Source organism: Diplotaxodon limnothrissa, linkage group LG11 (assembly GCF_057381915.1).
Source record: "Diplotaxodon limnothrissa isolate DT_005_m linkage group LG11, D_limnothrissa_male_GT1.1, whole genome shotgun sequence".
Classification (NCBI taxonomy): Eukaryota; Metazoa; Chordata; class Actinopteri; order Cichliformes; family Cichlidae; genus Diplotaxodon; species Diplotaxodon limnothrissa.
Window position 1 is genome coordinate 24,952,138 of NC_140606.1, and position 72,089 is coordinate 25,024,226.

A 72,089-nucleotide genomic window follows, 5' to 3' on the forward strand; every position below is an offset into this window, starting at 1 on the left:
GGTGATTCCCCCGAGGCTGGCAACAACTTGTTAGTGTTGGATATTTATAAGCTGTGCGGTGAAACATACACCTGAATTTTAGGTAAAAAAAAAAAAAAAAACCCAAAAAAAACAGGATGTCATTCTGAAATTTATCGAGTGAAGCTACTCATGCCTACCTTATTAGATAAAGTTTTCTGCTTCACTTTAATTCATTTATACTGACACTTATGGTGACCTTATGGTGAAACATTCCCAGCCTTCATTTAATTGAATGCAAACAGCGCACGAGGCAAGCTGGAACATCTACAGCTGAAGCCTTTTTAGCCTTGACGGCACGGTGACACAAGCTTTCCCTCTGGTTAAAATCAAGAAACTGACATAATGAGCAGCCGCGCCACCATGAAAACTGCACGCAACTCTACCCAAAATGCCTTTCTCCATCGTTGCACATTCTCCTTGAACGACTTTAAATTAGATTTATCCCCCTTTTGTCACTCAGACGCTCACGCAAGGCAGCAGCAATCGTCAGTAAAACATCACAGTTGTGACTCACTGAGCCTCCACCAGCCTGCTGATTAGGACAGGTCGGGTCAAGACTGATCACCTGAGCCCCTCAGACCGTATTACAATTACGCTGATAGAATACTGACCTTTTCTACTAATGCTAATGCAGCAGAGAGTAAGTGCCATCTTACTGTCATTGTGCACGCAGGTACTAAAGCACCAAATAACCAGAAATGCACAAAACGCTTACAGTAGCAGCACACATATACAAATGATCACACTTCTATCCCAGTTCAAGCACATTACACACATTGCTTTTATCTTCTCGCAATCCCATCTTAATGACTCCATTAACTGAAAGGCCATTAGCAGCATTCACTTTATGGCCAGCCAAACAGCCCAGCCGGGAGCACATTATGGAAAAGGCATGCGTGTCCCGATGTCCATTTCTTGTCACCCTCTTCGCACATACACATTCATTCACTTCCTCAATTCATCCCTCGAGGCCAGCTAGCCTGAAGCAAGCAGGCCTGGACAAACTGCTAGGTAAACACTGCACTGCAGAAGAAACTGGAGGGCTCCTCAGTATTTGAAGAGATCTCATATCCCAAATTAACCCAGTTCACCTTAGAGCGGCAGCTGCGTGAGGCCCTTTAGGAGTGAACGGCCATCCAAGAGACAGCCACAGTCCCAAAATATTGATTCAGCAATGATAACAGTCTGATAATGATCTGTTCTTGCTCCACCACCAGAAATGAATCTCATTCCCTGCTACAATCCAGCTAAGCTAAAGAGAGAACAGCTGTTCCCACTGAAGAACTGAAAAATGAATGATGATGCGAACAATGTGAAAATATGTTTTGGCCTGAACAGCACAACACAAGTGAAAGATATTCTCAAACGCTATCGAAAGTGGAATCACAAAATAAAAATGTGCGCCAGCAATTAGAAAAATGTAACCCAGAGAGATGATTGGATCAGTGATCTGAAAGGGCCCGACTGGTACAAAGCAGGGCAACGGGAAATTCGCTGTAAAAGGCTGTCTCGTGAACCATGCACACTTCTGCCACAATTTAGACCAAGCCGAGTGAAATGATTGGGGAGCGTCGCAGCAACACCGAACGCTGCTGCTGTGAGAAGCACTTAAACAGATTAAATGTCACAAACACGTAGCTAATAATTTGGCACATCATCTCCATATTGCTTTTCTGTTTCTGCAAGTCTGGACTCGACGAGCAGAGTGCACATAATCCAGCACGGATGCTCTTTGACTGGTTCTACAGAGTGAGTCACCCAGTTACTTTGTGACCATGGAGCAGAGCTGCGGAGGGCCTGGGGGTCAGAGTTCATCTAATGTCAGTGAAGCAAAAACACAAGACACGCACATGAAACCTCAGCTAGATGACAAACGTGCCACGCGGGAACAGAAACTGAACTGAACGCTTGCCAAGTTGGTTTAGGGACGTTTTTGAGCCGCGTGTTTGTGCTGTGTGTCATATTTCATTGATCTCGTTTTGTGCCTTCAGCTCTGGTTTGTTATTTGTTACTCCTGTGATACACTATCACATGCTAAATGTGTCTTTTCTTTTTCCTGCTCCGAGCTAATCTTCAGCTCTGCAGGCAAATGGTTGCCCCCGCTGAGAGGACAGTGGAAATACTTCATATCTCATAGGAGGGGGGTCGCGTCCAGCCCAGCCCTGATATTAGCTCACCACTCTGGGAGCTGTGGGTTTCAGACAGTTGTACTTTACTTCCGCTGAGCAGGAGTGGACAGAGGTTTCTGCTGCCTGCTTGTTTCCCTCCCTCCCCCCTTTCCCATGGGGTAGCAGGCCATTTATCAGCTACTAGAAGAACATGTATCGATGCCCCGGAATTCAGCGTTTATTACACTTCAAAGTGCAAGGTCAACTTGGCAGGGATCTGAAACATAAAACAAATAGCCCACGCAGAGGATGCGGCGTAAAACACCAAGATAAGGGGCACATGTCTCACCGTGAGATTCTTGGCTTCTACGTACACATTTGCCAGGAGGTTGTAAACACAGAGGTTTCCCCGTTCATGTTTTGTTTTTTTAATACATTTGAATCTAAAAGAGCATCATTAACAAACAGAGGAGAGATAAGGAAAAGATGTAATGGCAGCATCCATATATTTAAAGAGAAAACACCTGGACTGAGGTTAGTTTTTTCCCCTCTGTATGACCACATGCCGCATAAAAGTCACACCAACTCTTCCCAATTTGCCTCAGCGGCGAGCCATATTGAGAAGCCAGAGCTCTTGTGACTCTCTAATGTAGTCAGTACTTTCATGCCTTTGATGCCATCACATGCCACTCCTCCCCTCTTCTCTGGGTTTTCTGACAGTGACAAAGGGGATCGGCAGCGGCGTGTTATCACTGTGCAGCTGCAGTAATCGTATTATTTAGTAATCTTAATTCTGAGAGGCTGACCAACACTGTGAACAAAGCGAGGGCCTTGCTAAGCCCATCAGAGCGCTCCCATGGAGCAGAGGTCTTTTCCTGCTCTGCGGCCCCTCCAGACCCACACACTCCCTCATCCCTCCCCGTTTCTCACCCTCCCTTCCCCGTGTCCTCCTCTCTGTTGCTTTCTGTCTCACACTCTCTGTCTCCCTCCTCATTTTCCTTCTGCTCTTGCTCTTCTATTTCCAGAAAGCTTTTTTATTCTCTGTCTCCCTCTCTGTCTCTCTCTGTTTTTTTCACCCTCCCAATCTTTCTGTCTCTGTAACGCTCTGAGCTGGGAGTTTGTGTAATGGCGTTATTCACAGTTCATTGGTCTGTTTGAAGGGACTATCTTGATTGAGCGTCTCCCGGTGCGAGGCCTGGTGACTGTGGGAGTGTATAAAGATGTGGATGTGTCCGTGGAGATAGATGGGCTTAGTAATAAGCAGGACATTGCAGAGTCTGGGTTTCGGTATGGGGTTTCATCCAAGCAACACATAGGGAGATAAAAGGAGGCTGAAATGATATGCAGCCGGAGTGCAACGCTCAGGGCATTAGACGTGAAATGAAGGCAACAAAGAACTAGTCAGGGAATCAGAGTCATTCTCATTAGCTGGTTCACCCTCTTCAGTTTTAGCCCCCCATCCCTTTTCCATCTCACCCTAATGAATATAAGTACACTGACATAGAACCAAAACGTGCTCCAAGAAGCAAAAAAAACCCAAAAAACTCACCATTAATTAGTTCAAATTAACCTCAGGACTAAAATGTAGGAGTATACACACACACATACACACACGCACAGGGAAAGACACCCTGTTCGCCTCATTCTGACACCACTCTGATGCTGTTGTAAGCTTGGCTGTAAGATCAAAATCTCTTTCTTTGGCAGACACACACAAACACACACATACACACACACACAAACCGCCTGGGGCAGAGGAAGCACAGGAAAGCAAATCCGCTGTGAAGACACCATAAAACCAACACTGCAGAGAGACACGCCACTTCTGCGCTTCTGCATGCATAAGCTAAAAAACATGCTAATGACATGCGCCACACATGTGGAGACGTACACGCGTAGAAAGAGAGGGTCCTACTTACAGAATGAATCAGACGGTATCAGAAGCGCCGTGCCATATTATCACTGTAGTAGTGAGTCAACACAGGCACTGAGATCTGAGACCACAGAGTTTTAGCGCTTCAGCCAAGGGGGTGAAGGGTGGGGGGGGGCGTGGGGGGAGTCAGAGGAGTTCACACTGTGTCAGTGGGTGTGAGGACATTCAGGAGGAATCTGGAGCAATCCCGTGTTTATACTGAGAAGAGAAAATAATCCCGATAGGCAAGGCAAGAAATCAACAATTGGTGGAAAAAGAAGTTTGTTTCTTGTGTACAAAGAGGATGTACGGGGGATCGATTGGGCAGGTGTGTTTTTCTTCTTTCTATCTCTGACTTTTAAAAAAAGCAAACACAAAAATAACAAGAGCCCACCTCGACAAATAACAAAAGGAACGGGTGAAAATGAGTCAATCAGAAAAGGCTCCACCTTTTCCTTTTTTTTTGCTGTCTTATTCTGGTTTCCTCTGTCTGCCCACCTCTCGTTTTCCTCGGGATTGCAGTGGGCCCGTAAGCAGAGGAACGGCGGTAACAGAAAACCAATCACCTCGGCAGACGACGAGAGAGCATAAAGGAGTAAATGACAAGCAGATGAAGGGGAGGATTTCCGACACCTGCTCTCTCCCTCTGTTTCTTTACCTCCGTCCTTCTCGCTCTCCCTCTCCCCAACCTGTATTTCCCTTCTAGTAACAGCCCCCCCTCCCTCCCTCACTGCTTGTTTGGGTTTTTTTAGTGCATGAGCTTGCCACAGCACTGACTGAGATTCTCCAGAAGCTACAACCACCAGGATGCTCTTCTGCTTTCTTTCCTGCTCTCTGCCTTCCTCTCACGCTCTGCACAGAATGACAATGATTTGCGCGCCGTCTACTGTGCCGGCACTGGATGTCTGCCTGGCTCTCTGCCTGACACTTGGGCTGTGTACCCGTCTTCCTGTCTGTCTGTCTATCTCACCAGACTCAGAGCTTGTCTGTCATTCAATACAGCTGTCTGTTTACCAGGCCATCTTTCAGCCTGTCTTCCTCCCAAACACTGAGATACAGACCAGGCAGGTGCAGGCGGGACATCATTCTAGTCTCCTGCTCAAGTCCCCCCCCCCTCCCCAGTGTAAATCCTGAACCCCTCCCCTATCCATTGCGCTAACTAGCCTCAACACGAATTACAAAGAGTCCAAAAAAGATTCTGTGCAATCCTAGTTAATTCTGTCCTTTATTTTCTCGCTGTCCCTGCCTTTTTTCTCCCCCCTCTGTCGGCTTCCTTCTCTTTCTTTTTCCACCTGTTTCCCCGTTTTCTGCTTCTTCTCCTTCTTCCTTTTTTTTGTTCTCCTTCTCCTCTCCTCGGTGCCAGTCTCCTTGCTCGTTATCTATTCTGGACAGTCTGTCCCTCCTCTCTCTCCGTCACTGAGGGAGGATGAAGAAGAATGGTACTGCTTCATAATGTGCTTCTCCACAATGTGAGAGAAACTGGGGGAAATTTGTGGGATAAAAGCCGGGTGTTTTGGAAATTGTTCCTCAAAAAAAAAAAAAAGAAGAAGAAGAAAAAAAACAATAATGATAGGCCCTCCTCCCCCGCAACAAATCAAAACAGAGCGCCTCTCGAGGGGGGATTTTCAATTACTCGCTTTTGCCCACAAGCCAATCTGGAAAAAGTGGCTGAGCTCTGAGGTGTGCACCAAAGTGTCGTAATCTCAAAAATATATCCGGTTGATAAATCCGGACATATCCAAAATCTCTGTACCATTGCTCAAGCATCACTGCAGCCTATTTCATTTTAGATGAAGTCCAAGAAGCTCAATTGTGCGCTCAACACGCCGACTGGCTTGTTGCGCGTTGACTCCTCCGAGGCCTGTCGCCCTCTGCTTATCTCTGCTTTCGGTAGACGGCTGGTCCAGGCTCAACTCTGCAGACTCAGCCCTCGCTCGGATGGTTCGAGCTGATGGCAGGAGATGGTGGAGGCAGTTAGCTGTGGAAAGCTGGTCGCTGGAGGGTGGATGTTGGCTTCCATGCTGTCCATTTGGTGGCCATCTCTGCAAGGCTTCAGATCTAGAAGGAGAGAAAGAAAGGAGGAAAAAGCAGAAGAGAGGAGAGAGGGAGAGTGCATGAAAGGTTAGCATGGTGACATTTGTGTCACTCTTCCTTATCGCGTATGTCATTCTCCTCCTCGCCACTCTCCACCCTGCCTGTCGTCCTGCTGTCTATTCCGTCCTTGTCACTCTTCCACGGCTTTGCTGCTTGTTTGTGCCGACCTCCTCTCCACTCACTCTATGATTTGAGGCTTTCACTCTCTCCAACAAGCTCATCTTCAAACGCTCTCGTCATCCCCATCTCACTTTTATTCCCTCTATCCAATTTCAGATCTTCACCTCTAACTTCTTTCATGCAATCATTTTTACTCTTTCTCTTCAGAATCCAAGGTGTCTGTTCACCACAGGCTCCACAGGCTGCATCAGGTGCAACAAAGCCACAAGACATAACTAGTTGGTCCAGACTAGATGTCACATTTTAATAAAAAGTGTTGTTTTTTAACTTTTCTTCTATTATTGCACTAAATTATAACACAAAGTCATGTGAGATGTAATGATAAGATGGATTATCTGTTTGACACAATGGATGAAAACAATACCTTGAGGTGATATTTACACAAAACCGATTCAAATATTAAAATAAGACGCATTCAAATGAACAAGACAGAGTAGAGACAAATATCTTGGATATTTTAAAAATAACTTTATGCTCATTTTTATTTAACTTTTTAAAACCTGAACCATTAAATAAATTGCCAGAAAATTCAATTTTTTTGAAAATAGAGTAGTTATTGAACCTTCTGACGAAATAAATATATATTAATTTGCATATGAGTTTTAATATGTATCATATTTGCTAAATCTGTCATTTTTTGCAGTTTGAGCTTAAAAATGTATCATGCAATTTTCCCAGGGGGGAAAAGAAGTCTTGACACATCACAAAAACTCACGTATCGAGTGTGATACTCTTGACGTAACAGTGTTAAAGACGCATAAAACTGTTTATTCCTCTGCAGCTGAAACAACATTAATACTTTTCAGTTGTGTTTTGGTGCAAAAGAAATGAGGAGAACCTCTTCAGTTAAAGATAAATGTAAAAATATTTTGTTCTCGTCTATAACATACTGAGATTTGGATTGAAATGTCATGCAGAGAGCTGCGTCGTATTCGGTACTGTCTCTTTAGACCTCCTGACAGGTCACGCTATTTGCATTTCATTGTGCTCTCTTGCATTTAATGTAATGCAAACAAAACAATGAACCTTTTGTGAGTCATACTTTGGTACAGTTTCCAAATAGCGACACATATTATCTATGTATCAGTTCATGTTGTGGCAAAACGCATTCATAAATCCCTCTAAATTAACCCCGCTCCAGGTAGACAGGTATGCATGCAGATGACAGATGGCCCGAGCTTAGACAGACTTGGATGCCTGCTGAGTTTCTATTTTTCATTTCCTAATAAATCACACTACCTTTTGTCAAACAGATGACCCAATTCTAAAAATAGAGGCGCAATGTCAAATCTTACCCAACAGGTAGTCTCGACTCTGTTACTATGCAACAGTTTGCACCTGTTGAATATGATAAAGTCCTTTCTGAATCCTAATCAAAAAAAGCTTGCCGCTCTGAGTCGAGTGATGGATCTCTTCTTAAGTCAGAAAAGTACAGAGGAAAAAGGAAAAAAGGTCATTTCAGAGCCCTGCAGTAATATCATCTCTTTTAACAGAGTAAAATCGTTAAATAAGTTTAGTGACTCCAGTGAGGTGGGTGATGGCCGATTTACAGTGAAACATTCGAGGCCATTCAGCTTATCAGCTCCAATCAATACTTCTGTTGGATATATACGACCCTCCCGTGACACCGATATTCTCCAAGGACCATTTAAGATGAGACTAAGCACGGTGAGGTTAGTGCTCAGTGTCTTCTATTGTGTGTGTATGTGTGTGTAGGTCCAGCCTTTGTTGGCACCTTAAGCATGCTAAGGTGTCGCAGGTGTGAAAAGACGTAGGTGGGTGCGAATTGGTGTGCAGAAGGTATGTCAGCGAGGAGTGCAAAGACGGAGGTGCGTGTAAAAAGAGTGACATTGTGTGTCTGTGCATGTACATATGTGTCACAGCTGTCATGCCAGAAGCTATTATATACACCGATCTACTTCATAACCTTCTGTTCCTCCAGTCCTTCACACTGAGGCTGAGCACAAACCTCTGCTCCCTCTGAGTGGGGAAAAAAAAAAAGATTGACACGGACACAGAAATAGCAGCCCTTCCACACACACATAAACACATCCACAGCATCTTTATTCATTTCCTTTATCAGGAAAGAGTCTCAGAGTGTCCTCAGTGTGTCTAAAATCAAACAGAATGTAGTGAGGAGCCCGAAGAGACCGAGAGAGGGATGGAAGTAAGGGGGGGGGGGGGATGGGTGACACAGCCAAAGAGGGGAAGATGGAAAAGGAGGCAAAGAGAGGGGGGAGACAGGCAGCAAAATGGATTGAGCCATTCAGATTTTGTCTATATCCATTAAAACTGGATAGGACGGCTTATGCCCTGAGGCGTTTGGGGGGAGGTAAAAGAAAAGGAGGATGGAAGGAGTGATGGAGGGAAACAGGTGGGGCTGGACAGGGTGAGTGGGTGAGACACAAGGAAACGAGGGGGGCCCATCAGGAATGAAAATGCTCTGTATATAACTGCAGACTAAAGCCATACACATATATACATATTTATATATATTTAGGAAACAATCAACTAAGAGGTGAAAGAGAATGAAAAGAGGAGGGGGAAAAAAGGAGCGGGATGGACACTCACCCATTTCAGCGGGCTCTCCACAGGCAAGCACAATCCCTGCTCTGTGATCCCATCCTGGGGAAAGGCGCAGCGAGATCCTGGAGCTCCCTCCGCTGAATACCAATGGAGCTGCTATTATCAGCTCTCTCTCACACACACACACACACACACTCACACACACACACTCACACACCGGCAACTGAGGAGGAAAAGGCACAAACAGCACACAGAGTCAAGTCTGGGGTAGTTGTTTAAATTAGAAAAGAAAAGCAGCTCAGTGACGCCAACAACATGTGACAATAAAGGGAAACACTGCAGCGGCACAACTGGATTTAAATTCCCTCCCAGCGCTCCTTATATTCGCCTTTTTCTTATGAGGAAAAAACATCAGAGGCAGCGCACAAAGCTGAGGCATCAGTCCACACACACACATATACACACACTCATACAGTGCCTTTACACAGCCTATACAAATACTTACTGAGCTTATATTCAGAAATCCCAGCGAGTCCCACAGCTCACTCTATTCACAGCTCCTCTGCTTCACAGACGTGTTAGAGGAAAAATGAGTTGTCCGCTGTTTTTCTTTCCCTCCCTGTGGGTTCCTCACAGTAGTATTAGATGCAAAGATAATAGGATATGAAGGCAGACTCTATATCCTCCCTTGGTTTCTCCTCACATGCAGTATACATCCAGTTTTTCTGTCTCCATTTGTTGATTCGGGTCCGATCCGTCTGCCTGCCAGTGGACTTCGCTGTGATACGGCGACACGCGACGGCAAACTGCATTCACTTAGTCACCCTCCCCTCTGCCTCTCCCCTTGCTCAATAGTATACCCGTACCTCCTTGGCTTTCTCCAATCTAATCAGCTAGCTCTCTCTCCGTCCCTCTCTGCACCCTCCTACTCTCTCCTCACCCTCCCTCCTCCTTCCCAACACCCACTCCTCTACACGCTCTCTCTCCCTCCTAGGTATTTTTCTCAAAGATGAATATCAAAAATAAAAAACCCATCACCCCTCCATTCTCTCTCTTTGCTCTCACTGTCAGTTTGTCCGATAAGCATTTGAAATGTGGGGGGGCAAAAGAAAAAGCTGGTCATGAAGAAAACGCACACTATCTGAATGAGACGCACACTCACACACACGGCAACAGAAAGACAGAGAGAGTAATCAGAGGGATGTGTTACACCCACGGCCGGGGAAAACTACCCTGACAGAGTTTGACGTGGCTGCTCGCTCGGGGTGACAAACACTATCACACGACCGCACCACTCGCCTCGTCTCGTACCCCGTGACACACACTCACACACACACAAACGTGCAGACACCAGCGCGCCACAATGTAAACACGCCCGTCGGCTCACACGCAAAGGCGCATATTGACATAATGTCGCTAATGTGCACACACAGACACATGAAGGCGTAGATCCAATCAGAGAGGGGAACCACTAATTGTGAAATTGTGATGCTGGCGCCGCGTTTAACTAAGAATATATGAAACAACAACCGATGCCGGTGTATTTTTTTCTTTGTTTTGTTGTTGTCGTTATGGATTCCCTCGGTGTCGTCAGACAAATCTGCAATAAAGTTTTTTAACTTTGCGATGAAGGTTGTAATAAAAGGAGAGAGCCCTGAGAGCTAGTTTGGTCAGAAACCTGAGCAGCGCTCCATCATTCACGCCACCATGAATCGTTCTCCTCACGTCGTGAATTAATAAATTATTGAACACGCTTTTTTATTTCTTATTGACAGTGTCAATTTTTCATGAATTCTTTTCATATTTAAATGAAATCCACTTTACTGGACGCCACCGCCTCTATCACATGTTCTTTATATAAGGACAAATTAAGTCGTGCAAATGTATGAAAATGTATTGCTGATAAGGCCAACACAGTGGTGTAGCGGTTAGCAATAACGCTCCTGGTCGGCTTGGATCTTTTTTGAGGCATTAGCACCAATTACCCTCGCAAGCGGCCCAAAGACGTGCTTGCGAGGTTAACTGGTGATTCTAAATTGGCTGGAGGTGCGGATGCATGAGTGCGCGGTCAACAAGACAAATATTGGCAGATGCAATCTTCAGTCGATAAACCAGTGCATAACACTATCACAGCATGCTGTTAGCTCATTTCCATCTCTATATTTTTATTCTTGGACTCTACTAGAGCAGTTTTGCAGAATTCAGATTTACATATGACCCTTATTTATCTTTTACCGAGCCTTGGTGAAGTCATGGTCTAAAATAAGTCATTTTGATGGATCCACATTTCTTCTGACAGGCTACCACCGGCAAACAGAAGGTCTGAACGCAGGAAGGGTGAACTACAAAGTGAGATTAATGGGTTATCAAGTTATGTTGAGTGTAAAGTGTTCTGCAGTAACTCATGGTTTGGTTTAAACTCCAGAAGCATCATCATTTCACTGATTCTTTCTGTTTACAGCGTCTCATGAGCGTGATAAAGATTCTCTCTTGAAGAAATACCATTTATGCTTTTCGTACTTTTTTTGTGGAACTTCTGAAGCAGCGCCTTACTAAAACAACCGAGTGAAGCCCAGCTGTAAACTTGCAGCAGTTCATATTATGTGAGCTGCACTGGTACTGAAATTTGCATGCATTAATCTGGTGATTCATAAAGTGTGTAAATGTTTTTATGCTTGCTTCAAATGCTGTTAAGTCTCTTTTGCACTGCTCCAATTGCAGCTAATAATGCACAGATCAGAAAATTCATCTGTTACATTTGTAGTTTATTTGCAGTAACAGCATCTCATTTTACTGTTACATTTTATGTTTAATCTTTATTACCCATTTTTTTGCTCTCTGTCTGGAGTAGGCGGTGCCATTATGTGAGCGTGCAAAGATCTTTAAGCAGAAACTCTGAGTCGCCAGAGAAACCACCAATGTGATACCTGCTATCTGGGGTTTTAGGTTTTGTCTAGCCAGCTAGATATCCCACTTGTGGGAGGGGCTTCTGTGCTTGAAGACAGAGCCGAGTCTGAGAAATCAGCTGGGTGTTTAGAGCGTCTGAAGCTCTGAACTATAACAACACAGTGACAGAAAATATGGAAAAGCATGATATGAGCCCTTTAAACATGAGCGATACAAGGTTGCGGATCGATTCCCTGCCTACTTCAGTCTGCATGTCGAAGGATCAAGGATCTTGATACTGAACCCCCGAGTCTCCCCCCACCAAGGATGCATCCATCCAGTGTGAGTGTTTGAGTAAATGTTTAATAAATATATAATAGTCTTCAATAGCAAGTTAATTAGATAAGCATTTTAATTATAATCATGCTTCTGTAAGCCACTTTGGAAACCCACCTCCACCCCAGCTCCTTCATTTCATACCATTTTTAACCGAATCAATGTGATGTCGGTTGTCATTGATCCCAAGCCCCACCCCCAGCTCCCCAGGTGGTCCAGCAGCAGACAGAAATTACCACAGATGGAAAAGAAAAATCCAGTTTTGACTAAAGTGGTCCTGACAGAAATGAACTAATGCAATACTTAATAAAATAAAATTGAGTTGAATTGATTTCACGTGGTAAATGGCATTTCAGCATAGTGAGTCCTTTGTCTTATTAAGAAGAATGGGCTGCCTATACTTTTTACTAATGAATCAAACTTTCAGTAGAACACTTTTACTTGTAATCAGGTATATGTAACTCACAGAAAGGTGGGGACTACTTCCTCTCCCACACACCCAAGCCATTGCTGAAAAACATTCCTCCTCTCACTGGAGCACCCCGACTCTTCATGCACAACTCCCTTGAATGGAGCTGACACCCTTCTCACTATTTATAATGTTCAGTCATACAAGGCACAACTCAGCAACAGCACGAGCCCATTGCAAGCAGACAGCAGTCTCCAGAGGAGCAGCTCACAGCCTATGATGTCACTGTCTAACTCCCATATCCCCACTTTCGATCAGGCTATGCTGTCCCATCCCCCCCTAACGAGACTGGGACACTGGCCTTATGATACCACTGCTCCTCTCTGGTGGGTCCAAGTAGCCTTTGCAATATAGATCTTTTTCTTAACCTTACAGCCCCAGCGCTCTCTTAGCATTTTGTGTCCTCCAAGGCTTTTAAACTCACCACGGTGTGTTGAATCATTGATTTTGTCACTCTGTGCATGAGGTGGCGCTTTAATTGCTAGTGACAACACTGTGTTGCCTAACAGTGATGTTTGTACACTATGCTTTAAAAGATTTGTCCAGATGTAATCTATTGAATTTAATTTAATAAAGTGGCAGCAAAAATAAATAAATATGCTTGTGTGTCGATCACTAATTAATCCGCACTGCTCCAGTCCAACCTATGACTTATTTCATTCATAACCTGAATGCTAAGTGCTGTACGTTATGTTAAAACCTATTTGCATCTCATATATTAAATGATAGCCTCTGGGTATATCAACTCTGGCTTGTCCGCTAACCTGTCCCCTAATCAAACCAGGAAGCAAATATAGCATGTGACAATGCTGAGCTGTCTCCTCCGCTTTGGTTTCAAACAGCCCCCTCCACTCACCGCCCACCCAATGCATCATCATGTTTTCACCTATTCACTTTGCATCTCATAAAATAATGTGCATCTCAAGATGTCTTTGTCCAGTGGGCGGACAGTGCTGGAACACCTATTACTCACTCATGCTTGAGCCTATTAGACTGCAACCATGTCACGCTAGAGGTTCCCTTAGGCCACGGCTGGGGTTTTTCTATGCATGTGTGTGTGTGTTTATGTGGACATTTGGATATGACTGTTTGTGCGTCTGTCCAACTTGCAAATTTAAAGTTCCTTTGTAGTCTGTGTGCATGTGGTGTGTTTGTGTGTGTGTGTTTTTCAGTGGAAGATTTGGAGGGCTGCGTACACACAGCGTTACCCCTAGCTGTGACCCACAGCTGCAGTTTTCAAGAAGTCAGGAGGAGTCTCCGTGTGCTGTCTCTCCCATTTCATCAGACACGCTGACGTGCACCCCGCAGTCCAAGCGCGTGCACGCAGTCTAATTTACCTCTAGTTTAATTTACCCCGCTCTCATTTGTGTTTTCCTTCGCTGCTGAGTGACACCGAGACTGCTGCATGCGCACGACTATCTCCGTATCATACCTCCATCTTTTTAAGTGTTTACAATATAATGCGAATAATCCTACGTGGTTATTTACCTTAATATTAGTGGTGATTTAGGCCTCCACAGAAAGTCTGCTGTCACTCTCTGTTTCAGTCTCCCTCCTCTCTCTAAATATGCATTCAACAGCTGTCTCTCATCTCCATCCCACACCACTTTGCTCTTGACAAATTGATGTGGAGCGCTTTTACATAACAACTATGTAACACGCGCGCACACTCCAAATACCATCCGCAGCACAAATGTAAACCTCGCCGAACCATTACACATTGCACTTAAGTGCAGGTGTTAAAAGCCCAGTGTTTGCAAGCGCCGGGCGTTACGTGTGAGAGTGTTTCCTTAATTTTCACTGTGTAGAGCACAAATGTGGCTTCCATGTTAACTACTGCTTGGAAAGCGTGGACGAGAGGGAAGGGAAAGGCAGAGGAAGACAGAGAGAGGAGGGAGAATTGACATTCTGCCCGAGCACTGCGCTGTGCTCATGGCATAATGATTAGCTCCTCAGTATTCCAGTCACATATGCTTCACTATCAATGAGAGAGAGAGAGGAAGGAGCAAACATGAGGGAGGGGACTAGCAGAGGGGGGGGGGGGGGGGGGGGGGGGGTATCACATAGGCAGAAACAAGGTGAACAAGAGAGCAAGTGATGAAAAAAGTGAGAGGGTAACGGAGGACAGAACACAGGACTGTAGCGTGACATAAGCAGCAGCAGCGGCAGACGTAAGTGCGAGCACGCTGCAGTAAGCTGACACACACAGATGGACGCTGCGTGCGCAACAGTCGGACACATTTGCAAACTAAAAAAAAAGAAACACACACACACCCTGCATCCACACGTACGCTGAAATACACGTGGAGAATACTTTGTCAAAGTCACAGCAGTTACAGCCACCTCAGCAAAGAGAGAGGTGGGGGGTTGGTGAGGGACGAGAGAGACAGAGAGGAGGGTGAGGATGCAAAAAAGAAAAAAAGGAGCGAAAAAGGAGAAAAAGAAAAGGACAGAGGGCGGAGAGGAAGCATGTGCCAGCAATAAATATATAATCACAAGACATAGAGAATGATAAATGTATACCATTACTTAAATAAGTCAGTCATACATTAATAACATCGATGTGATAATAAAGTTGGGAAGTCAGCTGTAGCCGGCTGAATAAGTTTGCATAAGTGCGCTCATTTAGTCAAACACAAAGAAGTACATCATGTTTCTGCATGCCCCGTAACTCAGACTTTATTTGTTAAGACAGAGCGCCGTGGAAGAAGTGAAACGTTTTTCAGCTGGGATGAATAATCTTAAAACACAGCAGAGATGTAAAGGTGCGTACTGCATGCATGCAACTTAATAAAACATGTCTGTCTCCCTACGTAACAGTATCATTTTTCTTGCATTGTGTAGTGCAGCACATACTGTACGCTGACCTTAATGTGATTTATGATATTTTCCTTCGCCTGTAGAATTACTAGTATATATGATTTTGCCTGGTAAATTGTTTGACCTTTAATAGCCACATACCAGTGTTGCTCTGATGTTGATATTGCATCCATCACAAATACACTGCAGTAGTACTTTTAGGTATCCGTTTAGGGCTGGGTGAAATTAGCCGTCTTCACATTTAGCCAAGATATTATTTGCATGAAATGCTTAAAGGCAAAATTATGAGTGTAGTACACAAATATAGAAATTAATCCCCTTTGAATGCTCATAACGTACTTGAAGACACGTGTCATGCGTGTCACTGGAAAGATGACAGATGAAAACACCAATTACCATATATAAATTAGACGGCTCCCATGCTAAATTAAATGTTCCTTTTTTATTAAAACACAAGGGCTAATCTATGTCAGCTACGAGATTTTTCTGTCATGTTACCTTGGAAACAAAGCTTTTCCCGGCATCCACAACTTGCCAAGATGTCAATAAAAATGCCATTTAAAAAAAAAAAAAAAAACACGACATTAACGCTTCTCTAGAGACTCAGTATTAAGTGGGTTTAGTGGAACTCACTGTAGGTCTGTGTTGTTATTTTTTAATACCGTTGGTGTGTAACATATGCTATATTTACTATAATTCGCTTCAGGAAAGCACATGCTAATTTTACCCAGATCATTGTAAGATATACCTACAAGAACCTCAGTTTCACTCTGCTTTTAGAGCATAACTCCAGGCCATGTGCTGTAAGAGCACACTGCCTGAGTAATTTGTGGGTTTTATTTACACTGCATTTACTGGTGTTTCACCACTAAATCCAAACTAAAAATACAGAGTAATTCTATTTCAAGTAGTTTAAAAAAGAAAAATGCCATGATTATATTTCAGGATAGTCGGTTCAACTACCCGTGTTTAGGGCAGCTAAGTGTTAACTTCCTCAATTGGTCTCTTGTGCTTACTTAAAGTTCATATTACGCAATGCTGGGCAGCACAGTGGTGCGGTGGTTAGCACTGTCATCCCACAGTCAGAAAGTCCTGGTTTGAACCCACTCACACACACACACACGGAGTTTACCAGTGCCTGTGTGGGTTCCCTTCCTCTCACAGTACAAAGACAAACATGTCAGATCATCTGGTGTTTTTAAATTAGCCATAGGTCTAAATGTTTGGGATTCATACTTAATTGGAAAATCTACAGAGTAACCTGACGTGCGCCGCGGTGTAACTACATGTCGAGTCGACATAGCCCACAACGACTGTGACTGGCCTGTTCGGCACCCTCGATTCTTCCTTGTCATTTCCAGCTATTTTTTGCCACAGTTTCTAAATTTATCAGTGAGAATGTATCAATCATCGTCTCAGCATCAACATAAGGACTCACAAATGTCAGAAAAAGAGAAATTTGAGAGACAAATATATTTGCCCCTAAAAAAATGATCACAACAAAGGACGAGGAGGTAAAAGTACCAGCATTTTATTTGTTGGCTGGCACCACATATAAAACACCGGGACACGACCTCACGGTAATTATTATGTACTGTGTAATGTGAGTGTGTATTAACATAAACTCCGACGATGTCGGCCACTTATGTAGGTTACGTCATAGGCTCTACAAAGTCTAAATCTGGCATTAGCCCTGCAAAAGACCTGTCCAGGGCGTCTGCCCCTCACTCTTATTATAACAAAAGCTTCTCACAACAATGATACAAATGATAGCACGATGTTTCATTTGATAACTTGATGTAAAAACACTTCCCTGACTTGGATCTACAACCATAGTAACAACGCTTCTTTCTGCTGCTCTCTTACCCACAGAGGGTCGTTGCAGCAGATGGCTCTGGATATTTGATTTGTGTAGATTTTTTCACTGGATGGGAAACCCCCAAAGGAATTTGTGCATCTTCCTGGTCTCTGATCAGATGTAATGTCATAGTAACGTTTGTAAAATACATTTTATTCATGTTGTTTTATCACGTTAGTGTAGCGTTTGAGAAAAATCTTTTTTCTTCTTTTGAAGGGCTGTGTACACACAGAGCAATGTTGCCACAAGTTGGCAAATCATGGCCAAATGCCTTTGGATTTTTAGGGCTGTCATCACATCCTGCTTATTGTTTCTACCCTCTCTGTTTTTCTTTTATGCCTTTACTGTCCCCACAAACCGAGACAGCAGTGCCAGACAGCTGCACCTCCCTGAGCCTGATTTGAGGCTTCTTCCTAGTAAGAGGGAGCTTTTTTTCCTCCCCACCATCGCCATGTGGTGCTCACAGGTAGGGTGGCCAGATCAAACTAAATGTGAGGCAACCGCTGTGTTTTTGTGAGACAAAGTGGGACACATCAATAATGCTGAAAGGTAGTCTGAATGTTTCCATGCTGTTATTTCAGTTGCTCTTCAGGTTTTGGATCTATCCATAGTTTTTTTTTTTATTCTATTTTTTTAGCCATATCTGACAAGTGTCACTATTATTATAAAATTATGACATACATGTATTCTGTCACTTTACGTCATACCCCCTCCTGTCTCTCAGAATATACTGCTGCTTTATTTTCTTCATGGCAGCTTCCATCATAGTCACCCAAATCTGCAAAGCCTGTGACTTTTTGGTGTCTTTCCCTGATGAGTGTGGCATTAGACAGGCTGAAGTTCTGAATATAGTAAAAAGCCTTCCCTTCATATACTTTGGGTAAAAGCCAGACTTTTTGAGAAAGCAATCAAAATGTGGGAGACTATCTCAAAATGTGAGAAGGGGACAAAGAAAAAAAATGCTGAGTTAAGGATGACAGCTGGTCATCCTGCTCATAGGTGATCATCTGATTGCTGGAGAGCTCTCCTTAATATTATAATTATTTATAAACTCCAGTAAAATTCTATTTAAACAGAAAAAAAAGTGGCTGAACGAGCAACACAATAAGATGGCTAAAAGTAATAGTTACATTTGTGTAAATGTTGATGGAAAACTTAAATCTTAGGCTAAACTAATAAATACATATTTAAATTGCTCGAGTCATTTCCAAACAAAAAATTAAACATTAAATGACTCTGTTAAAGTATAAACAAATGATCGAAGTTGATTAAAATAAGTGGCTGGAACAGCAGCTAGCTAAAAGGTTAGCTGGAAAAGTGAGACACGGTTAAAACACCTGGCAGGAGTTACCTGCACACGTCATGCTAAAATGTTTAAAGGTAACACATATAAAGCTCACTCACTTGCCTCTAATGAAAAAGTACTCCAAATATTGCTGACTGCTTTTACTTTTTAGGCCACACTTAAAAACTCCATATTGACTCGGTAGCTGCAGTGCTGCGCATACCTGGAGATAAAAGCCAGAAACAGCGCTCGTGGCGTCCTCCACCTGCTCGGGACACTGTGATGTCAGCGAGTTTGCTGCTCCGAGCTAAAAGCTGAACATGCACATCCTCTCCAGAGGGTCACTTAGGTATTTTTAGTGTTTATGATACAAGCAGAAGTGGGAATCAAAGGGATGCCCACGGTGAGAGAAGCTACTGCGTGTGCTCGTTTCGGGCTGTTTTGTTTGCAATGAGGACACTCGTGAATATGTCGGTTATGTGGCTGCATAGTTGCAGCATTTCATTTGCTTGTATTAAAATTAAGAAAAGGCCCTTATCTCTCCCTGCTTTAATAGCTTATACAAGCCATGATTAATTTTAAAACATAATTGCAAAAATCACCACAGCACTTGCAAGAATATTAACATAATATTACTACTCTAGTGTACACAAAAATCAGTTACTGTGCTGCCTGAGACAGACAGACAGCTAGATAGATGGATGGATAAACTCAACTCGGTTTTATAAATGTTATATCTCCTCCGATCGATGCTATAATGACTGAACATCTCACCATTTTAATGAGCGGTTATTTTTTTTAAACACTAGATCTATTTCTGTATGCCGATTATTTTAAACGCTCCATTTTCATAAACACTGTAATCTACTTGACAATGGAAGATCTGATCACTCTCCTATTATAGTAAATAATTTTAAATGAGTGCAGCTCGTTTCAGCCGCATTTGCACATTCACTCTGTTTAGCACTTTGCAAAAGACTTGAGCCACTCTTTACCTCTTCATATTCACCCGATTTCATGACCCAGGCTTTCTTATACGTTTACTTTTTAAGGCGATCTTGACTTTGAATATTGCCTTGGACATTTCCGACTCATTTTCAGTCCAGCCTTTGTCCCATTTTCAGAGGAATGTTTACTTTTTAAGCCACTTAACACTGACCTATGAATCATTCAAACATAAAAAGGCACATAACTCAAGGGATGAACCAGAATCGTGTCTACACATAACAGACAACTTGGCAAACAACCAGTTTTAAATTGTGTCTTTAGGCTCTTTGTTACTAGCAGCCTGCTGCAAAAAACCACATTTGTTCTCATTTATTCAGTTAAATCTACAGAAAAAAGCCAAACATAGCAAAGTTTGACATAAAAGTCTATTTCTGGACCAAGAAGTTGATTCTCAAAGAGCTGCTAAAAAAACAACAAAAAAACCCAACTATTGAGCAGTGGAACCTTAAAACTTGAGAACTGGGTAAGTGGAGAAGAGAATATGAAAGTTGTGTCCTTAAAAAACAGAAATAAATTGATGCGGACCTTCAGTTGATCCTTCACTGAAGCCTCCTAACTTAAGGAATGAAACAGTGTTCCAACTACACATAACAGACGTAGGAGTTATTTTGTGAAGCAATTAATCACATTTTTTTGTTTAAATCATCATCAGTATGTACAGAGGTGGCAAAAAACTCCTGGGCAATTCACTGAAATGCACAAACTCAGTTCTTCAGTAAACTACTGCACCCGTTTTCCATTTCCAAGACAAAATATAAAGAGGGGTGTCTACAGACAGTACTGTAGGTTTTTTAGTAGTTAGCATAACTGCAAGAAACTGCACTGCATGAGAAACCTCATTAAACTACAGACAAGTAGGGATTAAATTACTTTTACTTTTTTCTAAATGACTAGGATTAAATTAAAAACCATGAAAAGATTAAGTCTGATCTACTGATGACATACCGTCTTCCACAGATCAAAAAGACATTCGCGCTACAGTTAGTGTGCCCCACCGGTCTCATGATTTCCCCGCCAGCATCAACAATTTCATTATGTCTGCGTGTTTGTGTGTTTTTGTTTCAATGTCAAGCAGCAGGTATAATAAATGGCACTCCACCAGAATATCAGCTCTCATGATTTGCCAGGAAGAGGGAAAAAAAACATGTATTTATTGACTCACAGGCTTTTGAGTGTCTCAAAAAAAGCAGCGAAAAGCTCCTCAAGTTTTGGCACCGGCTTCTTTTTGCTCCTCAGGAGCCCTCTATTTCCTGATGTGCGTCTCACTCTGCAGAAATGCTGCCATTTCCCCATTTCAGTTACCCGCACAATCATCAGCATTTCTGCCTCTATGACATGAAAACAAACTAAGACTGAGTGCCTCTGCGTGTATGTGGTCTCAAACCCCCCTGTCAGCAATCACTGGGTGGGAGACAGCCATAAACTGCACTTTAGAAGCCTATAATGGGCTACTGCAGCGCTGGCAAAACTTATATCACATTATGCCTCTTCCAATTCAGACACAAATAGGATCATTATTTTTGATAACTATACAGCAAGTGCTGGATAATTTCATTACACAACTTTCCACTGCATAATGCTGTACTTCAGTTAAATCATCATGAATCTCGCCGTATCCCTATTATTATTGTATTTAATTACAGCACAAAACAAATCAATAACGTAATGTCCTACAAATTATTGGAGCATTAGACTTGATCTACACACATTACTCTGCTTCGCTGTGCCATTCGCTAACATCAGTGTGTGTCTGTGTGTGTGTGAGACAGAAAGAAACAGCGGTTTCAAAATCTCGACAGCGACTGCTGCTGAGCGGGTCTTTATGTTTCTCAGCTCAGGCTACTTCCTAATGTTGGCTGAGGTGCCAATTTACAGCAGGACCTATAAAGTCTGTCCCATCTGATGAGACGGGGGCAATGCCCTCTTGTCATCCACCTAATGAAATGATCGACGCTCACAAGAGTGAATGCTCAAACGTTTTATTATAAAGAAAGCAGAGAACACTTCATAGGCAACCACGTCGTCCCCTAATAAACAGGGGCAGTAAATGCACACAATCAGTTCTATTAGTCTGAAAAGCTAATTTAGCGTGTGAGTGTTCCGCTCAATGTCTCCTCTATGTCATAAATTCACTTGTCTGCTCAAGAAAACTTATTAAACAGGTGGGGAGTTTTGCTTAAACTCTCTTGGAAATCTGCCAGACAATAAACGTACAGGGTATTGGCTTCATCTGTCAAAATATTTAGATCACCAGCAGTCTATATTAGCGATTAATCATTCAGTGTTTTTCATGTCCTTGTTGTCCACGATTTACTAAGCTACCTTCAAACAGTCTCCTCCATAATGAACTCAATGGTATGCTGTGGTGACTGGCTCGTCTCCACCATGGTGATTTCACTGCCGTCCATTGTGATGGTGGGAACAGTGATGGCCTGAGTTCCCAGTACAGAGGAGGGCAGAATGACAACCTGCGACGCTCCCTCTAAACTGCTGAGTTGATCGGATGGGATCATTACGGTCTCGGTAGCCCCTTCAGCTCCCTGCAGCACGTAAATGGTCTGCACAGAGCCAGATTCGACCTCTTCCATGGTGGCCAAAGATGACAATGCTTTGGCTCCCTCCAGCACCTTCTGGACCTGAGCAGCTTCAGCTGCATTAACCACCTGCTCCGCTGTTTCCGGAGGCAGGTCCCCGTGAAGTCGGATGTGTTTATCCAGGTTGGAACGAGACCGAAAGGCAGCGGGACAGTGAGGGCAAGGGTAAGGCTTCTCGCCGCTGTGGGTGCGGGCGTGCTCGGTGAGACGAGCGGCGACGCTGAAACTCTTGCCGCAAATCCAGCAGCAGAAAGGCCGCACGCCGCTGTGGATGCGCTCATGATCCTGCAGATGGGGCAGCTGGCGGAAGCGCTTACCACATGTGGCGCACTGGTGGAAGAACAGAGAAGAGGGGAAAAGGTGAGAGAGAGGCGAGAAAGTTAAGTTCACAACTCTGGCAGCACACAAACTCAACTGCAATTAATTCCTAAAACCTCTCTTTACATTTTTCTGCAGATGCAGCACTCCTGGCTGAGACACAGAAAGAGCAGAAAGAAAATGGGATAGGGAAGACAGAGGGGGAAGGACAAATACAGAGCAATAAAAAGATATCATCATCATCAGTCCCACACAAGCAATTAATTGTTTGGTCAATAAGACATCCACACACCAGATGAAAAAAGAAATGAAGGAAATACGTCTTCAAATATCGTGTTTTACCTGACAAAAGCTGAAAAACCAGCAAATAAGAAGCAGAAGCCAGAGAACATTTGTCATTTTCAGCTTCGTCACAGGCTAATGATGAACATTCTGTCGCTGAAATAATCGATTTGACTAAACCCTGCAGCTCTGCGTGTAAGGGGAGTGTAATAAATTACACAGAGTTACACAACAGAAAAAATATTAGCAGTGATCTAAGAGCTTGACTTTTCTAAATAATCATTTTAGTAATCAACAGTTCAACGGCATCATCCCTGCAACACCAACATGTGTTCTGTTCACTCCCAAATGAGCGCAGACAATGAAATAAAAGTAGATAGATGATTAAACCTGAAGCACTACACTGCTTTGATTCCCACTGGGGACACTCAGATTGAAATTGCAATCCCTATTGACAGATCTGCAGTTTCAGTATCTCTGTGAAATACACTCTAATATAATTACTTTTCCTGTGAAGTTTGCTCTTTATAAACTGAGCAAACACATATGTTCCTCCAGGAACACAAGGTATATTTGATATAAATTAAAATGTATCCCCGTAACTGCCTCTGTGTTTGAGAACCGGTGCTCCTTGAACCGCAGTCCTCAGCCTGCCTGATAGATCATGGCTCAAAGCGAAGCCACAAATATTAAATCAATTTCTAAAGCTGAGATGGGCTTGGGTGGGTCTATAGTTGATGTCCTGCCTCGTCACCAGAGCAGCAGAGAGAGAGGGAGAGAATCCCAGAATAGTAACAGGCACAGAGGGGAGCTGACAGGCCCTAACTCAGCCCTGCCATTAATCACAGGTACACAGAGAGGGAGAAAACACCCGCAGGACACACTCTGCACAAATGGCCATGGTCCGGAACCAGAGAGATGGCCGCAGCTATGAGCGGGTGTGACCGTGGATGGGGATGAGGCAGTTCTCAGTTTCATTTTGAAATACAGGTGTTTAAAAGATTTCAAGACCTTGTATAAAGAGAGAGAAATAGGATTCTTAAGACTGAAAGAAACTACCTTTACACAAGTACACGCCACAGTGCTTCTTACCTCAAAGGGCCTCTCATCAGTGTGTGTCCTCATATGAACGTTGAAGGTGGAATTATAGGCAAATTCCTTGTGGCAAATCTGACAACGGAAGCGGGGTCGGTTTTTGGACTTGCTGAGCGTTCCTTGAAAATGCGCCAGCACATGCTCCTCCAGGGCACTGTTAGAGATAAATCGGCGGCGGCATGGCCTCACTGGGCATTTGAGAGGTGTCTGGCCTGTGTGGGATAAACGATGAAGGTCGAGGCCCTCTTGGGTCATGCAACGGTGTCCACAAAGGTCACACTCAATCTGAGGGAGGAATAAAGAAAAGGAAGGGAAAGGAGACGAGAGGGAGACAAACCAGAATGAAATGACAGAAACGGTGTCGTCATTATCTAAATTTTTGTCTACTTATTTAAAGTACAATGTCACAATCCAACTCCAAATGTGGACCGTGAGACACATCGCCACTCCCTCACTAACCCCGTCAGCTATTCGATTGGAAAAAACAAATCACACTCTGGCTCACATCCTCTCTTTAAAAAATTTCTTTATGTCTCCAACCTGTCCAGTGCAGCGTCCTCGGCCCTGGCCCCTCCCACGACCGGTATTCTTCTCCTCTTCGGTAGTAGGACAACGCTGGAGATGGATTTCCAGCACTGATTGGTTGATAAACTGGGATGAGCAGTGAGGGCATGTCGCTGGCTGCTTGTCTGTAATGGAACAGTGTCGGATTTTAGACAGATGGTCATAATTTCTCGTCATACTACACGCTAATGGCCGTGTTGAAATCTGATGGCTGGTTTGAGCTTGCCGACTGCCTGATGTTGGGCCAGCAATCGCGCAGTGACAGGTGGTGCATACAGAATCGGCAACAGTGGCCAAACAATCCGCCGCAGCCAGAGTCAACAAATAATGTGGCCTCTGTTTACCGTTTATGATTCAAATTGGCAAATCGGTGCCAAAAGATGCAAAACATGAGTTGTTGCAAAGAGTCCAAAAACAACCCGTCATTTAGCTCACCTATTAAAAAATGACCAGCGGCCCTTTTTATAATGATTCACAAAGACAACAAAAGCAACTAACATTTATTGAGCTCAGCTGTGACAAGCTGCTGCTCTTTGCATCACCAGGATGACATCAAGGTGGATCTCATTAAACATATTGAGTACTGGCCAGATGTAACCGATCCCCATCAAACAGAGTTACTTTATCAATATCATTTTGAAGAACAGTTTATTAACTTTTAGTGCATTCATCAAGTCAGTGGGTCACTGACTGTTTAATGTTATGCTACTACAAGATAAAAATGATCCTGAAGACTTTAAAGCCAAGTATAGAAACGTTACGCTTCAGGGGAATGGTTGATATCAGTATAGTAATCAGACTTGTAGAAAAGCTACGTAAGGTATCACAATCATGCCTGTGAATAGAAATTCAAAAAATTATCAGAGTGCATTTCAACATTTTTTACATTTACATCACCCTATATTAAAAATTATTTGCTTTTGGAGTGTTACATAAGCAATTTGATTAGTTTATCTTGGGCTCTGAGAACTTTTCATTAGGGATGTTTCCAGCGACTAATGCACTAGCTGATTGAGTGAGAGAAGAAATGTAAATGAAATTAATTGTCTAGTCAAGTCTATTAAAACACACTCAGATAACAGTCAAAAGGGAGCAATCTAATGGATGAGGTCAAATGCTGCCTGCACAAATACTGCATGTATTCAAGAGCTATTTGAAACCTTTAATCCCATTATTTGATAACCAAATAGTATTTTAAATGATGCCCAAATGTGTGCCAATTTGTGGCACATATTCACACTTGCTGAACACAGAGTCACGTCACATTAATTTCCCAAGTGTGGCTGACATTAGCACCGCCACCAGCCTTTTTTATTCAGGGGTGCAGAATGTGGTTGAGTTGTCATATGCCAGATTGCTTTTCATTTTGAAACAGCCAACATAAAACTGCAAAAGGTACAGCAGAACTGTACTCGTCGCTTATTTACAACTTCCCATCACACAATGGGGTGTTGCCATCTCCCAGAGCTGCAGCTCCAGCTAGCTGCATAACATCGAAGATGAAAATGATAAAAAAAAAAATCATATGTTTAACCAACTAGTATTGCTGTTGCCGACTAGTGACTGGAACAACATTTACAGATCAAGTCAACTGGTCGCACAGTCAAACATACTTTTAATGAGCATTTCATTTCTTGTTTAATATATAAAAGCTGTTATTATTTATTGGTTAATCAGTTATTAATTTCCGTGATTAACTTGTTACCTATTTGAGCTATACAACATTATAAAACTGCAAAATTGTGTCAATTAGATCATTCATCATCTAACTGATTCATCACAACCAAAGTAAACCAAACTTCCTCGCTCCCTGGATAGCTTTCAAAAATCTGGTTGGGAAACTGCTGACACTGATGGTTCATCATTAAGTCCATAGGACGTCATGCCAATAACTTGCAATTTGCTAACCATCTGTACAGTCTGTCCCAGTGGGGGAGATCCACTCTGCTCCCTATCGAAAACGTCTAATTAAACCTTTAACAAGGGCAATCTCAGCCTATGGCACTGGATGGATCAATAGATCAATCTCTCCAAACATTTTTCTCAGAGGAGCCCTGTACCTCTGACCTCTGCCGCACGCTGACTTATCAAGCGTAACTAATGAGGTTGGTGTGCCAACACCCCCTGATTAAGATGAAGTGTCAACATGTTGACCCAATTCATTTGCCTCCACCTTGCTCCTCCACTCCACATGGCACGCTAATCAATAGAAAGTCATTGACCTAATGCACTGAAGAACGCATATACCATAGGCATATTTTTGTAAATTAACAACAAGCAAATGGTTAGAGCCATTTTTGGCTGAATCTGCATCATTCTACAATCATTCAGAAAATCATCTCTAGTTTTTCTATTACAACAAGATATGTAAACAGCTGGGTTCTCGGCATCTCCACCACAATTTAAAACCCCTTCAATGATAAATAGTAAAACTTTGGAAATAAAGTAAGGATATGGGACACTGTGTTCACCTTATGGTGCCCTGCCACTTTTTTTTTTTTTATCTCCAGTTCAGACAGAAGTGTATGCATTTATCCAGTTTGTTGCTAGCTAACGTAGATGTCAACAATAAACATTCACATCCAACAGCAACCAGTGACATGCAAAAATCACACACATATCCTCAATCACTTTGTAATACCTGTAGTGTAGGAGGCTCCGTGACACCAAGAGGGACATCATGTCCCTGAGTATCCTGACCAAAGCAACCTATCACACTTTTAAGACAGATGACCTCTGATGAAATATGCAAAGACCCGTTTGCAGTAGCATACCCATAGTCATCCTCTCGATCTTCACCATGCCCAACTGCAAGTTGGGAAAACCAAGTGTTGTACTTTGTTCGTCTTCTTCTCATAGACATAGCATTTCTTTCCCCTTTAGTCAGTATGATAGTGAACTGAAGTCTGACCACAAGCACTCAAGTGCAGGTGAGTCTCGCCAAAAAGAACAAAGGAACAGTCTCGTCCAAATGAGCAGTGAACCGAACAAAAGTGTGTAATGTTGACCTGAAGCACAAATATCACCCACATATATCATCTCAAATGCAGCCCATAATGTTGCCATGGTAGTGGTCTGCTGGTACCAGCTGCTCAAGACGCTGACGACACACGCATGATGTGTCAGAGGATGAACAGAGCAAACTGTCCAGAATATCATTGCGTCATTATGAGCAACTAACATGTTCAGCTTGGCATGTTCCAAACTGACAAATTTTTGCTTCAAAGTCATGCTCAACAGTTTCTTATCAATATGCCCTATGACGAGTACTTTTGATGCAATATCTTTTGACGTGTTATTGATGAGCCGCCCGTGGGCAGAAATGAGAGGGGTTTAACTTATGTCACAACTAAACCCAGAAAAATTTGTAAACTGTAAACATGCCAACCAGACATAAAACATTTGTAATAGTACAATAAATGGTGTGAGATGGCTTTTGTTTTCCTAATATTAGGGGATTGTAAAAGAAATTACTTATTTAAAATGACCCATTTCTCAAATTGTTATAAAATAATCACATGAAAATGATTAATTCTATTTATTTACACACATTGGCAAACATTAACTCAGGGTCAGAGTAAGAATAAAGATATACAATTAGTTAAATCATACCAGAAGGTGGCAGTGCTGTGTCCCTTTCTTTTAACTAAAGATGCCAAGCGGGTTTGGCTCTACCCACTTATTGGAAATATTTTGTCAGAATCTCATATAAAGGGATTTCATTGATTTTATTTTAATATAATGTTAGTTTTAAAGCTATGCATTGGTAGAGGACATTTCAGCGTCTCATTCTGCTTCTTTGTGAATGACATCTTCTCTTAGGTTACACAGAACAGCACAGGTTCTCAGTATTTTCTCCCTGTCGGGAGTATGATTGACTGGCAGCGCCTCGGAAAGTATTTTCAGGTGTTTCCGAGATGAATGCTATCAAGCTACAAGGTGCAATGACAACTACACAGTTAACTGTGTTCTGACCGTAGTAATGACTATGATATTCTCCTCTGGAGTAGAGCCTTTCAGGGCTTCTGCAGACTGATTTCCGACAAGTCAATTATCCTTTTTTTGACAGGACAGTAATCTTTGAAACACTGGGTCAGTTTCAACTATTGTGTCGTTAGTAAACAATGGGACATAGCACCTTCTCCCTAACATCTGCTATGCTACTATTCTGTTTTCACCTATTCAAAAAAATACAATATATACATATTAAATTCCTGAGCTATAGGGTCATAAAAAGCTGCTGAACATGATAAAACTATACGAAGGCTAAAGACTGAGCCAACAAGTGAAAGCTGGATAGAGGTCACACAGTAATAAGATGATACAAAGTGTCCTGTGTGGTGGACCTTAGGGGCATTAAGCAGTAAAGTGTGACCACTATCATCATCTTGTGCATCTTTAAATTTGGGTTCCAAATCTCCAAAATAGACATTTGATTATCGTTCTTACACAATGCTCAAAATGTGTACAGAAGCATATCATTTGCCAAATTGGCATAAAAGCTGTGTATTAGCATTACTACCAATATCGATATCTGGTGTGTCTAAAAGATGCTGATAGTAATTATATAACGCAAAAGCTTTGACTATCACTACAATTTATTCTGTTCAAGGAGGCATTTATCTTAAGACCCAGGAGAAGCCCTTCTGGCATTAGCTTGCTAGCTATTAGTAAATAACTAAACAATAATAAAACAGACTCACTTGTTCTCCTCTCCAGAAAAATCCATGATTTATTACAGCTATCTTGTAGTCCAGAAAGTTTTCAGGTAAAACGTGTCGTAATGAATAAACGAATGGCAGTTTTGTTTTTCATTAGCTTCTTCAGTTCTCATTGAATCAATGCTTGCTGATTTAAAAAAAACAAACAAAAAACTTTTTCTCTTCCTCTTTGATGGAAGTAAGATTAACACATGACGCAGTGCAAGAACTCGGGCAAAGAATAAGGTCAGAATAATGGACACCAAAATCAATATCAAAGAAAATCGGGCTACTGCTTGCTAACTATAAAAATATAAAATACAAGTCCAAGTCTTGAACTCTTACCCTGATGTATGAGGGAGTGCAGGTCCAGGTCTTTCCTACGTTTGAAGGCCTCTCCACATTCGCCGCAAGGGAAGGGGTGGCTGGTGTGCAACAATCTGTTCAAACACAGAAGTATTAACAGATTTTTTTAATGCTACATTCAAATAGAGCCAAAAACATTGAAATCATAGGCCAAGGACATAAACATATACAACATACATATATAACAATTATAGCTCCCAATATAAATACTTAAGCAGTCCTAATTCAGAGACACATAAAAGTGTGTGATTAAAGTCATGTTTTGGTCTTAATCTGCCACCTCGTATGTACTTAGCTGTACGTCAGGTCAAATGAGGGGTACCGGCGTAGTGTACAAACAACCGGAGATAAAAGAACAGCAGTAAACTGGGAGGCGTCAGGGTTAGACATGAAAGACTATATTTATCCTCTGCATAACGTTACACTGAGTATAGCCTTAGGGGAGGAGAGAACTGCTAGGATGTATTCACCTACTCCTGCATCAGGCCTGTTTTTACAAGGAGAAAACAAAAAAAACACTTCTTTGCTGTGCGTGCAGCTTCGCGTAATCAGAACAAGCAGGGATGATGTTTCAGTTTCCACAACTTTGCTAAATATTACATACAAACAAATATCTGTATTAATCCACCACATGACTAATTCAAAGTAAAATTGGAAGCTAGAGGTTATGTGCAAAGACCATCCAAGGCCAGAGTCTTTCTGTTCCCTGTTAAATGACAAGAGAATTCAATATTTCAGGGACAGTTGACCTCGAGCCAGATAGAAGGATTAAAATCCCCGTCAGGGTCGCCCCCTTCAAGACAGATGTTCTTTGATGAGCAGGGGTCACGTCACACGTAAAGTATCAGGGTTTAAATTAGATGTACACTGACACCTAATTTAAACCCTGTTGATTCATCAATATTTCAATCAGCAGAAAATGAGCTCAATGTTGAATCATTTTACATGCAAATGAGACACATTTGTATGCTGCAGATTCCGTAAACATCTAAGACGTCCGTACTCTCCTCTCTACCACTTTGGAAATACTCTTATTTGCTTTCTTGCTGGAAGCTTCAGGAGAAGTTTGATACCTTCATCTTTTTATGTGTAAAGGTTTATTTCTGAGCTTGGGAATATAAAAAAATGTAATTCATTTAAAAAAAAAACAAAAAAAAAAAACTAACCCACAATCTTAACTCAAGGTCTTAGTATTGTGTGTCCTCATAAAGAGTGTGCGTTGCAGTTTAAAGCTCAGGATAAAGGTAGTAAAGAACCTTGAGTTAACACCGTTTCAAAATGAGATCGTTCAGGTTTTAAAGAGTTTTTCACAGAAACCAGTGAACTCGAGGATGTCATCAAGACAATGAGATGAGCCTTTTCTGCCCCTCCACATTTTCCACATGTTCCTGTTCACCAAAATAATAATTTATTAATCTCCTACAATTATGTCGATTTTTTCCTCCTAGATATTGTAACAGTAACCATTTCAGTGTTTTACGTAACATCAAGATAATTAAAAGACTTAAAATGATTACATTTTGGTGAAGTCTTTGGGTTTAATGAGGAAGAAATAGTGACAATAGTACTTAGCACACTAGATCATGTTAAGTCAATATTATATACATATACACACACACACACACACACACACACACACACACACACACACACACACACACACACACACAGTAGTGTACATCCTATCCCCCTTGTTCAGCCAGGTAGGACATGACCAGGCTCTTTCTCCTGTTCTGTGCAGTTATCGTTCTCATCTTAATTTACTGGGCCTGCGTCTGTCAATCATATGTGGCTCAAGGGCACACAGACATCTCAGTGTGTTTGCTACACAGCTTAAAGGTCTTGCTCAGTGGTCGGACACGGCTCAGCTGCTACAGCTCCCGGCAAGAGGGAGGGAGGTTTATCTAAATCCTGTCCTGCCTTCTGTTTGCAAATGTAATTCTAATGTAGTTATGCGGTAAACAGATTTTGAATTTGATTGAATATTGACAGGTTCTAGTTATTTCCACCAACACCAGCAAAATACAAGGTGCCGAAAGTAAAAAAATAACGTCAGAAAAAAAGTGTTATTACTTGTGATGGTTGAGTTGATCCTCGGTGTTGAAGCGTGAAGGACAGTTAGGACAAGGGAAGAGATGAGCAGCTCCTTCGTTGTCCAAACTGCACACCTGCATTGACAGACACAACAATCAATATCGATAAAAAGGGTTTCACCAGCAAGATACTCACATAGTGACTTAAACTTAAATGTAGCTTTTTATTACAGAACACATTATCTACCATTTCACCTACTATCAAAATCACTTCCAATATCAATAATATTCAACAATATCTACGAATATTAAGATATTTTACAAGATTTTGAAATAAAATGCTCAATCAGAGAGCTATTGTGATTAATATTAAATGGCGGAGCTGGTACCGGTTTGCGGCCACGCTTGCGGCGAGGTAGTGTCGATGTGTGAATGCGTTGGTGTCTCTTCAGGGTGGCTGCCTGGGAGAAGTTCTTGCCACAGACATCACAGCTGAAGGGCTTGTTGCCCGTGTGGCTCATGCTGTGGCGCAGCAGGCTCTGCGAGTTGGTGAAGGACTTTGTGCAGACCTTCACAAAAACAATAACCAGAATTAGTGTCAACAGTTTTAAACACTTTTTGCAAGCAAATGAAGCCGTGTTGAAGTACGGAAACCTCTGAGCGAGTCACATATCCCAATTTTTTAAATGAAAAGAGGTAAGAGAATTACAATTCTTGAAATGTTTCAGAAATTTACCAAACACACACACTTATTTCCCTGTCGTCTCATCAGTTCTATATTGTAGAAGCCGTCTTCTTTTTACTTGAACCTGTAACTTGCTCAGCGATGCCCAAACTTTTGTGGACATTTTCATATCTACATTTGCTCAGATTCTACTTTTGTACTTTAAACAGACGTCATTATGCAAAGACACCAAGGAATCTGTCAAACATAATGAGGCTGGAGATGTCAGCCTTCACTTCACTTCACAGCATTACATCATCTCATCAAAGTCTTCTGCACAAAAAATGTAAGTCATTCCTGAGACTCGAGACAGAGACACCCTGATTGAATGTTTGATTGGCACCTTGCAGGTGAAAAGTTTTTCTCCGGTGTGGCTGTAGACGTGCGTGCGGAGGAAGACGCGTCTCGTGAAGGTTTTGCCACAGTACGGGCACACGTGCGGGAGTGGTGTTCGAGCCCAGTCCTGTAGCAGCTTGGCAGGCGGAGGGTGATTGGTGTTGTCCGAGTCTGCACCAGTGTTGGCCTCTAATTCTTCTTTAATATCTGAACTCTTGTTTCCTGAGTAAAGAACAAAAATTCTTGTTAAAAAAAACAAAACAACTACTGCCTTGTAGTTGTGTTTTAAAGTAATGAATTTCACTTACCTTTGAGTGCATTAGCACTCAGGATCCTGAAGGAAGGCCTGCTTCTCTTAGGAAGGGGGGAACCTGATTCACCAGCCGAACCAGGTGAGGAAAGCAGTCGCTTTGTGCTCTGTGGACTATCCTGAGGTTTGGTGGTGGCTGTTTCACCAACAGCTTCTGCCCCATCAGCCACCTCTGTCACTGGCATGAAGCGATGCTGCCGCCAATGATACAGGTACTGGGTGGTGTTCATGAAGCTCATATCACAGTGGGCACACGTGTGTAGCGGCTCATTAAGGTTGTGCTTCTGCTTACGATGTGTAACCAGCCCTCCCTCGTCGCTAAAGCTCTGAAGGCAAAGGGTGCACACGAACAGCTCGGGCTGTGTGAAAGTGGCGTCAACACTGGCGGAGGCAGAAGGTGCACCGTGGTCCTGCTGATCTGCGCCATTGCTCTGAGTAAAAACCTCTGAAGTCAATTCGGTAACCTCTACCGCCTTTTCCTCGCCCTTCTGTCGGTGCTGTTTTCGGTGGTAGAGGAAGAGAGTGGTATTTAGAAAGCTTTCCCCACACACGGAGCAGCGGTGCAGAGCTTCCTCAAAGCCGTGCTGGGTCTTGCGGTGAGCCACTAGTTCTGACACCAGGCCGAAGCACGAGCCGCAGTCCACGCACAAGAGCACAGGTTCAGGCTTTGGCTTTTTGTTTGCCCCTCTTCTCTTAGGTGACGACTCATCTGGATTAGAGACTGAAACTACCTCGGAAATAGGAGGATCAGAGCTCTGAGATGAATTGGTCTCTGTACCTTCCTGCTGCTCCAGCTCATGCAAAGCTTTTTCAACTGCATCTGAATTGATATTTTTGTTAGTTTCATGCTGTGAGAAAGAGGATTCAGCGACTGAATATAAAGGTATGGTTGCACTCTGGACTGAGGAAGTCTCTGGCATAGTTTCTGAATCTGGTTTTGACTTGTTCTCAGACATGTCAGACTGCTGACATGCCCCTTCTTTACGGTGCTGCTGCCAAAGTACAAGGCTTTTGAAAAGTTCATCACAATCCCCACACTGGTAGAGGATCCTGGGCTGATCTGACGATGTGCTGACTTCATCCTCAGGGGGAGCACTTTCAACAGCCTGCACAGACGGCTCTTCTGCTTGAACTTCAATCTGTGGGAGTGCATCTGTCTTTGATATATTTATTATATGTTGCTGCAAAGACAAGAAAGGAAAAAGAATAAAGACACTTTTTAAAATCTTTGTTTATACAAATAAAACTACTTGTTGCAATAACAAGTCAATACGCTTTGGGTTTTTTCCTTTTTTCCAGTTTTATTCTTTCTAAAGGATGAAAGATGAGAATTCAGTGTTGGGGTACTCAGGTCAATTAAAGCAGTGTGTGCTTAGAGCCAAGGTTCCCCTGAGAGCTCCAGACAACCAAGATAAGGCCTCAGCCTGGCTGATAACAATCAAAAGGCCCATCAGGGTTGCAAGGGTCACTCCACAGGGTCTTACCTTCGTGCCCTCCACCCATTTGGATGATAAAAACAGAGCATCAAGGTCGGGGTTAAAGGCATCTGGAGCTGTCAATCACAGCTGTTCAACATGTCTCACATGTAATGATTTGTATTTTCTTTGTTGTGGTATTCTGGAGTGTGAGAACTGAAGACCACCCTCAGATGTGGTCTAGCTGCTTCACAACACACACACCTACGCAGCCATCACCCACAACATTGAACCCACTGGTAGGCAAAGTGAGTAACATCGATCATCTCGTTAAAATCAATGACCTGCTGGGAAACCTTGGCTTCTGGCATTCGTGTGGATCAGTGCTTTCAAATGTGGCCAAAAATAACACTTAATTTTTCATTCAAAATTCCCACTGTTGTGACTTTGACTCACACAGGATGCAGTACTATGGATGGATAGCACTCCGCTAACCACACAGCAACGCTGGGTTTAACAACTTTTGTTGGAGAAATCAAGCTTCAAATGCTGGGTGGCTCAGAAAACAAAGGCGGCACTGACAGTGCTAATTTGTTTTAAAATTATGAATTTTTACAACCAAATATCTGGTTTTAATTAAACTTCAATAATCAAATTAAGAGTAACTGTTCATAGCCCTCACATGGATGGTACTGTGACACATGTGAGGTACCTAAACACAGTCCAGGTCTAAGGAGCTAGAAAAGAAAGCAACTGGACTTTTCAAAATTTCCTGAAGATGTTTAGCCTCTCATCCAATGGCTTCTTTAGTTCCAATCATGGAGCGTGCCAGCTATTTAAACCCTAGTGGGCGCGGGGGGAGGGTAAGTCCCTTAAGAGGGTTGTTTTAGTCCAGGAAATGTTTATGTACCTCCCAGATAGCAGAAACATCTCTCCAGCAAAGAGTTCAAGGCACTGACCCAGCCTCCAAACTCCCCAAATCTCAATCCTGCAAACCGCGACCAGGAAGCCCTGCATCCATACCCAAGTTAGGAATGTAGTTTTGATAGTGTGCATAAACATTATATAACATATAATACATTTGTTGTAATAAATAAAAAGCAAAGTACACATGCTGCCATTAACTGCCTTTTGACTCACGTTTTAAAACTAATTTCACTGACTTTTTATTTTAAATGATAGCATCGTTTTGTGTTTGTGCTCTTTAAACAAACATCTTTACAATAATGCCTGCTTGTATTTACTCTACAAATCCACAGTGCTGTAAAGCTCAAGCAGTTTGCACAATTTGTATTTTTTTCCTACTACAGAAAAAATATTAATTGAATGTGTCATAAACAAAAGCAGTAAAACGCTAAATATCATCTGATGTTAAATGTGAGCAATATGTTTATTTGAGTTATGGGGATTTATTTTAATTTATTGGGTTTTTTTTGCTCTGACTGATGCATTTCTCCTGCTCTTCTTCCTGCTGGCGACTCAGGATGCAATCTGTCTGTCATGAGCGCCGCCGCTTTATGGACGTATGGTGAAGACTGTAAGGATGGAAGTCCAGGCACAAGCTTTGACAGCCGTGCCCTACTGCTAAACGAGGGGCAGTGACTGCTTTTAACCCTGCGGGCTTTCTGAAGCTGTCACAGGAATGGCAAATAAAAGAAAATAATAAAAAAGAAAAGTGGCAGCTACTTCACAAGACTCAGCTCAACATGTCAAAGTTAAATGGAATAACTCTTTTCATTATGCAACTTTCAAACCCTGCAATTCAGACCACATTTTCAGAAGACTAATGCTTTCCCAAAGAGTATTTACCAACCTGAAAGCACACCGTAAGAAATAGTGAATACAGTGCATTATGTAAATATCTGCACCCCTCTAAGAGCCAAGTCAAAGAATAAAAACAACAGCAGTATTAACATACAAGAGGAAACAATACAGAAGGAAAACACTAAGGTGAAAAAATGGCATAGATGGCAAAGCTCACCCACAGAAGCAAAAGGGTACGGTGGTCAAAAAGAAAACAGTCTGTTCGTTATTACTGCAGCATGGGGACCACTCTGGTGATTCAGCCAGCCTCATTGGATAACATGTAAATGTAGCATCATGGATCTCAATCTGGTCTGCCACTTTCAGCACGTCCTCCTCTTCTTCCACTTTCCTCTGCTCTGGTTTATCCAATTAAATCTCAAAAATAAACCAATTCTGGCACATTTTTCTTTTAATCCTGCAGCTACTGCATCACATAACCCAGACCTTCCCAAAGTGTGGGGGCCGCAGAGCCATGGCGGGGGGGGCAGTATGAAAAGGGGGGGAAAAAACCAAAACGCTTGGACACTGCTAGCACGGGGCGCCCACAGAAACGCAAAGCAGGAGATGAAGCATTGCCGAATATGTTTCCAAACCAACTTCATTCTAAGCCAAAGACTAGAAAATATGGTGAAGCATATCTTCCCTTTGGTTTCACCTGCACAAGTGCCAAGGTAGGTCTTCCCTGCAGAATTGGTTTTCCCTGTGAGCAGCGCTGGGCTTTTCAAATCAGGGACAAACAGTATCCCACATTCTTGATTTTTAGGTCACAAACACTTGTAATGACTAACTACTCCTGGCATTCTGGAGATGTTAGCTCTTTATACAGTAAAGTTACAGTGGGATACAAATAATATCATGTTGATCCTGCCACGATTTGTTCCCCCGGTTCAAATCATGGACAAACAGCATCCCACAGTTGTTTATGTTTTTAAACCCATTTTGTACAGAGAGGCATTTTTTGAAAAATGTATTCATAGTGATAGTGACGAACTCTGTATTCCTCGTCCACACGTAAACGCAAAAAAGGAGTTTTAAAAAATCTCTGTTTTCGGTGATTCGAAACGCTGTTTATGTGTGGATGAAACAGCTGCGTTTTTTTAAAATACCCGTGTAGGTGCGGACGTAGCGTAAAAGAGTTAGCAGTTTATTTTATTACTACCTGTCATCTATTGCAGATTACTTGTATTTGCTTAATTTTTTACTAAATGTTTGAGGTGTGAAAGAAACTGCAATGGAGCAAAATTTAGGTGTGTGTGGTTGGAGGATGTGTTTGTGCGTGTGCGTGCGGGGGGCGCGAACATTTTTCTTGTAAAACAAAGGGGGGCCTAGCAAAAAAAGTTTGGGAACCACTGACATAACCTAATATATGTCTTTAAAAAAAGAAAGAAAATCTTGTACAAACCAACACTGAGAACAGGGCTTAGCCTACAAGTCTGATAAGTACAGACTGTGAGAGCTTATTCAAACTATAAAGCATGTTTTGTTGTTCATTCTGACATAAAAAGCTTGAATTAATAGTTTAACAGTCTATTCTTAATCTACTTTTAACGCACAACCACACGTCTCCCTGAGTAGTGACTCATTACTCAGACGAACAGCATGCAAATGTGTTCTTTTCTCATTACTGGACAGGAAGCAGTTGAACTGTTTAATAATCTTCTTACCTTAACACACAACTATTGTGAGTACATAACAGTAAAGGTTAGGGGTCTAGTCCTAATTCAGTCAAAATACAACCAGAGCCAAAATGGGAAGAATTTTCTCTTCTCCAAAGTAAATATGTAATAGAAAACCATCATGAACTGAGATTCTCTTCATTTTAATGTCCATTATGGGCAAACAAGAAAAAAATGACAACGCAAATGCATTGTTAACTTATATTACAGCTAATTTTCTGCCACTAACCCAAAAAGACTTACTGGTTACTCTGTGATTAAAGGTATGATGTCAGGGTGCACATAAATCAGAGACTAATATGCAGCAGCACCTTGAAATATGTCAGTAAATAATCACAAACAACACCATCTTAAGTGCTCGCACCAAGGTCACTATTACTTTGATAAGTAGCAGTGCATTGTGAATTTATGACTAAAGTTAAACGTGTCACTTCAAAGTCACTCTCCAGATATGATTCAGAGGCTTTTATGTGATCACACAGATGGTTATTTCAGGCCACGCTGTCATAATTTAAGGTTTTTAATCGCCTTTTTGTCCAGCTAAAAATCACAGTCACATGACAAAAACGGCGGAGTGGCAACTGTGTCAGCACTCACCTGTGTCTGCAGCACCGGGATGGTGACGGCGTTGGTTCCAGATGTGTCTGGCGGTTCATCGCCAGCAGTGCATGTCAACTGGTGCTTGAGGACCTCTTCCAGGGTGTTAAACTCCTGGTAGCAGGGGAAGCACATGTAGACGGACGAATTCTCCATGGCTGTAGGGGGATTAGAAATTAAAAAACATTTCATGAGAAGTGCAGCAATGCAAGCTGATGTAGATAAAAGTGCAACAGTTCTCAAAACGAATGCATGCTTTGAATAAGTAACATCACTACGTGAATCTTATACAGATCTGTAAGTGCTTTACATTTGGAGTTTGGTTGTGAACATTGCCCTCTTCTGATGAAAAGAAGTGTCTGCATATTTAATCAACACAGCAGCTTGGACACAATTGCCAGTATGCAAACTGTGGGATTGCCAAGATGACTCACCATGCACTGAGCCGAGCTAATTGTTATTTTGACCATGCAGGTTGCTGCTCAGGTGGAGACCTTGCCAACTCTTTCTCTCTGTCTCTGTGCCATTTCACGGCCTGAGCTTGTGTTCAGCTCCAACATCAATTAGATATGTTCTGTAATTGGACCCACTGGTGGTGCAGACTAGCTCACACTCCTGTCGAATGTAATAACCAAAACACTATGTCTGTAAGCCTTCCTACTCACAAGATAGCATTTAGACCTCCACAAGCAATGCTCCTCTTTGGAAAAAAAGAAACCTTTCAAAATGAAAGAAACCCAGTGAGAGGCACACGTGTTTATCTCTGAAACACATCAATTCAACAACGCACTTTCTGGTTTATCTTTTTAATTGGCAGACAACGAGGAAATATAAAGGTTAATACAGGCGATATAATTAGATTTTGTTTTGATGAGACATCTCATGAATAAGCATAGGGACTTAAGAGCAGTAATAAATTGGTACTGGTACCAGACTCACCAGTGCCAAAGTATTGATATAGGTCAGGGTGCTGATAATTATGCAATGTTAATTCATCCTAAAGGTAATCATAATGAAACCACGCGTGTCAAGCAAATACATGAAGTTACTATCCATTTACAGTAAGTGATCTCTGATCACGGCCTGCAGGGCCAACTGTTCAAAAGCGTTGGCACTCTTTACTACATTTAATGAAAATGCAGCTACATACAATACACTGGATGTGAAAGTTCGTTCTGAGTGAGAAATAACCTTAGAAAACACTAACAAACCAGAGTACTCTTTAAAGAAACTGTGACTGCTTCAGCAAACAACCTGCTGTAGACATCTTCAGTGCGGCCTCTCCGCAACTATCCTAATAGGACGTACTCAACTAAAATTGATTCTTTCATTTTAAAGATAAACCTGTGGTTATTAACACAGATAACTCTGGCACTATTTTTTTCTAATTTATGACAAACAGCCTGTAGACCTTGTCAGAGGATTGTGGTCAGACACTGAAAAGAAGTTTCTTTTCAATCGCTGGATAAGGGAAAATGTGATGTGGACAAAAGCTGTGCATGAGGACTGTTTCCAAATTTACTGTGAAAAGACTATAATTCTGCATCAGCACATGAGGGAACTGTGTGTTAAACCATAGCTGCTTTTCTGCAGTAGACCTCAAGGAGGAAGCATCACAAGGAATACGACCATCTATGACATCTCTTACTGTAAGCGCACTAATCAAGCGGCCAATTTCAAGTCACACTGATGTCAAATTTATGTTCATGGCAGGTGAAATCCCAACAAAATGCCTTGTGCAGATGAGTTATTAAAATCATACCTTAGAGAACAACTAAATTATTTCTCTTAGAACATAAATACAGTGTGGGGTTAAGTATTAAAAATGTGATGCAGAAAATTGTGTCTAGTCAGAAGGGGGGGGGCGCGTTGCATTATAAGACAAGGCTGCGACTGATGGTATTTCACAAGTCCACATGAAGGCACATTGCAAAATGCCCAGGGACTAAGGGTGTTGACTTTACTCTTGACATTTCCACTTTATTCTCAAAATGAACACTAAAAAAAATCCTTTACTATATTTTTTCTTCTATCATACACCGAGTGGACCCCTAGTTTTTATTACAGGGAGTGCAGAATTATTAGGCAAATGAGTATTTTGTCCACATCACCCTCTTCATGCATGTTGTCTTACTCCAAGCTGTATAGGCTCGAAAGCCTACTACCAATTAAGCATATTAGGTCATGTGCATCTCTGTAATGAGAAGGGGTGTGGTCTAATGACATCAACACCCTATTAGGCAACGTCCTTTCCTTTGGCAAAATGGGTCAAAAGAAGGACTTGACAGGCTCAGAAAAGTCAAAAATAGTGAGATATCTTGCAGAGGGATGCAGCAGTCTCAAAATTGCAAAGCTTCTGAAGCGTGATCATCGAACAATCAAGCGTTTCATTCAAAATAGTCAACAGGGTCGCAAGAAGCGTGTGGAAAAACCAAGGTGCAAAATAACTGCCCATGAACTGAGAAAAGTCAAGCGTGCAGCTGCCAACATGCCACTTGCCACCAGTTTGGCCATATTTCAGAGCTGCAACATCACTGGAGTGCCCAAAAGCACAAGGTGTGCAATACTCAGAGACATGGCCAAGGTAAGAAAGGCTGAAAGACGACCACCACTGAACAAGACACACAAGCTGAAACGTCAAGACTGGGCCAAGAAATATCTCAAGACTGGTTTTTTTAAGGTTTTATGGACTGATGAAATGAGAGTGAGTCTTGATGGGCCAGATGGATGGGCCCGTGGCTGGATTGGTAAAGGGCAGAGAGCTCCAGTCCGACTCAGATGCCAGCAAGCTGGAGGTGAAGTACTGGTTTGGGCTGGTATCATCAGCTTGTGGGGCCTTTTCGGGTTGAGGATGGAGTCAAGCTCAACTCCCAGTCCTACTGCCTACTGTCTGGAAGACACCTTCTTCAAGCAGTGGTACAGGAAGAAGTCTGCATCCTTCAAGAAAAACATGATTTTCATGCAGGACAATGCTCCATCACACGCGTCCAAGTACTCCACAGCGTGGCTGGCAAGAAAGAGTATATAAAAGAAGAAACACTAATGACATGGCCACCTTGTTCACCTGATCTGAACCCCATTGAGAACCTGTGGTCCATCATCAAATGTGAGATTTACAAGGAGGGAAAACAGTACACCTCTCTGAACAGTGTCTGGGAGGCTGTGGTTGCTGCTGCACGCAATGTTGATGGTGAACAGATCAAAACACTGACAGAATCCATGGATGGCAGGCTTTTGAGTGTCCTTGCAAAGAAAGGTGGCTATATTGGTCGCTGATTTGTTTTTGTTTTGTTTTTGAATGTCAGAAATGTATATTTGTGAATGTGGAGATGTTATATTGGTTTCACTGGTAAAAATAAATAATTGAAATGGGTATATATTTGTTTTTTGTTAAGTTGCCTAATAATTATGCACAGTAATAGTCACCTGCACACACAGATATCCCCCTAAAATAGCTAAAACTAAAAACAAACTAAAAACTACTTCCAAAAACATTCAGCTTTGATATTAATGAGTTTTTTGGGTTCATTGAGAACATGGTTGTTGTTCAATAATAAAATTATTCCTCAAAAATACAACTTGCCTAATAATTCTGCACTCCCTGTAAATGTTCCCAAGGAGTGGACACACACACACACACACACACACACACACACAGACACACACAGACACACACACACACACACACACACACACACACACACACACACACAAAGTAAATGGTACACCCAGTGTTGTGCCAAAAACCCACTGTTGGTATTTATATATGGTCGTAAATAACTTAACCTGTCAAACAAATCCACATATATCTCATGAAAGATACCAAGTCAAGTATGAGCCAGAAAGAAAATTCCTGTCCTGCGATGTAAGCTGCAATCACTTTTTCTCTAAGTGCCTTTAACAATAGTGGCTTTGTTTATCCAGATAAATACTCTCAGTGACATTAAAATGTCTTTTTCACAAGAGATCTGGCCAAGAGGGCAGCAGAAATTCCAATATAACATTTTTATAAAGATATTTTAAGTGGTCATAAAGGACCAGATTGATTACAGTGTAGAACACAAGTACGTACAATAATGCAAAGTCAAAAAAATACTTGCAAAACAAGCCATTTCTTTATATTACATGCAACTTCTTTCCTAAATCCTGTTGATTACAGCCTATTTACCAGTCTAAATAAAGCCATTAGACATTAAAAAAAACATACAGAGAAAGAAACACACACTATTGGCACACAATATTTAGTATTTACAGCATGGTGATGTATGTGAGATAAGCCATAAAAAAGTGTGTCTTACTGCTCTGATTTTGGGTTTTTGAGCAACAATAGTTTTATTTAACAATGTAATGAGCTTTCACAGGTATTCCAAAATCCAACTAGTATCTTTAATGGATATCTGAATTGGCCTCTCTATGCCTCACTGTGAGGTTGTAGAACCACATGGATTTCTCCCAGCCAATCAATAAAGATAAGGCTACGTGACAGATAGCGGTATCATTGCATGAGAGGAATCAGCAGTGCCCCGGAGCAGTTAAAACTTCAGTGTTCTTCTAGAAATCATGTTTTTTGGCCCCTACCTACTTCCTCACCTGTGGTCATAACTTCCAAACCAAGTGCTGTATTTTGATGAATCCCATTATACATTATCTAGTTCAACAGTTGTTCTAAATGTTAAGACAGGTGTGTAATTTGTGTGTAGCATTTTAGAAATTTGTGAAATGTATGGCATAAAAATGGTGGGAAGTCCATTTTTAGACTTACAGTAGTTGTGTCTAGCGAAACACTATTTCTAAAGAATACAAAGTAGCAACATCATTGTCAATGGACCTTACAAAAGTTTATATCACACTAACCAGTAATACAGTGAGAGATTTAACCCATTACAGACATTTTTAAGCTATAAATGGTAAAATGTTTTGTTTGTTTTAGGATCTTATAGTTGTGCAATTTGACCAAAACCTCCCGATATAAAAAAGATTTCTCATCCCGACAACGATATAAATCGCAGAAATTTTACATTTTCTGTAAATTCTATGAATCTCGAGCAACTGAACTTGCGTGAAGTGTTCTCAGCTGGGCGCCGTGTACGTGGAGTCGAGTGTTTTGACTGATGCATGAAGCTATACATTTTTAGACATAAGTTGTAACAGCTGCCTTTTTCTTTGTACTTATTACATGGTGTGCTGCATAAAAAAGCCTAGTCTAACATTTTAGTCTAAGGTTTATTTTGAGCACCTGACGGCTTTTTTGCTCCTAATCCATAAACCTTCTCCATACTCTTCTTGCGTGGGTGGTTGAAGAGGTCTGTCATGTTTGAGTCTGTGGTGCGGACCGGTTTGCGGCATAACTTGTATAGTACAGACTTTTCATAACCATGTGGAAAATAAACAAGTGGACGGCGGAGCCACACAATGGTCTTACCGCCATTGTTACTAACAAAAAAAGTCGCTTGTCCGTCTGTAGTGTGGTTATTGTAAATATAAGAGCAAGACAGAACTTTAAGAAATTAATATAGCTACTACAGTGATCAGCAAAAGAATGAAAAAAATACTGCCGGAAACAGTCTATTTTACGACACCAAGAAACAAGCGATATAACATGAAACGATAGATGTTTTCATATCATCATCCGATATGTATGGTCATATCGAACAGCCCTACTTATAGCAGTTTTTAAATCATACTTAAATTGTATATATTTGTTTTTCTTATTTCAGGTATTACTACTGGTAAAACTGACTTATTATTTTATTATTATTATTAATAAGAAGAAGAATAATAATATTTGTTTTCATTTAATTCTGTATAAAAAAAAAAAAAATAAGTGGTACCACCAGTATTTATCTTTCTATTTTTCCCCACTCTTTGTTATACATGAGTATTTTTTTTCAGTAGATCTACAATTGATGATTTCTTTTTCCTTCAAAGTGGCCTCAATTTTCACTCAGATGTACTACTTTCCTTCACAGAAATCCACTTTGGTCTTTTATGTAAGAAAGCTGATCATGTAACATTCCACAGAATAATACAGCCTGTATTTCAGTGTGTACACATGATCCCAAAATGAACTTAAGTCTTTGAAGTATAATGTTCAGCATCTTACTAAAGATTACTGCCACCTTACAGTACCATCACAAAGTACCATGAAGCAGTTGGACAGGATTGTGCTTTGTGTTATATGTTTAAAAATAATAATAATAATGCCAAAATGCCAGCATCAGTCAAAAAAAAAAAAAAACCCAAAAACAAAAAAAAAAACCCTAGATAAACAGTTCTTTGAGCTTTTTTCATATATATATATATATATATATATATATATATATATATATATATATACACACACACACACACACACACACACACACACACATACACTTAAAGAAATGTTTACTCCAAACAGTGAGAAACCATATATAGTAACTTAACTGGCCTTGACTTACAACATGAAAATGAACATTTTACACACGTTTAAAAACAAAGTCAAGCAATAAGCTTCATATATAAATGGATGGATAAATCTCGTTTTATGCCATTTGTTGATATCATGGCATACCAGTAACGCCCCACACTGTGTCTGTTTGGGTCTTTCCTACCTGCAGAAACTGTAACGTCTTACTGACTACACCTCAGTCAAGCAATAAGGGAGAAAGAGAAATGTGATATACAGTTGCCAATTTACCTGCAAGCACCTATCATTATTTCCCTCCCTACGGTGTGCTAATATTGCGCCACGGTTGTGTTATTTCAAATGCTAGCCGTTAGTTCAGAGCTGTTACTGCAGAGACAATGTGACTCGGATGAGGGGTGATCTAAAAAATAAAAGTCACTCATGTTTCACGCATTCAAAAACGTCCCGTTTGCTTCGTTGTTGGAGGTCTGATATGAAACAGCTGGGAGGAAAGCTAATCAGCGAGCTAACGAAGGCTAACCGTTAGCAGCCCAAGAGCTTTATCTCGGACCACCAGATTGCTGCTAACATGCAGCGATGGCCATCTTCCTAAAGCTACTAACATGTCCGCGGCGTGGCAGCCAGCTATCCTGCTAGCTCGGAAGCTAATAAAACACCCTGCGTTTTACTCCTTGGCAGCGGGCGTCAACGACGCATTTGCTAGCGACTAAACCCTTTTACCACTTGGACCACTGGTGCTTACTTTCTGATATCAAGGAGAAGAAGAAGAAAAGACCGAAGAAGAAGGGCGGGATATGCTTCTTCGGTGGTATAATGGCGGCGACAGACTAAAAGTTAATATTAGCTGTCTCCCCCCGTTGAAATCCTCCATACATAAATCTCAGTTTGCGATATGAGACCATAAGAGCAGTATTTTTGTAAAAATAAGCCAAATATATTCAATGACACTTACCTAACTCGGACATTGCTTGTCGAGGAAATAGGACAACTTCAGTTTTTTTCCGTATGTTAGAAGGTTCGTGCTGATTGGCTCGATCGGTCACTTAATGCGCCAATAGCGTTCGAGGACACATAGCACGGAGAGTTTGTAGTCGAAAAGCGCGCCAGGAGCATCAAGACGCGTGAAGAGGTCAATCATTGGCCCTCAATTACTAACAGTGCTACAAAACAAATATGTCTGTAAGTTTAACCACAAATCATCAATTTATCACTATTTTAAAGTGATCGCACTTTACAAACGAATTTAGACCAACTAATAAAGTCCTGGCTTTCTTAGGACGTTTAAACATTCTTTAAAATGAATACTCCTCTTACTACTATATTTGAAGTCTTTCTGTCACAGTTATTTAAAGAAAGTTTAGTACATGCAGCACTGAAACCTTCAGCATCATTGGTAATATAGCAAATGTGTGTATAGACAAACAGTATTTGTTTACACATACAACACTGCAAAGGTTTTCTTTTTTTTAATGTTTAGATTTGTTTTTTCATTGCATAACACCATCACGGAGGCCCGAAATGTATTCCATAGTACAGCAACAAGCCAAAAACACACAAAAAAGAAAGAATTGATTTGACTCATGGTTTATTGCATTTTGTCTGTTGTTATTGATATTGGAATATCCCAAGTTTATTGCTCAGACTCAAAAGTCAATTTTTGTCTTGTTTCTCTTTGCTCTTTTCCCTGTTGTTGTAAATTTGCAGTATATAAATAAAATAGTTTTGAACTGGACTGAAAAGTGCCCTTTAAAAAAAGGGTGGAATTAAATTTAATAGAAATGTTCTTCTGTGCTATATAAACTGCAATACATTGCAAATTCCTTATATAAGATATAAAAGTCAGTTCAAGTTTAGTCCGCTCTGTTTATTTCTTAAAATTGCACTGTTATACCTGAGCGCTAAACTTGATTCCAAATGGTATGTGTCAGGGTCACACACAGACACAGGCACACAAAGACAGAATAACATTACTCAAACTTGACGCATCGTGTCACCATGATGACAACTTTTCACTGACTGTTGCGGTTCAGAGACTGCACCTCGCAGGAGAACAGGGCGGTCTTGTCACGCTGCATTGATTACTCACCTGCATCATCTTGTTCTGCATTCTTAACATCTCCCTCGGTTAGACCTCAGTTTCAGCTGTGGGTGTGCTCGAGTGGCTACAGGTTAATAGTCATGTAGCTAAAGGTAAATTGAGCTTGCACAGATGTCACTGAACCCTTTTGCCCCTGAGCACATTGAGGACTTCTCATTATTCACACTGACTTCAAATCAGGTGCAAACTGATTTTAAATGGTATTGATATAAACTGCTATGGCATTTTCATTGATAACAAGATATAAGTGAAAGACCTGCATACAAACAACTTTACAACCACACAATTTCTGGAAAATACATTAAAAACAGAATTACAGGTGATCATTTTAATGTGTTCATCACTACACTCAGCGACAGGATGGGCTGGCATGAAATCCTGTATTTTCCATGTAGGTTTTCCATGGTAGGACATAATGAAAATACATCTAGTCCCTACGAGGTCTTAAAATAAGGTAAACACAACCCAACCTGATCAGCAACATGCGATATAATACCCTGTGATGTCTTTAATTCAGTAAAAACTCAAACAAAATGAACATCAGAACATTCTTCAGAACATCATTCTGAAGAAACTTTGGACGAGTCTTTTTTTTACAGCGTTGCTTCAGTTCATTGAGGTTTGTGGATATTTGCTTATTCACAGCTCTATTAAGATCCTGCAGGTTGAGGCCTGGACTTCGACCGTTTTCTTTTTCAGCCGTTCTGCTGTAGATTTGCTGCTGTGTTTGGGATCGTTATCTGGTTGCATGACCCAATTTGGCCCAAGCCTTAGCTGTCGAACAGATGGCCTCACATTCGACTTCAGAATACTTTAGTTCATGGTTGGTATGAAGTGTTTGGTCTCGCCTTTCAAAAAGGACACTTTTCTAAGAATCAGATTATTTGTATTATGACCTAATGCATCAAATATTAGAATTGAAAGAGGGCGCATCCTTCAAATCTCAGGTAAGTAACGACACTACGTGACAGGTTATTGTATTAAGGTCATGTTATTCAGTGTATGTTGTAATCAACTTTAGGGTTTCCACTGAATGTTTACAACAAATTATAATTATAATAAATCCGATTTGGATACTTTTCTTAATTATGTTCTAACAGATGGATGAAGGCAAATTTATTTGTAAAGCCACCTTCAGCCACAAGCTATTTTAAATGCCTTTGAGTGAGATATGATGGTATGATGTTGTAGAAGGAAGGGAAAACTATACTATAAAAAAAAGGTCTAATCATAATTTAAAAGTTAATAACCCAAAAACTAAGAGAGAGTACACATGTTATTGTGTTCAGTGCTGCTTGAACTACAACGTTGAGTTCTTTTAAAGAGAGAAAAAAATACATTTACAGTGGGGCAAAAAAGTATTTAGTCAGCCACCGATTGTGCAAGTTCCCTCACTTAAAATGATGACAGAGGTCAGTAATTTGCACCAGAGGTACACTTCAACTGTGAGAGACAGAATGTGAAAGAAAAATCCATGAATTCACATGGTAGGATTTGTAAAGAATTTATTCATAAATCAGGGTGGAAAATAAGTATTTGGTCACCTCAAACAAGGAAAATCTCTGGCTCTCACAGACCTGTAACGTCTTCTGTAAGAAGCTTTTCTGTCCCCCACTCGTTACCTGTATGAATGGCACCTGTTTGAACTCATCATCTGTATAAAAGACACCTGACACAGCCTCAAACAGTCAGACTCCAAACTCCGCCATGGCCAAGACCAAAGAGCTTTCGAAGGACACCAGGAAAAGTATTGTAGACCTGCACCAGACTGGGAAGAGTGAATCTACAATAGGCAAGCAGCTTGGTGTGAAAAAATCAACTGTGGAAGCAATCATCAGAAAATGGAAGACATACAAGACCACTGATAATCTCCCTCGATCTGGGGCTCCACGCAAGATCTCATCCCGTGGGGTCAAAATGATCATGAGAACGGTGCGCAAAGATCCCAGAACCACACGGGGGGACCTGGTGAATGACCTGCAGAGAGCTGGGACCAAAGTAACAAAGGTCACCATCAGTAACACACTACAACGGCAGGGAATCAAATCCCGCAGTGCCAGACGTGTTCCGCTGCTGAAGCCAGTGCATGTCCAGGCCCGTCTGAAGTTTGCCAGAGAGCACATGGATGATACAGCAGAGGATTGGGAGAATGTCATGTGGTCAGATGAAACCAAAGTAGAACTTTTTGGTATAAACTCAACTCGTCGTGTTTGGAGGAAGAAGAATACTGAGTTGCATCCCAAGAACACCATACCTACTGTGAAGCATGGGGGTGGAAACATCATGCTATGGGGCTGTTTTTCTGCCAAGGGGACAGGACGACTGATCCGTGTTAAGGACAGAATGAATGGGGCCATGTATCGTGAGATTTTGAGCCAAAACCTCCTTCCATCAGTGAGAACTTTGAAGATGAAACGAGGCTGGGTCTTCCAACATGACAATGATCCAAAACACACCGCCCGGGCAACAAAGGAGTGGCTCCGTAAGAAGCATTTGAAAGTCCTGGAGTGGCCTAGCCAGTCTCCAGACCTCAACCCCATAGAAAATCTGTGGCGGGAGTTGAAAGTCCGTGTTGCTCGGCGACAGCCCCAAAACATCACTGCTCTCGAGAAGATCTGCATGGAGGAATGGGCCAAAATACCAGCTACTGTGTGTGCAAACCTGGTAAAGACCTATAGTAAACGTTTGACCTCTGTTATTGCCAACAAAGGTTATGTTACAAAGTATTGAGTTGTATTTTTGTTATTGACCAAATACTTATTTTCCACCCTGATTTACGAATAAATTCTTTACAAATCCTACCATGTGGATTCATGGATTTTTTTTTCACATTCTGTCTCTCACAGTTGAAGTGTACCTCTGGTGCAAATTACTGACCTCTGTCATCATTTTAGGTGGGGGAACTTGCACAATCGGTGGCTGACTAAATACTTTTTTGCCCCACTGTAGTTGTGATATGTGACCGTTTGGGGTCATTTGTAATCCAGATTACATGAGCTGCTGTGATATTTTTAATAAAATAAAATAAAAAACCCATAGATTTGCCACGAATTCTTAGCATTATAGGCTTTGATTTTAAGGTAAATTTCTACTTCTTCTCAGTACATTATAATGTGTTGAAGTGAATCATGGCTAACAGACCTAGAACAAGATTCACAAGTATCCTGAACTACACAAGGTTTGACAACCGAACACCCAGAGCAGACAAACTTACAGCCTTCACGGATATTTGTACAATTTTTACGGACTAGTTACTGATCACTGTGTGGATGAACAGTTTGTAACTTTCAGAGGCAGCTGAAAGGCAGTGAGTCCCTCCTACACTAGCTAAGTTTGACATAAAGATCTGCTGAAACTGTGATGCCAAAACTCCTTTATGCATAAAAATTAGTGAAAGCCATAATTATATTGGAACACTTTAGAAATATCTGTCGTAGATAAAGAAAACAGTTCAGGTACAGCAATGTTATGTCAGTCATGTTAGTCACTAAAATAACTTGGAGTCAACTTCTGGTGGCAGAAAAAAATCTATATCAACAAAAGTAATTCAGAATAGCTTTTTGTGCAAAAAATGCCAACATAACTGTAACTTGCAGAGTGTGCTGATATTTTGTAAACTTAACTCTTTCCTCATCAGTTATCAGACAATTAGACTTCATCCTGAAAGTCAAACAAGGCCTTTGCACGGCTGTACAAAGACAACGTATGAATTAATGTTAGCTGAACCTGAGGGGCAGCCTTAAGGGAAACCATGAAAGTTTAGTACTGAGCAGCAAAGGTTGTCCAAGTGCTTATAAATATTTTCTAGTGAACACTGAGTAAGACAAAAGAACAAAGGACAACCTGAGACTTCATTAAATTCTCTCCATCTTTTACTCGTCTGACTGAAAAGTCTGAGTCGCTCTGAGGCAGCAGTGTGGGCTCTTGTTAAGACTCCATGAAGAAATTCAGCCGTGTTTGAGGTCCTTAAGGTCACAGAGTCGAATGAGACTTGAATTCAATGTGATGCTAGGTCATCTTGAAACAAGAAGCCAAAAGAGGGCCAACTAGGTAAAAGAAAGCCATCCCAGAAACCCCTCGTTGATGCGTGTGATACAGCCAGAGGAGCAGGTTTCATCAGTCAAGGTCAAAAACATTTTCAGTGACATTTGCGATAGCATGGTTTCCATAACAACAGTTCTGATTTCTTCATTATTCAAATGATCCTTTCCAGAGTTCGCTGATCCACACGGACTCTGCTGCAGAGCTTCATTTCATTAATCTTTTCATTAAAAAGGTTTCACACAAAGCAAAATCCAGAGACTCATACCCGATGAGCAACTTTATAAAAATTACACATCAAAATGCATAAATATGTACTGCCTTACATTTAGTTCAGATCCACATCATCTGTATTAAAGTTAAATAACAATTACCTAACTGTAGGACAAACCTGTTGAAGCTGTCACAGTCACTGACTGGTCCCAGCGTTTTGAGTTGGATTTATTGTTTATTATTGGCGAGTCTCTGTTCTCAGTTTTTATTTTCAGTTATTATTTAGTATTTTGAGTCTTCAGCTCTGTTTGGTAACTGAGCTGCAGTAAATCAGTAAACCACCCTCTCAGAGCTTACTGTAGATTGCCATTCAGATAATGGGACTGAATAATACGGAAGCTTTTTTAACTTGTACAAAACATTAAAGAACACTTTGAAAACACATTGAACCTCAGATACGGGAAAGAAAGCATCCTGGAACTTAACAGCCTTTAATAGTCGGTTTATCAAAAAAAAAAAAAAAAAATTTACACACTTTAAAGACCTCTTAAGTTCTGGTGTCTAATTGCAGATCAAACAAATTTGAAAAATATTTCCAAGAACCTCAGAATTAGCTGATTTTTATTTATTTTTAATAATTACTTAATTTCCTACTGTCAACATTTTTCAAATTAGAGGCCCTTCAAAGTACACCTGGGTGGACTGAACTTTGGTCCTCAGCAGTTCTGAGCCTTACAAATCTCACCTTCTGGCTGTGATTCATTGTGTTAAACATTCTTGAAAAACTTTAGCCAAACCAGTTTTTACACACACACACACACACACACACACACACACACACACACACACACACACACACACACACACACACCCCTTAAGTCTAAATCTTGTTTTTTTTCCTGCTGACTTTTCTATAACCAGCTTCAAGCACTGATATAATACAGTGGAGAAACTTCAAAAGTGCATTTTGACTCAGATTTCAAGGTTCATATCACTATGTATCATAAATGAATGGTTAGAGTCATTTCACCCAATATGGGAGGATTTTAAAGGGAGAGAAGCTACAGTGGATGAACTTTGGGGTTGAGCCAAGGATCGGGATAAGATAAATAAAGCGTATATTGTGGCATGATGAAAGAATGAAAATATTTAGTTGGACAACAGTTCCCCTTTAAAGCCTGTATGTCTGTTAATATTGTGGTTAATGTTGAACTTTTACAATCATTTTTTTTAAAATTATTAAGTAAATCTCACAGTATTGTAAACTGTATAGTAATGCCAGTATGTCCTCTATCCTCCATATACAACTCAACTACCCATTATAACTCAGTCATGACACAGGTACAGTTTCATCACTTTATTAATGAGTTTAATTATTTATACCAACAAACAAAAACTGTCTCTCTCCCCCCATCCCTCTCTAATTATCATCATCATCTCCTTTATCCAACTGTTCTGTTCCCATCTAGTATATTCCACTCTTGGACAAGGGGTGGTTTAAAGAGCAGGGTCACAACAGAGTGTGACAGATCAGAACGGGGAAAAACAGATATTAAAACAGCACATATAGCCAGTTTTTCATTTTGGAAAAAATACAGGTAATAATGTCCATGGTCTGCCAGCACGCATACAAACACACATATATTCCCTGCTGCTGTGCTCGAGAAACTCACCATCTGTGAAGCATGCACAGCGTACTAACAGGCCAAGCCCGTTACAGTCACATGACGCACAGAGAAATGAAAAAACAGGTGAGTCAGACAAAGGAGATGATAAATGCCAATGGACAAATTAATTTCCCCCCTTTCCTCCAGACTCACACACACAGACACACACACACACACACACACACACGCATACAGTGACCCGTGCTCCCTCCCAACACCACGACCCCACAGATCCAGAGGCTTGTAACATTCCCTTCACATTGAAGTTTAATGGAAAACTGGAGTTCCACCTGTTGGCGAGCAAGTGCACCTGCATTCATACGAGACCACGGATTGGACAACGCGCTCCAACATCTGGATCCGAGTACAGTATCTTGGATGTGAAATTATTTTGCATGTGAAATTGCTAGACTAAAATGTGGAATTAAAAAAAAAAACGCAAACAAAACAAAACAAAAAAGAATCCCTCAATTTTACCCACCCATCAAAAAAAAAAAAAAAAAAACCCACAACACAATAAATAAAACAGTTATGACAACATTTATGGGGGAAAAGGGGCCGCTCTGAAGAGAGAAGTGGAGGGAGAGAGAATAAAAATGAAACGTTTTGTTCTGTTTTCCCCTCGTGAACCAGGGACTGAAATGAAATCGTATTTACAGACTGCGACTGAGGATAATCACCCGGACGCTGCTGCGCCGGTCTACTAGAGGAGAAAAAAAAATTACAGGAACAACAATATAATAACAATAATAACAAAAAAAAAAACAAAACCCAAAATAAAATAAAAGGTACTTGATATTTACAAGTTTAGCAGTGGGCAGGGGGAAAAAAAAAAAAAGAAGAAAAGGGGGAATCTGAAGCCAGAGGGATGAAGACTAGGAGGGATGGAAGGGGGGAGGCTCCAAAAGCTGTTGGATTTCAGGGGTTCGAGCATAATTTCTGGTCAGATTATTACTGATATTAGTGGAAGTAAAACAGCGTGGTCGACATGGGCTGAACATGCGTGTTGGAAGAGAGGAAACTGGCCACGCCCACAGAGGACTGCCAGCTGCGTGAATCATTCCCGACCATCACCGCATGGCGCGGAGAACATGATATGAGCTTTGCAGGCGGACTTGCTTTGGGAAGGGGCGAAGATGGTTTCAACACTCTGGCGACACACAAAATGAAATCACAGTCATCCTCCAGCACAAACAATAAGCGGCGCCAGTGATGGTGTGAGCGGCGAAAACAGCATTCTTCAACATAATCAGGCTGATACGAACAGCAACATCATTCAAAACACGGCGAGGCACCGAGGCTACTCTGAGATGTAGCCGGAGCCCCCCACCAACATTTGCTTCCCTCTACTCCCTTTTAGAGATGTGCAATACTCACTTGAGAATTAAATTGAAACTCTTGGTTTCCAGCTTAAATGACGACATGAGCTTATACAGAAAAAACTGAAGATGTGCGCTCTGCTCGCACAAAACTCCCTCTCGTTCACGTAAAAGGCAGTGCTGGAGCTAATACTCGAAAACAAACGGTGAACACGGGCTGGGGAGCTCTTCTCTGTAATAAAAATCTAAAACCACCTCTTATCTAAAATGACACGCACAATCTTGAGCCAACACTGTATTCGCTGGGAGATTTTTTTTGTTTCAAATCATTCCTCTGGTGAATCTGTTCACCAGTGGCCTTTGTGAACTGACAACTTAAGTGGAAAGCGACAGACAGTCCACAGAGTTAGCTGTACAGTATAAGTGTGGCATTTTTGACCCCACAAAGGATGATTGTCTACCAGTCGGGCCTTATGCACTAACTAGCCAATCAGGATCCCAATCAATGGCACTGTGGCCACACATAAAATTCAAATAAAATGAACTAAAAAAGAAAAAAAGGGATAAAAGCCAACTGTTGATTATATTACAGATAATCCACATAATATATACAAGCCCCCCCCTCATCTCCTAAACATCCTAAGAGGTCAGACAGCAGCCAACCTGGACTTGGGCCTGCATCCTATAAATAAGCCCAAGCACAACTACCTAAATGTCCTCAACCCACAGCTGCAGGTGCAGCATTTTATTGAAAATGGTTAAATATTCAGGGGAAATAGCAGTGCTGAGTTTTTACGTGGGTGTATCTAGTTTCTTTTCCTTGTATTGTAAGGGTTTGGAGCCAGGAGGAAGGTTGAGAGGGAGAGGAGCAGAGGAAAGTAAAAAGAACATGGGGAAGACAAAACAGAAAATATGACAGAGGGATGAATGCTCAGGTGCTGTTGTTGATGGAGCTAGGTGCTGAGCTGGGCTGGGCGGTACTGTCTGACACACTGCCCTCTGCAGGGGAAAAGAGGAAGCACAAGTTTTAACAATTACAGACACCAGTGCCTTAAAAAAAAAAAAATTATATATATATATATATATATATATATATATATATATATATATATATATATATATATATATATATATATATATATATATATATATATATATATATATATATATATATATATATATATATATATATACACACACACACACACACACACACACACACACACACACACACACACACACACACACCGTATTTTCACGACCATAAGGCGCACTTAAAAGTCTTAGATTTTCTTCAAAAAGTGCGGCGCGCCCTATAGCGCGGTGCGCCCTATGTGTTGTAAGGAGGACGTAGTAGAGAACACCATGAGAACGTTAAAGGGTGAAGTGTGGGCGTTGATCGTATATACCGGGACAATCGCACATACCTGTATAAAAGAACAGGTATGTGCATTATGCAGGACATCGTTGTTTTAACAACCCTGAAAATGGCAAAGAGACACGCTTACGAAGCACAGTTTAAACTGAAGGCCATCAGCTACGCGGAGGAACATGGAAATCGAGCAGCGGCGAGAGAATTTAAGATTAACGAATCGATGGTTCGCAAATGGAGGAAGCTGGAAAACAAGCTCCGGCAGGTCAAGAAAACGCAGCTGAGTTTCCGCGGACATAAGGCGAGGTGGCTCGAGTTGGAGGAAAGACTCCAGCGGTGGATCATCGAGCAAAGCGCGAGCGGGAGAAGCGTTTCGACGGTCACCATTCGGCTAAAAGCAGTTTCACTAGCTGAAGAGATGAACATTGAACATTTCCAAGGAGGTCCGTCTTGGTGCTTTCGTTTTATGAAACGGTGCCATTTTTCCATCCGGACCAGGACTACGGTAGCGCAGCAACTTCCAGCGGATTATAAGGAAAAGCTGGCCATCTTCCGCTCCTACTGCAGCAAACACATCGGCGACAAAAACATCTAGCCCAGCCACATCACTAACATGGACGAGGTCCCGCTCACTTTTGACATCCCGGTGAGTCACACTGTGGAGAAGAAGGGGACCAGCACGGTAGTGATACGCACAACGGGGTATGAAAAGTCTTCTTTCACTGTTGTGCTTGGCTGCCATGCTAATGGACAGAAACTGCCGCCTATGGTGATTTTTAAGCGAAAGACTTTGCCTAAAGAGAAGTTTCCAGCAGAAATCATCATTAAGGCAAATGAAAAGGGCTGGATGGATGAGGAAATGATGAAAGAGTGGCTGAGGGAGGTGTATGTAAGGAGACCAGGTGGTTTTTTCCACGCATCACCATCGCTGTTGATCTGTGACTCTATGCGTGCCCATCTCACAGCCGATGTGAAAAAACTTGTGAAGCAAATGAACTGTGAGCTTGCTGTCATTCCGGGAGGCCTGACAAAGGAACTCCAACCGCTGGACATCGGTGTGAACCGCCCGTTCAAAGTAAGGCTGCGAGCGGCCTGGGAGCGATGGATGACCGGTGGAGACCACAGTTTCACTAAGAGTGGAAGGCAGCGCCGGGCGAGTTACGCCACAATTTGCCAATGGATTGTAGATGCTTGGGCTAACATGTCTGCTGGCACTGTTGTTCGAGCTTTCGCAAAAGCCGGCATCATTTCCGAGGAGCCGCACGGCACGGAAAGTGACTCTGACGGTGAAGACAGTGAACCTGGCATGTTTGATGGAGATTTAGCGCAGCTGTTCAATTCAGACACAGAGGATGAGGACTTCGATGGGTTTGATTGATGATAAAAATGTGAGTACCAAACTTTGTTTTGCTCCTGCTTTATTTTTAAATACGCACACTTGTATGCTTGTGTGTTGTTGATGATGACGATTACCGGCAATAGAAATGTGAGTAAGGTACCGAATTCAGGTTTGCTCCCGCTTTATTTTTAAATACGCCCTATGGTCCAGTGCGCCTTATGTGTGTGTTAAATACAGTAAGGGCACACATAACTGAGACTGCGCCTTTTAGCACAGTGCGCCTTATGGTCGTGAAAATACGGTATATAATTTTTTTTTAAAGCCCATTTAATAACGTACCGTGTGATGCAGGCGATGTCTGTGCACGAGCGTGAGGAGGAATGAGTGTGGAGTTCAACTGGGGCTGAATGGACAGCTCTGAGAGAACAGGGCAAAGAAAACATGATTAATGATACTGATACAATATAAATAACAGCTGATAATCTGTGCAAGAAACAGACTGCAGGAAAGAAGAAAAAAAAAAAAAAGGACATGCTGACCAACGGGACTGAAGTTGAATAGGGGCGGAAGTTCTCGCCCGCTGGGGAGGCGGGTGTTCGGCTGGCGCAGCTCATCGAAGAAGGCGTGCGCACATGCCTCCAGTGGCGACAGCCGGGTCACCGGCGTGTATTCCAGCAGTCGAGAGCAGAGAGCAATGGCCTCCGGTGGGGTACGAGGCTTAAACACCTGATAGGAGATAGAAAGAAAATGTATCGATGATCAATGCTAGCATGAATTTGGATTCATTAAAATTAGTTTAGTGTGACGTTTTCTCTAAAGAGCAACAGTAACTGCATTCAGAGAGGTAAACCTCTCAACGTCAATATTGTCCAGTAATGGGAGCATACCTTTGTCCAAGGGTGTGCTTTGATCTGTGGGAACTTAAACTCTGTGTAGTTGGGGTTCATCTCCCGGATCTGCTCCCTTGTTGGCGTCCCCAAAACCTGCCAAACAGGAGTGAAATGTTAACATTTATTTGCATTACATTATATAAATGAGTCTGAATCTTGCAACTGTCTGATATGCACTACTTCAGAGATCACAGATGAAACACACTGCATTGGTATTAAGTTAAATGGCAGTCCAGCCTCTTTGCAGACAACCTTGAGATTCCTTTGCATTATATTGCCTCTTATTAATTATTGATGGATTGTTTTGCTTTCCTTTTAGGATGCTGCAAAGCTGTATTGAGATCATTTTTGGACTGGTTCTAGCCCTCAGGCTGTCTTTTGCCTATTTAATACCAGCTATCATCAAATATGAGTACACACCTAATGATTTTAAACATTACAATAAACCCATCTCAATATGTGTTGGGGCCTGTCCAACAGTGAGACGAGGGAGTCTAAGGGGACAACAGCAATATAATAATGGTATGAAAACACAAGAAGGGAAGGGAATTGTTTGCTAGTAAATTGATCCAGTCGTTGTCTGAGGTGGATGAAAAATAAATAAATTGTACAGCTTACCCGGGAAGCCCAGATAGCTAAGTGTGGGAAAATGGACTCATACTTCAACCCTGAGTGAACACACCTAAAAGTGCTTTGAAACACGGCATGCATACAAAAATGTATGCATAAATAGTAATACTAATAGGAAAAGATCCTGGTCTTTTCTTTGTTGAGTGGTATTAAACCAAAAGCACTTAAGAGTCACAGGTCATAACAGAAAAGATCATTATCTGAGTTTTTTCATATTCATGAATACGGCTCTGTGTTTGTTCACAATGTGCATCTGTGCATATTTATATTTTCTTCATTCAGAGATGTTTTCTAATATTTAAGTTTGTTAAACACAACAAAATGAAAGGTAGCAGAGCATTACTTTAAGTGCAGATTAAATTCAACATTTTCTAAGACAGAGCTGCTTTTGAAGGACCAAGTTAAAAAAAAAATGTTGTGCAGCCCTGACCTCGACCAAGCATGTTTTTTCCTCCATATTTCTTCAATATGCAGTTCCTTTATAAACAATCCTACATTTACAATATTACAAGGTTCAAGGTTCTTCATTTGTCACATGCATAGTTATACAAGTATAACACAGTGAAATGTAACCTGACACGCTCCTCGACTTGTGCAAAAAAAAAAAAAAAGGGGGGGGGGGGGCAAAGAGGTAGAGGAAGAAGAGGCGGTGGTATTGCCCAGCTGTACCACTGTTTACAGCACTCTTACTGTACCTTGATGATCTCTACTAGCTGGTCCACACCGCTGTCTCCGGGGAAGATGGGCTGACCCAGCAGCAGCTCGGCCAACACACAGCCGGCTGACCAGATGTCAATATTGGACGTGTAGTCGGTGGCACCAAATATGAGCTCTGGGGCACGATAGTACCGCGAGCAAATATAGGAAACATTTGGCTCCCCTCGAACTAGTTGCTTTGCACTGGAGGATTCAGAAAACAGACAGTTCAGGATGAGACTCGCAGTCGGTGTGAACCTTGGATTTGCCAGTGTGTTTGTTTTCACAGTAGCATGTAAGCGACCCAGACATAAAAAAGGCATGAGTGATCCACACAGGGAAAGCGGAGCCCGAGGAAGAGCGCTACACAAACAGACAGCAAACTAAATATCCACAATGAGACAGAAATGGTCACTACAATGCAAAAATGAAAAATGCAGACAGACAGATCTGCCCGCAGGCGGGAAATGTTACTGACCTGCCAAAGTCACAGAGTTTGAGGATGGCCGATTCTGGGTCCACCAGGAGGTTCTGAGGCTTTATGTCTCTGTGACACACGCCCTGGGAATGGATATAGGCCAGGCTGCGGAACAGCTGGTACATGTACACCTGAGGAGGAGACAGAGACACGATGCCCAACAGTGTTTAACAACTCAGACAAAAATCAAACAAATCTAAAAAAAAAAGAGCAATTTAAGAACAAAAGCCATTTATATCTCACTGGAGACGTCCTAGCTACAAGCCACCATCAGGATTCCTGCACCGTTTTCATTTTTCATGTTTTTTAAGATCACATGAAATGCAAGTCAATTTATTTTTAGGACAATATACAAGTTTGAAAGAAAAACAATACAGGCATGACTTAATAAATTAAATGAGATATGAACCGAATAAGTGGAAGAAAATCAATAGATGAATAAAAATAATCAATAAATAGTTCATTGTTTTCAGTTTAACAAGTTGTTGCTGCAGGACTGACGACAAAAAAAGAAAAGAATTATTAGCTTCTCTCACAGTGAACTTACACTGCAATTCCATGTTTTATTATAGGCGTGTTATTTCATCCCACAAAGGAGAAAACAGTATTCCTGTCTATCTGGAGAAAAGCAAATTTTTTAGACATTTTAAGAGCAGCCAATTATTTTCACTGCATACATTCTTTTAAATACTAAACTGAAGATTGACAAGCCGGGACGCCCCAGTATCACAAATTTAATGGCTTTGGTGAAGATAAATAACGTGCTATAAAATCGGAGGAATTTTAAGTGCACACTCTGCATTTAAAAGGATCAGAATGAGCCAAAAACGAAGGTGCAGATGAACCAACACAGTCTCATAGCAGCTTGCTAAATAGCCATGACTGTTAATGTAGTGATATATGATTTTCTTTTTTTTTTCCTACTTTAACGAACTCCTCCTGGGGATTTGGTCCTATAAACTTTTTTTTTTTTTTTTGTCCCGTTTGGATCTTTAGCCATCAGAATTGTTGTCTTAAGGCCAAGAAAGATGCCAAGCGGATTTATTTTACCAAGTGGATCATCATGGCCTTGCCATATTGGTCCATTTGATTGACCTTTATTATAATTATGAATTTATTTTATTTTCAGTTGCTACAAATGGGACAGACATGACTGGTGGATAGGACAGGGAGAAAGAATGAAAGAAAGAGAGGGAGAGAAAGAAAACCAAAGGGGAGAAGAGACGGTGAGAAGGGGGGGAAGAAAGAAAAAAAAAACAAACAAACAAAAAAAACAAAACACCTGGGTCACCTGTATGGAGAAAAAAAACAGAAGAGAAAGCAAACAACAAAGAGCAACATAATAAAAAAAAACAGCACCATCACAATAAACTAGCTAGCAGTAGATACTAAGTAATAAACGATATTGTGCAGCACGCAAGATAGACAGCGCACAATGTGCTTTGAGGCAGCAGCCAAGAAAGCTGTAGTCCGCGTCTGTGAATACCCGTGTGCATACCTGTGTGGATCAGCATGCTTGCATTCCAAAGGTTTCTCCATGTAACGATCTGCTAGGGAGTGTGGGGAGCCACAGCCCCGTCCTCCAGGGTATGAAGCAGGTATGGAGGAGATCAAAACTCCAGACATCCAGAGGCCCCCAGAACACAAGAGACCAAGGAAGACCAACAGAGGGGCAGCCGCGCCACTGTCCCAGAAAGAGCTGAGGAGAGTCCCAGATGAGGGCTCACTCAGCAGCCGCGGAGCAGAAGCCAGGGGGAGTTGCAGTGACGCGCCCGTGAGCTCCGGCGGCAGCCAGCTGTGCCTGAGTGACCGAGCCCCAGGCCGAGAGGCCGGGGGCACCCCACCTCCGAAGTGGCCTGAGCGAGCCCCAGGCTCCAGGCCCCGATAAGCGGCCGCCAAGGAGTGAGCCGGTGTGTACCCGGACGCCCACCCCCAGACACAAAGAACCACCAACGCACCGACACCTGAGGGAGTCCGCCACTGGCAGGGGAAGTGGTGGTGGGTGGAGATAGGCCTCCAAACCTTGGAGGGCCTGAGGTGTCCCCAGAGAGGTGGCGTCTGATACCCAACCTGACATATAGACACAGACATACAGGCACACACATATACAAACATCCATTCCCATCCTCATGCTCTCATATGCACTTACTCCACACTCAACCAACGTGGAGACAGACATAAAGAGACACTGTACACACGATCACACTCCCCAAGCGTACTCTACGAACCGGGTCTAGGTACCCTTGCCCCTGGAGGGGGGAACTGCACCCAGACCCAGGTGGTGTTACCCTTTTCCCTGCGGTGGGGAGAGGCAGACCACCCCGACTCTGCAGCAGCAGGGAGGCCCCACACTCCAGACCGCAGTCGGACGGCCAACTCCTCCTCCTAGCCCCCCCCCGCAGGCCGCAGAGAATGGGGGTGAGAGAAGACTCCAAACCTCCCTCCACCCGCTCATTGTAATGTTGATGCATGTGTGTTCTAAGGTGCATTTAAAACCCAGGAGGGTATGGAGCTACCTGCCAGAGAGCAGCAGGTAAGCGCATAGTCCCTCCTGCTAGCCCTCAATGTCTACGTGTATTTAAAATTGAGAGGTGGGCAACGACGCCAGGGGTGGGGTGTACACCCTGATGGTAATTTGGACTCCGTGTATCGTGCCCCAAGATCCTATATGTATGTGTAATGAGAGTGTGAGTAATGTGAATGTCTAAGTTGTGGGATAAAATTGAGGCAGAGGCAGCCAGAAGGGGACTGAGGGGGAGGGGGGGGGGGGGGGGGGGGGGGTGGTGTAGCCTCCTCTGCACCCTGGTGACATACCCCTACTCTCCAGCTGCCTCCCTCTTCCCGCTCCACCACAACCACCCACACATGCAGGGCCTTGGAGTAGGGATATGTCACCAGGGTGCAGAGGAGGCGTTTTCGGAGACGTCTGTTACCCACTAGCTCGATAGCTAGCCGGGGGCAAGGCTCACTAGAGCCCGTGAGAACCCCGGACTCCCGGCAAATCGTTTTCAAACCCACTGCTGTCTTTCGCTACTCAGGTTAAATATATATAAGTCACTTAGATAACTTCAAAATGTTATTGTTTGGCTTTTTTCAGTATTTTATTTGTTCCTGAGTAAATCGGTTTGGCTGAGATTAAAGTTATAGTTTTTACACAGCTGATTGTCAGAAGTGTGAGATGCTCGAGAATATACTCCGGTGTCCCGTTATATTTTAGATAGCAAGGAGTTTACTTCACCGAAACAATCTGCAAATTTCATTAAAATTTAATAAACTATCATCTTGTCTTTATTTTTAGTTAGCACATACAGTAAACACTTAAAGCTGTAAGCTAATGATAGTTATATAAGAGCAGATGCTGCTGGTGCAATAAGCTGTATGTTTTACGTCCAATGGATGCATGATCTGATTAGTCGACTAATCGCAAAAATAATCGGTGACTAGTCGACTATCAAAATAATCGTTTGTGGCAGCCCTACTTTCCACATTTAAAGGGTGAAAAAGTCCACATGGTGTTAGTGATGGTGTCGCTTCCACCAGAGACCATAGTTCACTTCCTACAACGAGCAGAAGCTTATGCGTCAATTGTGTTGTTTTAAATAAGTTACTAATTACCAATAGCTAACCAGCTTGTTAGGTTTATATGCATTTAAAAACTACTCAGATTCAGAAAGAGCTCATTGTTTGGTTTAAAACACGACAGTTGCCACTTTGTTCAAAGCTTGTTTTCTTGGTTGCCATGGAGAGAAATCTGTGCTGATGAGTGTGGATGACAAGCGTGCTTCAGACAGGAAACATACTTCCCATTAGTCTGACAATTGTGCTGACTGTTGGGAAAAAAAGAAACCTGGACAGATTGTGTCCAAACAAATAGATCACTTTCTCATCAGCATTCTACGTTGTGCCCTGAGACCGGGCAGCGTGTATTGTGCTGCAAATTAAATGTTGTTAAACTTTTACTAAAATGGATGATTTAATCTGTAGGCACAGCTGATTCTGTATAGATGTTCACCATATGTTAGTCACATCAACATGTGCCCCAATTCTGTTTTTGGGCACAATGTAAAGGGGTTTGTCGAAAGAAGCAGCTGTTCGTTTGTCTCATGCAGCCTGTGGTGTTGTGCTTCTATACCAAAATAACACAAGGGTGAAAAATACTCCCTGAAGATCTACGGCCAGCTCCTATTTGGCATCTGCCTACACACCCGAGGTCGATGATGTTGTTATGGAATGAGAAATTCACCACACAGTTAAGTGTGTGCCCATTAAATGTGCCTGTGACACACAGACAGTAAGCATCTTAATTCGTCATCATCTCCATTATCATCATTATTGCCCACATGATGCACTGACAGCAGGCTGGCCAGATTATAAAATACTGCAGACAAGATGACTGAGGGATAAGAGATGATAGTTAAAAGGGGGGCAGAGAGAGGTAAGAGGAGATGAAATGGCGAACATGACACCAAGGGAGACATGGAGGGGGGAGAAGACCCTGCATATGGTGACAGACGGTTAGAGAAAAAAAAAAGAAAGAGTGACAGAGATCAGTATGCATCTCAAAGGCACAGGGGAGCAGGAGGCTGAGGTAGGGAAATGGGCCATGAGACAGCTATAATGTCCTCTGCTGCTTCGCACACAGTAAGCACGCAAACACTCTCCAAACTGAGCACCCGAAACAGACAGCCAAGAAGACTGCAAACAAATCACTTCCCTTGGGACCATCCTTCCTCTTTTCTGCTTTCATAATCCTGAAACGGTGAGCTGCCTGTTTTTATTACATCCACAAGCAATTACTGAACTAAAATTTACTCCCAGTTTCCAACAGATTTTTTTAAAGCTTCCAAGAGCGTCCCAGTAGGTGCACTAATGGCTTAAATTTAAAAAAACCTTAATCCTTAATGATTTTCAGAAACTTTGACCTTTGACCTTGACCTCAAGTTCGCCAGGATTCTAATTTGTCTGAGATTTTGAAAAACGTACGTCCCCTCATTCTCATGTTCACAAGATTTTCAGAAAACTTTACCACTGGCCTTGAATTCAAGGTCACCAGGATTTATACTTGTCAGAGATTTTTAATAGATGCATCCATGGTATCAATTTGAAACTCTAACATCCCCTCATTTACAAACTTCAACTTGGTTGAGAACGATACTCAGTTAAAAACTCTGTTTGAAGATAAACAGAGTGGTCTGTGTCTGCGTTCACAAACAGACCTCACAATATGTCTTTATGGTTATAATGTCCTTTTTAATAAATGAAATATACAAGATTTAAATATGGCAGTAATAAATAAACCACTCACTTTTCAATGCATACAGTGACATGGTGATAGCAGTGACCGGGAAATGCTCACGTGAGCAGCAGTGTGTGTGTGTGTGTGTGTGTGTTTCTACCCACCTTAACATAGATGATGGGGATGGTGGTCTTGGCCTTATTGAAGTGGCGAGCCACCCTGTACACCGTCTCGGGGACGTAATCCAGCACCAGATTCAAATACACCTCATCTTTCTGGTAAAGAGGAACAAAAGCAAAGAGGATTGTGTGATTACTGGAGGAAAATGAATCTTAACCACTTCAAATCGAGTCCCAAAAGTGAAACCAGATCAAATGAATGTAATGAAACAGTGTATTGTGCATGGGGTGTAAAAAAAAAAGAAAGAAAGAAAGATATAGCTGATACAACCAGACAGTGGGGATACACTTCAGCAGAAGTCAATACAGCCAATGGCCCGGGGCTAGTAATAAGTATGTCGGACAAAGTGATTGACCGTCATTGTCCCAATGACAGTGTTTCCACCAACCACAGTTAAGTTTACCTGTGAAACAACCTGACGAAAGCTACCTTGAGCAACGAGCAATATTTTCCTGCTATTTTCAAATTAAAAGCAGTATATGAGGCTACAAAAATATAGAGGCTCTTGTTAGTGGGACTGCAAACACAGCATGAAGACAATGCTGGTTGTTGACTCAACAGTGTGAGAATGTCACTTGCATTTGTGGCTAAAAATAGATGCAGGTGGATTGTAAAATGTATCTCAGAGGGAATAAAGACTTTTAGGAGATTCTGCCTCTGTTCTTCTGGAAAAAATATACAGCAGTATGGACAACAACGCTTTCATACTTTGACCTGAAGCTGCAGTCACCACAAAAAAGAAAAAGCAGTAGCACTAATCCCTGTGGTCACAATCAAAACCTTAGACACTAAAAAGTCAATAAGAGTCCCACAAACCACCTGTTCAACAAGCTTCAACATGGGAGAATCTTTTTCAGCTGCTACCATCCAGCACTGGATTGTTGCAAGTAGCCACAAAGCCAATGAATTAAAAAGAGGTTAAAATAAGAGCCATCTGTATGCTGTCAAAGCTGCTAGTTACTGTGGAACAACTTTAAATTCTTTCTTTGTAGCAGTGGTACCTGCAGCACTCAGTGTGCCTGAGGAGGGCCAATGAGGGATGCTGACTTAAATGCTAAAACCAATGCGCAATTATGAGTGTGATCACAGTTTACTGCTTTGCTGCTGTAAATATTTCTAAAGTAAATTAAACTATAAATGCTGAAATAACACCAGCAAAGAGCTAATTTATTAACTTTTTTACTTTCAGATTTGACATGATAGAGGCAGACTGAGTCATATGGTGACTCTACACTAGATTTGGCTAAAAACTAAAAGAACAGAATATCGCTTAAGCATCCAGATCTGAGGAATTCAGGGACTGAAACATTTGTTCCCACAGCATCAGAAGATTAATTCACTAGTCAGTGTGTCACAAAGTCATCTGCTCAAGTATTATTTGCTCAAGTCTTCAGAGATTTAAAAAGTGTGCCAAGCATAGTCTGTGATTTCTCTTTAAAACCACAATAATCTGAGCGATTCAAATAAAGAGCTTGGACCCCATCAACTCCAAGTATTCAACTATTCATTGTACAACAAAGACCAAGATCGGCTTGTCCAAAACATGTCTGTGAATCATCACTGATGCATGGAAGATTAAATGCCAGGGAGTGGAAGTACAGTGCTCCATCTGCTAAGTTTCTACAATATACAACGTAAAATGTCAGGTCAGTGCAAACACACCTTCTCTCCACTGGAGTAGAAGAAGTAACGTAGCCTGACAATGTTGCAGTGGTCCAATTTTCTCATAATTTGCAGCTCCCTATTCTGCAAGAGGAAAAGAGAGACGAAGGAAAAGTGAGTGAACTGCACAAGGTGAAAAACTAGCATTTACTTCACTGTAATTATCTGTCCAGGTAAGCCTGTCTAAGCATACCTTAAATCTCTTGTCTTGGAGAACTTTCTTAATTGCCACCATCTCCTGGGTGTCGATGAGGCGAGCCTGGTAGACCACTCCAAACGAGCCATTTCCTATAACCTTTATGTCTGTGTAGGACACTTCCTGTGGGCGATCAGGGCCCTGACCGGGTGTGGCTACCACCGTCGTCACTTTGCCACTGTCTCCTGTGGATGACAGAAAGAAAAAAAAAAAAAAAACTTGTTAGAGATCCTGAAATTATTAAAAAACATTTGGCTTTACCTGACAGTTACACATCTTAGCACTTAAATAATACTACTGAAATTAGATCAAAAATGATGTAAAAGTAAAAGCTCCTCAGGCACAATCCAGACTGATAATGAACTTCTTCTCACAACACTTTGCCCTTGCTTTCTTGAGGAAAATCAGCCTAAACGTCTTTCATACTGGACCCATGCATTAAAATGATCTATTTATTCAACACTGCTATCAATGATTAATCCCTTCTTGTTACAAATACCTGAAACCTGAGGCCAAAAAAGGTTTTCCAAAAAAATATTACAGCTAAAAGCCAAATTTACTAATTACTGACTACATTAACCAATATAATTAATTCCCTGTAGTAATTCCCTGTAGCTGCTGCTTTAGCTACACAACCTGGCTAAAGCAGAACAGTCAGGTTGGGAACTGTGCACCAAACCGAATATGGAAGTATCAATCACAGTTTCAGCTTTGCAGATTCAATTCGATCGATACCATATTTAAATAACAGGCATATGTCTGACAGAAAAGCAAAATTAATGAGGATAAAACAACATGGTAAAAATCACAGTTTATGCAACTCTTTTTGTGTGCGTGCGTGCGTGCGTGTGTGTGTAAAAGCACATTACCATCGTCTAGTAGAATTTAATGCATCAACAGGTTTTTTCCAACCACCTTTAAACCACTGAAATAAATAAACAGAAGAGCTTGCAAATCTGCCATTAGATTGGTAAAACCTGTGTGGGGCTGTGAGACTCTTGGAGAAAAAAAAATAGCAGAATAGTTTCCAAAGAAAATAAAACAGCATGGGCTTGATCTTAGCAAAATATATAGTCTTGATTATTTAATACAATTATTAATAAACTTCAACATCATGCAGTTACTAAATTTAACTTCAAATGTAATGCAATTTAAAATAAAAAGTAAATAAAGAAATAGAGAACCTTTTTTGCACCATGGGCCGGTTTAATTTCAGACAATATTTTCACAGACCGGCCTTTAAAGTGTCGCAGATAAATACAACAAAATAAAATGATACGACCAAGACAAAAAACTGTGGTATTTTGCAAATATGATATATATATATAAAAAAAAAAAAGTGAATTCACCGTGTAATTGTGTAACTTTATTAGCAGCGTCCTCCTGAAATGCGCTAACAACATAGAGAGTAACAGCCTCCTGTCTGCCCTTTAATGCTCTCTGGTCGCTATGGTAATGCTTAAATATTTCTTTCAAAATAAGATACACAACTACAACACGGGAAAAGACCCAGGGAAACCGCGTTAACAATAAAAACTGTGTAAACCATAAATTTCACACCAGAGCCTCAACTCTGGCAGCCCGTTACCAAACGACTCACGGACCGGTACTGGTCCATGGCCCAGGGGTTCCTGTACTAAAGGATGTCTGCAGGTACAGATGTGGCATATTGTATTTATTTTAAGACATTGCAGTCCATTCATAATGAGTCCTACTAATGGATAGTTATTAAATATGAATGCTTACCTTTGTACATTAAAATTATTAAGGCTATTAAGGTTATGGTTTACTAGACCTTCCCACTTTAGATCAAACTGGACTGTATGTGTTCCCAACCGGTTGAGCAGTGATACTGTCAGGCTAATGTTCGACCTTGTGGAAATCAGGCAAAGTGAGAAGCTTAAGACCCAACAGTATCTGACACTTCTAGTTAGGGTCAAGTAGCTGCTCAGAGTTTTATGACTGTGCAAGTGTTGGTTCAAGAATTATCTGACAAATGGGCACCAGAAGCAATGACACTGGGAGGGGATGAAGAGCAGAGAAGAAGCCCATTGCCAAAAGGCTTGTCAGAGCCTGTGATAACATTGCATGGACAGTAGCACACCCAGAGGTGCTTCCATTTCCTGGGCTTGCTCACTTCGCCTGTCTCAACAGGACCCCTCCTGATCTCTGCTATGTCTTTGAGTTACAAAATGGAATCAGACAATGAAACATTTTATTTCTCCCGACTAGCCTAAGTGATTTGGCTTCATCAGCTGCCCTTCCAGCACATGCTTAGACAACAATTATTTAGTCAGATAGATTACCACCTCCGAATTTTCTGGCATCTTCAACTCCTCACTGCAGGCATGTCATGTGCCTGCCTGCTTCAAGTCCTCTACCATAATCCCTGTCCCCAAGAAACCTAGGATCACTGGACTAAATGACTACAGACCCGTGGCTCTGACATCTGTGGTCATGAAGTCATTTGAGCGCCTAGTTCTCTCCCATCTCAAGACCCTCACGGCCCCCCTCCTGGACCCCCTGCAGTTTGCATATAGAGCCAACAGGTCTGTAGACGACGCCATCAACATGGCCCTACACTTCATCCTGCAGCATCTGGACTCCCCAGGAACCTACGCCAGGATCCTGTTTGTGGACTTCAGCTCTGCCTTCAACACCATCCTTCCAGACCATCTCCGAGGCAAGCTTTCCCAGATGAATGTGCCTGATCCCATCTGCCGGTGGATCACTGACTTCCTGACGGACAGGAAGCAGCACGTGAGGCTGGGAAAGAATGTCTCGGACTCCCGGACCATCAGCACCGGCTCCCCTCAGGGCTGTGTTCTTTCTCCTCTGCTCTTCTCCCTGTACACCAACTGCTGCACCTCCACCCACCAGTCTGTCAAGCTAATCAAGTTCGCAGATGACACCACCGTCATTGGGCTCATCTCGGACGGGGACGAGTCTGCCTACAGGAGGGAGGTTGAACGTCTGGTGTCTTGGTGCAGCCACAACAACCTGGTGCTGAATGCCCAGAAGACAGTGGAGATTATTGTGGACTTCAGGAAGCACACAGCCCCACTCCCCCCCATCATCCTGACTGACACCCCCATCACCTCTGTGGACTCATTTCGCTTCCTGGGTACCACCATCACCCAGGACCTGAAGTGGGAACCCACCATCACCTCCGTCATCAAGAAAGCCCAGCAGAGGATGTACTTCCTGAGGCAGCTGAAGAAATTCAACCTGCCAACACGGACGATGATGCAATTCTACACTGCAATCATCGAGTCCATCCTCACCTCCTCCATCACCGTGTGGTACGCTGGAGCCACTATCAGGGACAAACAGAGACTGCAGCGTGTTGTGCGCTCTGCTGAGAAGGTGATTGGCTGCAGACTCCCATCTCTGCAGGACCTGTACACCTCCAGGACACTGCGGCATGCAGCTCGGATCTCAGCTGACCCTTCTCACCCTGGACACAGTCTGTTTGACCTGCTCCCCTCAGGCAGGAGGCTCCGGTCCATTCGCACCAGAACCTCTCGCCACAAGAACAGTTTCTTCCCCTCTGCTGTTGGACACATGAACAATAACCACATGACTGTCCCCGCCACTAACACATGACCCTACGCTGTGTCACTGCATCATTTCATGTTTGGCACTGATCACCACCTGCACTCATGTATATATCTTTCTACGTAGCACTCATAATTCTTATTCTCATGTATATATCTCATGTATATCTCATGCACATATCTTTCTTTCTACATAGCACTTTAATTCTTATTGTCTGCACTGAAGCACCGCAGCAATTTCCTAATGTTGTAAACCTCAACATCTGGCAATAAACCCATTCTGATTCTGATTCTGAATGATCAGTGCTGACCAAAGGCAAAAATTATACTTGCCCATTTCTAAAGTTTCCAGTCAAAACTTTTTCAAGGTTAACAGTAAATAGAAGCCAGCAGCATATCCACATGATTGGCCTAGATCTGATCTCTACCCTCGAGTCAGCAGGAAATATTCAGCTTTGAGATCAGTCGCGGTGTGGTGTCTGCACACTGCTGTACAGCTGCACATTACATTGCCCCTTTGTGTTTTATTTTAGCATCATTTTTACACCCTTAAAAAAACGAAAGAAAGAAAAAGTTAAGTCACAGGGGAGCACATTAAATATGGAGCAGCTGTGGCATGATAGGGTCTTGAATAATGAATACAAAGATGAGCAGTCTGCTCCTCTGCCAGTGAAGGGCTTTGGTTTCTAATAAGAGCAAACGGACGAGCAAAGTGACTCTGATCACACCCCCACTTAATAAGCAATTACCTTTGAGCTTGTTTGTAAGTGTAAAAAAGCTCAAGCACACACTTAACTTGATAAAATAATTTGTGGTTGCTACTACTTGATCATTAGTAGTTTATTAGCACTCTCCATAAGCGTGTAAGTGGCAGAAAGAAATTGCACCAAAGCTACTGGTCCCTTTAATCCATTCATCTTTCATTTTCCTGAACGATGCTAATCATACTATATACAGTACAGATTTTACTCGTCACAAAACTACACAGTACAACCATGACGGCTTTCAAACTGAATGTGGCACAGCCAGAAATGCTTCTCTCCATTTCCCATTTCTGATAGATCAGATATCAGTCCGATACTTATTCTTATAGCAAATTCCAGAATGTTGAGTAAGAATAATCCTTTAAGCTGGGCATACACTGTGCGATTTTTTCAGTCGCGTTATTCAGCTTCTGCTCAAACTGCACGATTGACTCGCAGGGGTTAGAAGTAGGGCTGCTCAATTAATCGAATTTTAATCACGATTACGATCTGGGCTTTCAACGATCATTAAAAATGACTGAGCCGATTATTAGCCCCTCCCTCATGCTTTACTCTCGCGCTGCTCCGTGTGGCAAATCAAGCGCACTGCTCTGCATTTCAAACACGCGTCACAACAATTAAGAGGACCCGAGGGAAGCTCGGAAAGCTAAGCAGAAGTTATTTGGAGAGGAGAGTGACTGCCGTTGGTTGAAAAGAAAGGTAAAGAAAAAAAACTTCAGTGGTGTGGAAACATTATGGGTTCGCGGAGTCAGACGTGGATCAAGTAGACACAGTGTGTAAACTTTGCTATGGTGTCGTAGCTGCACCACAGAGCAACACTGCAAAGTTCACATTTTTCATTTATTTCTTATATTGCAAATACTTACACTGTTATCAGTATTTGCACACTATTTTATATTATTTTTTAAAGTCATTATTCAATACATTGTTATTCTTAACCCTTTAAAGCCGGTCAGAGCAGCATGCTCGTTTTGTATAACTATTTTTAAATCCCTGTAGAACCTGAACCGCTAAGCTAGCACA

At 41.9% G+C, this 72,089-nt stretch overlaps 2 protein-coding genes across 2 annotated transcripts in view; both read right to left on the reverse strand.

Annotated features, from left to right (window-relative positions):
* Positions 1-21,621: 21,621 nt before the first annotated feature.
* znf574 (zinc finger protein 574) lies at positions 21,622-45,735 on the reverse strand. The gene is made up of 10 exons (XM_085365438.1): positions 45,681-45,735; positions 38,320-38,477; positions 32,824-34,006; positions 32,523-32,737; positions 31,845-32,024; positions 31,496-31,590; positions 29,402-29,496; positions 24,333-24,481; positions 23,790-24,077; positions 21,622-22,427 (listed from the first exon to the last, which is right to left on the reverse strand). The coding sequence occupies exons 1-10, from the start codon at positions 45,691-45,693 to the stop codon at positions 21,828-21,830; spliced, it is 2,976 nt and encodes a 991-aa protein (XP_085221564.1). The 5' UTR covers positions 45,694-45,735; the 3' UTR covers positions 21,622-21,827.
* A 7,523-nt stretch (positions 45,736-53,258) lies between these two features.
* gsk3ab (glycogen synthase kinase 3 alpha b) overlaps positions 53,259-72,089 on the reverse strand; it is a 24,475-nt gene continuing 5,644 nt past the window's right edge. Inside the window, exons 2-10 of the mRNA XM_085366426.1 lie at positions 66,743-66,930; positions 66,550-66,633; positions 64,872-64,982; positions 59,472-59,602; positions 58,993-59,197; positions 57,665-57,760; positions 57,317-57,503; positions 57,117-57,194; positions 53,259-55,065 (exon numbers count right to left, since the gene is read on the reverse strand). Coding sequence (XP_085222552.1) covers positions 54,998-55,065; positions 57,117-57,194; positions 57,317-57,503; positions 57,665-57,760; positions 58,993-59,197; positions 59,472-59,602; positions 64,872-64,982; positions 66,550-66,633; positions 66,743-66,930 — 1,148 coding nt within the window. The 3' untranslated portion in view covers positions 53,259-54,997. The remainder of the gene's footprint in view (positions 55,066-57,116; positions 57,195-57,316; positions 57,504-57,664; positions 57,761-58,992; positions 59,198-59,471; positions 59,603-64,871; positions 64,983-66,549; positions 66,634-66,742; positions 66,931-72,089) is intronic.

Coding starts and splice junctions, on each gene's coding strand:
- znf574 (XM_085365438.1), bottom strand. Junction 34,007..38,319: donor TCCCGGTGCTGCAGACACAG/GTGAGTGCTGAC, acceptor TTGTCTTTGCAG/CAACATATAATAAATATATC. Junction 24,482..29,401: donor GCACTCCCTCATACATCAGG/GTAAGAGTTCAA, acceptor GTTCCATTACAG/ACAAGCAGCCAGCGACATGC.